Raw genomic sequence first — 72,089 nt, 5'->3', positions numbered from 1 at the left:
ACACCATCACCCACACAATATCCACACACAAAACAACACACACCACCACACTCAACACACCTAACTACACATACTCCACCCCACACATCATACACACCACTCCATGGCACCCCAAAGACACCCCCGCTTCTCAGACGAAGAACTCAGGGTCATGGTGGAGGAAATCGTTCGGGTAGAGCCCCAGCTCTTCGGCACACAGGTCCAATACACCAGCATTGCCCGGAGGACGGAGCTATGGCAGAGGATTGTCGACAGGGTCAACGCTGTGGGACAGCACCCCAGAAATCGGGAAGACATCAGGAAGCGATGGAACGACCTACGGGGGAAGGTGCGTTCCATGGTATCCAGGCACAACATCGCCGTGCAGAAGACTGGCGGAGGACCCCCACCTCAACCCCCACAATTTACAACATGGAAGGAGGAAGTCTTGAACATCCTGCATCCTGACGGCCTCGCAGGAGTCGGCGGAGGAATGGATTCTGGTAAGTTGAAGCTTCAATACTGCTTCCCCCCCACCTGCATGCCAAATCATACCCCAACCCTCACCCCCATCCTCGAACCCCACCCTCACCCCCACCCCCATCCTCACCCCCACCCTCACCCCACCACCATCCTCACCCCCACCACCATCCTCACCCCCACCCCCAGCACACCTATTCCCTGCCAATGTCTCACCATCACAACCCTCACATCCCAAAACCTAGGCCTGCATGCGTCCACTAAGCATGGACACCCATCACCAAAGCATGCCCAATGCATATACATATCCCCCCCACAAGCCACCCTCACCAAAGCCCCCACACACGAATGCCAGCACTTGGGGACACGGGAACCCACAGATACACCCATATGGCACACATTGAAACTATAACCATACCTCTATACCCCTGCAGGACCCGACCGCCAACACACCGCCACGGAGGGCCCAGAATTCTCCACACCCCCCACCCAAGAGGCCGTCAGCGATGACAGCAGCTCTGTCGACCTGGACACTGATGACCAGCCCAGACCATCGGGGACCTCTGGACAGTCGGTTCCCCTCAGACAGCCACAGGCCACTACAGACCCAAACCCCTCTGGGAACACCAGCACAGCTCCCACCCAGCGGGCCCATGCCTCTGTCTCCAGGGCGCGTCAATCAGCGGTGTGTCTACCACTACAGGGCACCCAGGATAACCCACCACCCCAACAACAACAGGGACCTGGGGGCAGTGGTAGTGGGCACACCGGCCAGGGGGCAGAGGCCCAGGGAAACAGGGGAACTGGGAGGGCAGCTGTGCGACAGGGGGGGGGCGGGCCCAGGGAACCCACTCTCCACGAGGCCCTCACCACCATCATGGGAGCATACAACCGCTCCCAGGAGACGATGGCGACGGTACTGGCCAGGTTCCAGGAGATCCAGGTACTGCAGGAGGAACACTATCGGGGGTACAGGGAGGACATCAGAGCCCTCACCTCCACCCTGGTTACCATGGTAGGGCTGCTGCAGGAACTCATCAACACCAGGACGGACACTCAACAACAACAAAGGGCCCCTGCCACTAGCCTGGACCAAGAACAGCCAACCACCTCCGCCGGCGCTAGTGGACAGGAGGCCCCCGCACAACAGCAGCCCACCAGACCCCCACCTCCTGCAGGAGAAGAACCACCCCGCAAGAGGGCCCTGAGATCTCGCAAGAAGACAGAGTAGGATGTCAAGACCCCCGCCAGCAAAGGATACCACCTGATGTCATCCCACTGTCCCACATTGTCACCCTGTCCATCCTTGAACTGCCCATGCTCCATCTCTCCACAGGCCTATGGACAATGCACCTGTGTGACTGTTACTCTGGACTCTGCCATGGACATTCCTTCACCATAGCCCCCACCCACTTGAAACCACCCATCCCATTTTGAGCACTGAAATAAACACCTATTTTGCACAAAACTATCTGGAGTCTGGCTGTGATTTCAAAATATTGTAATTGACATGACAGTGCAAATATGTCCTTGTACATAGTGAAGTCAACAAACCGCTGCCACAAAGCTGTAGTCCATGGGGAAACGAAGCACAGGACTCGTAGTGGGGACCCCAGATCTGAAATAGGGAGGGAAAAGCCACAACTCAGTCATCATACACTGGGGCAAATAGACAGGCAGCAGAGATGCAGGAGAGTAGTTTACATTTACTAAATTATGTTTGAATTGTTACCTGTGTCCTATTGGAAGTACTGTGCAATGATTCTGTCCCTGTTGTCTGTTTCAGCCCCGTCGTCTTCCTCCTCGTCACTCTCCACAGGTTCCACAGCTGCCACAACACCACCGTCTCGACCATCCTCCTGCAGGAAAGGCACCTGGCGGCGCAAAGCCAGGTTGTGAAGCATGCAGCAGGCCATGATGATGTGACACACCTTCTTAGGTGAGTACATTAGGGATCCACCTGTCATATGCAGGCACCGAAACCTGGCCTTTAGGAGGCCGAAGGTGCGTTCGATCACCCTCCTAGTACGCCCATGGGCCTCATTGTACAGTTCCTCTGCCCTGGTCCGGGGATTCCTTACTGGGGTCAGTAGCCACAACAGGTTGGGGTACCCAGAGTCCCCCAATAGCCATACACGGTGTCTCTCTAGCTGTTCCATCACGTAAGGGATGCTGCTATTCCTTAGGATGTAGGCGTCATGCACTGACCCAGGGAATTTGGCATTGACATGGGAGATGTACTGGTCAGCCAAACACACCACCTGGATGTTCAGAGAATGGTAACTTTTCCTGTTCCTGTACACCTGCTCACTTCCTTGGGGGGGAACCAAAGCCACATGGGTCCCATCAATGGCACCATTGACGTTGGGAATATGTCCAAGGGCATAGAAATCACCCTTCACTGTAGCCAATTCACCCACCTCAGGGAAAAGGATGTAGCTCCTCATGTATTTCATCAGGGCAGACAACACTCTGGATAACACCTTCGAAAACATGGGCTGAGACATCCCAGAAGCAATTCCCACTGTTGTCTGAAATGACCCACTTGCCAAGAAATGGAGTACTGACAGGACCTGCACCAGAGGGGGAATCCCTGTGGGTTGGCGGATGGGGGACATCAGGTCGGGCTCCAGCTGGGCACACAGTTCATGTATAGTGGTACGGTCAAGCCGGTAGGTCAGGATAATGTGGCGTGCTTCCATTGTCGACAGGTCCACCAGCGGTCTGTACACGGGAGGATTCCTCCTTCTCCTCGCCAAACCCAGCGGACGGTGCCTAGGAAGGACAACATGGAGCACACAGTCAAGCAACCCACAGGTACGTACTCACAGCTTGCACAGTAAACGATTCTCTATGCAGTGAATGGCGTGTATGAGTGGCTATGCAAGGCCTAGGCCTGTGTGACGCAGTTGAAATTGAGCCATGTGGACCCTCAAAATGGCGGCTGCCTGACCTGTGAAGTGTGACAATGGGATGTGAGGTCAATGCGCTGGCGTGGCACACCGTGGCGGTAGGCGGTCGAAGACCGCGGCGCGAAGCCGCATTGGATAACATTGAAGCCTATGGGTATCAGGAGCCAATGGCGAAGTGCGCCGGCGGTGGCGGTACGCCCCGCCGCGGTACGCACCGCCGCGGGCGTGACCGCCATTTTCTATCTACTTATTCACTCGCGACTTGAACTTTCACAGGAGAGGACCTATACTGCAAGTGTTGCTGTGACCTCGGTCTGGAAGGGACAATGGCTGCTGCGACTGAGGAAAGGGCCCCTGCCTTCACTGGAGAAGAGTTGGAGAAACTTGTGGATGGGGTCCTCCCCCAGTATGCGCTACTCTACGGTCCTCCAGACCAACAAGTGAGTTTAATTCAATATGGATTTGGGGCCACTGGCTGGCTTGGGGGCCTGGCGGGGGCATGTTGGGCCTGGCGGGGGGCCTGGCGGGGATGGGGGGCATGTTGGGCCTGGCAGGGGGCATGGCAGGGGGCCTGGCGGGGATGGGGGGCATGTTGGGCCTGGCGGGGAGCCTGGCGGGGATGGGGGGCATGTTGGGCCTGGCGGGGGGCCTGGCGGGGATGGGGGGCATGTTGGGCCTGGCGGGGGCATGGCGGGGATGGGGGGCATGTTGGGCCTGGCGGGGGGCCTGGCGGGGGGCATGGCGGGGGGCCTGGCGGGGATGGGGGGCATGTTGGGCCTGGCGGGGGGCATGGCGGGGATGGGGGGCATGTTGGGCCTGGCGGGGGGCCTGGCGGGGGCATGGCGGGGATGGGGGGCATGTTGGGCCTGGCGGGGGGCATGGCGGGGGGCCTGGCGGGGATGGGGGGCATGTTGGGCCTGGCGGGGGGCCTGGCGGGGGGCCTGGTGGGGATGGGGGCCGTTGGGCCACTGGTAACGAAAATGCAGACAAACTTGAACGTGGTATTTCTCCCTCCCTGTACGTGTCACATAGGTCCGCGCCCATGAGAAGATCGGGATTTGGCGTGCCATCGCCAAGGAAGTCCGGACCCTGGGGGTCCACCAGCGACGGGGCACCCACTGCCGCAAGAGGTGGGAGGACATCCGCCGCAGGACCAAGAAGACCGCCGAGTCTCTGCTGGGGATGGCCTCCCAACGTAGGCGGGGTGCCTGCCGTCAACTGACCCCCCTGATGTTCCGGATCCTGGCGGTGGCCTACCCTGATTTGGATGGGTGCGTGAGGGCAGCACAGCAGACACAAGGGCGTGAGTACAAGCATAATCTACTCTGATGTCGCGCAGTGGAGGTGTCTGGGTGGGGGAGGAGGGCTGTGGGTCCCCCTAGGCCAGGGCGATATCTGTAGGCTGGGCACCCCCGTAAGCCCCTGTGTCCCCAGCCACCACCCTCAGTAGTGTGCCAGTACAGCCATCCCTGGGCCGTGTCATCCATGGGTGCAGTTGTCAACTCTAGGCGTGTAGGGCATGTTCCACGGAATTCGTAGCGGACCCCAAGTGTGCAACTTAGTGCAGGGGGCATCTGTGTCTGTCATGTCCGCTAACTGTACCGGTGATCCATGTACTCAAAATCTCTTTATTTCTCTCTCCCCCCCCTTTTTGTTTGTCTTTCTGTGCTTGTGTGCATCAGCATCATCAGGCGGAGGAGAAGTGGCATCGGGGCAGGAGGGAGCTGCATCTCACATGGCCCAGGAGGGCCATGCCACAGAGTCAGACTGGACCAGTGAGACGGAGGGCGAGGGGAGCTCCACAATGGGGACGACTGGAGCCTGCAGCGACACGGACACGTCCTCGGAAGGGAGCTCCCTTGCGGGGGTGGCAACATCCGTGCCCCCCGCCATTACAGGTACAGCCGCCACCCAGCGCACCATCTCCGCCCTCCCAGCAGCCCCTCAGCGTTCGCCCCGTGCCCGCTCTGCCAGGAAGCCGGGCATCTCCTTCGCCCCAGGCACCTCAGGCCCTGCCCCTGTTACCCCCGCTGCCCTCAGTGAGGAGGTCATTGACCTCCTCCGAACGCTCATTGTTGGGCAGTCTACCCTTTTGAATGCCATCCAGGGGGTGGAGAGGGAGGTTCATCGCAGCAATGCGTACCTGGAGGGCATTCATTCGGGTCAGGCTGCCCATCAGCGATCGTTCCAGGCTCTGGCCTCAGCACTGACGGCAGCCATTGTCCCTGTCTCCTGCCTCCCTCTACTAACTCCCTCCTCCCAGTCTCCTGTTCCTCTGCCTGTCCCACCCACACCATCAGACCAGCCTGCACACACCTCAACACCCAAGAGCAGCTCATCCAAACATAAGCACCACAGATCACGCAGACATTCACACAAGCAACATTCCGATGCAGACATGCCAACAGTCACTACCACCTCTGTGACCCCCACCTCCTCGTCTCCCTCCTCCCTCCCTGTGACGTCTACACTCACACCTTCATTCACCTCACCATCAGCCAGTGTTTCCATCACCAGCACACCCTCCAGTACAGTCCGCACACGTGCAGTCACCACCCCCACTGCCATTTACACGTCCCCTGTGTCCTCTCCCACTGTGTCTGTCACCCCCTCTCCACACCACACAAACGCAGCCACCCACCCACCCAACAGCCATCCACCTCACGACAGCCTAGCCCTCCTGCACCTGCACCCAAAGACAGCAAACGTGACTCACCTACAACCACATCCTCTCCCTCCACTCCCATTCCCACTGTACCTACCACTCTCCATTGTCCCAAGAAAATCTTTCTCGCTACTGCTAACTTCTTTCCTGACCCTGAGCCCCCCCCTCCTTCTCGTCGGGGTAAGAAGAGCACCTCAGCCACCACCAGCCCTGCAGCCCCCTTGACAAGGGTGCAGGGGTATTGGAGCCCACCAGCCCGCATGTCTGGATCTTCGCCCAGCAGCAAGGGGACAGGCAGCCCACCCCCTGGGAAGAGGAGCAGAAGGGCCGCCGCAGGAGCCCGGGTTCTATATCCCCCCAGGACACTAGCCAGCCACCGTCAACAGCCACAGCTCCAAAGGGAGGAAAGGGCCACAGACTCCCGACTAAGGAGGGCAAGGGCAGCAAGGCGGAGAAGTCAGGAAGCAGGCCTGCTGCCCATGGAGGACCCGTCACAGCTGCCCAGGAGGAGCCCACAACCCCCATAGCCGCTGCCCAGGGAGGAACCGTCACAGCTGCCCAGGGAGAGCCCACCACCCCCATAGCCGCTGCCCAGGGAGGAACCGTCACAGCTGCCCAGGGAGAGCCCACCACCCCCATAGCCGCTGCCCAGGGAGGACCCAGCCCAGCTGGCCAGGAGGGCCCCACCACCCACAGCCCAGGTGGGCATTGAAGGAGCACCATCCCCGCTGCCCAGGAGGGCACCACCAGGCAATGAGCAGTTGGCCATAGAATGGCCGCCATCTCCAGCACCGCTCCGCTGGGGACCGCCGTCTCAAGAACCGCTGAACTGGGCCCTTCAAGGCAAGAACCGCTGAACTGGGCCCCGCCGTCTCCAGCACCGCTCCGCTGGGGACCGCCGTCTCAAGAACCGCTGAACTGGGCCCTTCAAGGCAAGAACCGCTGAACTGGGCCCCGCCGTCTCAAGAACCGCTGAACTGGGCCCTTCAAGGCAAGAACCGCTGAACTGGGCCCTTCAAGGCAAGAACCGCTGAACTGGGCCCTTCAAGGCAAGAACCGCTGAACTGGGCCCCGCCGTCTCTAGCACCGCTCCGCTGGGGACCGCCGTCTCAAGAACCGCTGAACTGGGCCCTTCAAGGCAAGAACCGCTGAACTGGGCCCTTCAAGGCAAGAACCGCTGAACTGGGCCCTTCAAGGCAAGAACCGCTGAACTGGGCCCCGCCGTCTCCAGCACCGCTCCGCTGGGGACCGCCGTCTCAAGAACCGCTGAACTGGGCCCTTCAAGGCAAGAACCGCTGAACTGGGCCCTTCAAGGCAAGAACCGCTGAACTGGGCCCCGCCGTCTCCAGCACCACTCCGCTGGGGACCGCCGTCTCAAGAACCGCTGAACTGGGCCCTTCAAGGCAAGAACCGCTGAACTGGGCCCCGCCGTCTCAAGAACTGCTGAACTGGGCCCGCCGTCTCAAGAACTGCTGAACTGGGCCCTTCAAGGCAAGAACCGCTGAACTGGGCCCTTCAAGGCAAGAACCGCTGGCCCTTTGGCAGACGTGGCAGGGCAGGATCTGTCTCGGGCAGGGCTGCAGGATGTCCTCTGGCCAACATGCCTCCTCCAGTGGCAGTGGAGTCTGTTATGGACTGTTTGGACTGTGGCTTTGCACTCCCCAGGATGGCCCAGTGGGCAGGCCACCCACTGTATGGACTGTATGGACTGTGGCTTTGCACTCCCCAGGATGGCCCAGTGGGCAGGCCACCCACTGTATGGACTGTATGGACTGTGGCTTTGCTCTCCCCAGGATGGCCCAGTGGGCAGGCCACCCACTGTATGGACTGTATGGACTGTGGCTTTGCTCTCCCCAGGATGGCCCAGTGGGCAGGCCACCCACTGTATGGACTGTATGGACTGTGGCTTTGCTCTCCCCAGGATGGCCCAGTGGGCAGGCCACCCACTGTATGGACTGTGGCTTTGCTCTCCCCAGGATGGCCCAGTAGGCAGGCCACCCACTGTATGGACTGTATGGACTGTGGCTTTGCTCTCCCCAGGATGGCCCAGTGGGCAGGCCACCCACTGTATGGACTGTATGGACTGTGGCTTTGCTCTCCCCAGGATGGCCCAGTGGGCAGGCCACCCACTGTATGGACTGTATGGACTGTGGCTTTGCTCTCCCCAGGATGGCCCAGTGGGCAGGCCACCCACTTTATGGACTGTATGGACTGTGGCTTTGCTCTCCCCAGGATGGCCCAGTGGGCAGGCCACCCACTGTATGGACTGTATGGACTGTGGCTTTGCACTCCCCAGGATGGCCCAGTGGGCAGGCCACCCACTGTATGGACTGTATGGACTGTGGCTTTGCTCTCCCCAGGATGGGCCAGTGGTCATGGAGTCCCCTCGTGGATCTGGCGTCGTGTACTCAAGTGGCTGAGGTGCCCCCCCTTCCCTTCCCCCTGAGGTGCCTGTCCTTTTTCCTTTCTGATGCCCCTGCAGTGTTCTCTCCGTGGAGTTCTTGTCGTGGGACTGGGCCTTGCCCCTTTGCTCAGGACCCCTGTGGTCCACGGACAGTGGTTGGACTACATATAGTAGATGTATATATTTTGTACATAGTTTATTTATTTATTTGGATTACTGCTGTCCATTTTTCAATATATCTGCCCGTTTAAGATCTCTTCTTTTGGTCTTTGCATTATTTCGGAGGGGGGGGTTTGTGGGTTGTGACAGTGATCTGTGGGAATGCATTGATGTGTGTGTTGTAGTGGGTGTGGGTGGGTGGGTGTGTGCCGGTAATCTTTTCCCTCCCCTGTGTCGTAGGTGCAGTACTCACCGATGTCTTCCGCGCCGCCGGGCATGCTCCTGGTTCAGGAGCAGGTATAGGAGTGCGGGGATGACCTGTAACTCGGGTTCCATACTGCCGGAATCTCGCGTGGAGTATGTGGAGGTGAGCGTTTTCCCGTTCGTAATCTGTTTCCGCCGTGTTTTTATCGGCGGGGCTCCCGCCCCGGAAAAGGTGGCGGATTGGTGGGTCGTTATCGGGTAGGCGGTACATTGTCTTCCGCCGGGCTGTTGGCGGTGACCGCCAGGCTGTTTGTTTGTACCGTCGTGGCGGTCGGAGTGTTGAAGCGGCGGTCTCTGTTGGCGGTAACCGCCAGGGTCAGAATTCCATTTTTTGGACCGCCAGCCTGTCGGCGGTATGGTCGCGGCTTTAACACCGACCGCCAGGGTTGGAATGAGGGCCAAAGTCTCTTTCAAGCACAAAGTACCTGGTTTAAAGTGGAAAATACCTGCAAAGGGCCGCAGAAGAAGAGAAATGTGGAAAAATGATGTCTTCATCGATTTCTCCCCTGCACACACGGACTTGCGTCGTTATTTTTCACGCGGGGAAGTCGGGCGTCGTTTTCCGGCGCGCGGACAATCTCTTTCTGTGGTTCGCGGGATTACCAGATGTCCCGGGGTTTGTGCGTGGAATGCTAGGCTTGTTTTCCAGCTGCGCGTCGTTCCGGTGGGCTGTGTGTAGAATATTCTCCCTCATGGCAGGCGTCGGGTCGATTTCCGTTCTGGAGTCGGGCGGCGTTGTCCAGGCGAGGCCGTGCGTCGACGTTCCGGTCGCACCACAGGCGTCACGTCGAGCGGCGTCTTTCCGGATCGGCGTGCAGTGAATTTTTCACCGCGGAGCAAGCTGTGCGTTGAATTTTTTGGCGCTCAAGGCGTCCAAATGAAAAAGAGAAGTCTTTTTGGTCCTTTGACTTCAGGGAACAGGAGGCAAGCTCTATCCAAGCCCTTGGAGAGCACTTCAGCAGCAAGGCAAGAGTTCAGCAAGCCAGCAGGGCAACAGCAAGGCAGCAGTCCTTTGTAGAAAGCAGTCAGGTGACTCCTTTAGGCAGCCAGGCAGTTCTTCTTGGCAGGATGAAGGTTCTGGTTCAGGTTTCTTCTCCAGCAAGTGTCTTATGAGGTAGGGCAGAGGCCCTGTTTTATACCCAAATGTGCCTTTGAAGTGCAGGAGACTTCAAAGGGTGGCTAAGAAGTGCACCAGGTCCCCTTTCAGTTCAATCCTGTCTGCCAGGGTCCCAGTAGGGGGTGTGGCAGTCCTTTGTGTGAGAGCAGGCCCTCCACCCTCCCAGCCCAGGAAGACCCATTCAAAATACAGATGTATGCAAGTGAGGCTGAGTACCCTGTGTTTGGGGTGTGTCTGAGTGAATGCACAAGGAGCTGTCAACTAAGCCCAGCCAGACGTGGATTGTAAGGCACAGAAAGATTTAAGTGCAAAGAAATGCTCACTTTCTAGAAGTGGCATTTCTAGAATAGTAATATTAAATCCAACTTCACCAGTCAGCAGGATTTGGTATTACCATTCTGGCCATACTAAATATGACCTTCCTACTCCCTTCAGATCAGCAGCTACCACTTCAATACTGTATGAGGGCAGCCCCAATGTTAGCCTATGAAGGGAGCAGGCCTCACAGTAGTGTAAAACAGAATTTAGGAGTTTTACAATACCAGGACATGTAAACTACACAGGTACATGTCCTGCCTTTCACCCACACAGCACCCTGCTCTAGGGGTTACCTAGGGCACACATTAGAGGTGACTTATATGTGGAGAAAGGGGAGGTTTAGGCTTGGCAAGTACTTTTAAATGCCAAGTCGAGGTGACAGTGAAACTGCACACACAGGCCTTGCAATGGCAAGCCTGAGACAAGGTAAAGGGGCTACTTAAGTGGGTGGCACAACCAGTGCTGCAGGCCCACTAGTAGCATTTAATCTACAGGCCCTAGGCACATATATTGGAACATTACTAGGGACTTATAAGTAAATTAAATAGTCCAATCAGGTATGATCCAAGGTTACCATGTTGAAAGGGAGAGAGCATATGCACTTTAGCACTGGTTAGCAGTGATAAAGTGTGCAGAGTCTAAAAGCCAGCAAAAACAGTGTCCAAAAAGTGGAGGGAGGCAGGCAAAAAGTTAGGGGTGACCACACTAAGGCTGTCAGGTCTCACAAAATCCCACTCCAATAAAACAATCGAATAATCGTTTATGTGCAGATGAACACCTAAACATCATAAATTCAAATGCATGGAACAGGAGGCATGATGGTTCAAAGTTTTATTTGTTTGTAATTACAAAAGCTCAAAGTGGGCTCAAAGTGGGTATCTTGGGATGTTAGACAAGATCAAAGTCAAAAGTTAAGGCTGGCGACAAAGGAGCAGTGGTTGGATACAGGCATCATGTTCATCCATACGGAAAGTTTACCTTCTGCCTTGAACGATTTTCTAAAGAAAAGTATTAGTCAACAACATCGTCTGTGTTTCGAGGTGCCATCTTGACCTGAAGAAGGACTTGTCAATGGCGGTTGGCTGAATCATAGCACCTCAGTGGGAGCCTTTGCTCCAGTAGATCTGTTATTGTCCTGTAATGAAAAGGCTGAGCCACATCTCCATCTGCAGGTCCCAGTGAATGAAGGCATAACTGCCATAGTCCAATGACTCATTTCTTTCGATAACCTAGGGCTGATGGAATAACCACGTTTATCATTTTTTTCTCTACAAGTTAATTCTATCCTTGCAGCTAAAATATTGTAAATGAGCACTTGCATCAAATAAGTCCTTACTGACCTTCAATCAATTGTATTCCTTAAAATCTGGTGACTATCGCAGTCTGAAAGTCTTACTGTAGCCCTCTCAGTATTTTATCTTATTTTGGACAGACCTGAAACAGAGTTAAGGAAGGTTGGTCTTCAGTGTTGGTAAATAACAAGCCTCTTAAAAATAGCAAAAACCAGCCATTCTAAAAGAAAATGAGTAGGACTTGATTCAGGATTTTATTTTTAAAGTAAGGGTAGAGATTTAGCTCTCCATCCGAATGTAATTTTACACTTTTCTGTCAACCCACAAACATTCCCGGTAATATGGTTTGAAAATTGCACTTGGAACAGGTCCCATGTAATACTGGGAATGTCTTGTGACGTTTCCCACAGGCTTCTGTTTGCCCTTTTCTGTATCTAGCATAGGTATGTGCACAAGAGAAACAGAGCCCACAGTGCAAAGGCACATTTTGATTTGTAGAAAAACATTTTTCACTCTGGAGAAACCCCTTTTCTGACATCTTCACTAAATCTGAAAGGTGCTCCATTCCCCTTACTATCCTGCATGAGAAGTTACTCCAGTGCTTGGTGGGAGTACATTTTCCATTTACAGTGTGGGGAGGAATCAAATCGAAAATTGTGAATGTCCACAAATGTTCTTGTTTTTGGCTATATAAAAACGTATAAGGCAACTGACGCCTTTTAATGCCTACTTCCCACCCCTTGCAAGGAATTTAGTACTATAGATTTCTCTGCACTCACGGTGGAGAAACCTGTAGTATTGCATCCCTTTATGCTTGCTAGGAATCTTTGTCCAGACAGACAAAAAAGGAGATACCTTTAGCCACAAACGTGTGTATGCCCAAAAGCGTTTTTGTGACTTGAGCCTACTGTCCTGAAGCTGCATATGTCATCAGACTGCATCTCCATCAGCCACCAGGATTTCTGGCATGCTTAATATCAACAGAAACCATGTCTCTAGCCCAATGCTTATCAGATAGAAATCATTTTCAGCTGTTTTAGCCTAATTAATTCAATGTAAATAAGTAACTTTCAACAATGGCAGTTTTGTGCACTGGTACCAGTTATACGGTCCTTGGGCTCTGGGATTACAAAAGAAAATACTGGGCTCATGGGGAGGAGTGAGAACAGGATGGTCACACGTGAAGAGATATTCAGTCTTGGTCTGTCATGCTTCACAAGCAAAGGGGTCTAGTCTGGCTAGGATTTTACCACTGTTCATACGACTGCAGCTCATTTGCCTTTCAAAGCCTTTGGAAGCATAAGAATGACTTGCTCAAAATGCTGTCTACTATCACACGGGAAGGAACATGAACTTGTGTAGCTAAGTACGATTTCTCTTACATGTTGTACATCACTAGTGAGGCATAATTGTAGAGCTGTAGGCGGTATCACTGTGGGTGTTGAGATACCGAACAGCCATTGATAGTGAAAGTGACATAAAATGAACTTTGGCCTTTAATCTTACCAGCAAGTGATGTCACATGACCTGAACCCTGATGGTATCACAATAATTGACTCAGCTGAAGTTTAGAACGGTATAATATACACACATTTAATAGCAAACCAATAGGTACTGTCGCAGATAAACATGCGTTTTAGATATCACCTATATGTTAACTATGGCGCTAGCATAAAATGCTAGGGAGGCAAGAATTACTTTTTCTTTTCTCTATGTACTATATGAGAGGGTATAACCCTTCCTGGCATCCTCAAGAGTAAGAGGTGCGATGTAAATTCTGAAACAAAAATACAATGCAATACATCAATCAAACTTCCACTCTTTCCCGAAAATGTAATTTTTTTCAATCTACAAAACGTCAAGGAAAAGATGATTTTATGGTGTGTCCAAGATGGCAACAATGATAGACATGGTTTGAATAGCTCTGTCTGTGGCCCAGTCAAATATCCTCTGCAGTCAGCCCAGACCCAGCGAATGCACAATTGAGCACTGAGCTGGTCCAACCAGATTAAGGTGTCCCGCATTATAGCCAGGGGCCAGGTCTGACCTGATTCAAATAACAACAGCACGAGTAGGCCTGTGACCCCGAGCCACCACAGAGGAAAGCAATGGTAATCCATGCATTGCACAGTGCCAGAGAAGGTCCTGAAGTGGGTGAGATGAGCGGTGGCCCATGTACCAGGAGGAGAGCGTAGCCCAGTACTGCTTGTGGAAGTGCCAGAAGTAGAGGAGCCGGCAGAGGCAGCACAGAGGTGAGCCGGGTGGGGCAGCCTAAGACAGATAAGTCAGAGAGATGGATGGTGCAGTTCAGCAAGGGGAAGGTGCTGGGGGAGGCCGAAGAGAATGCAGAAGTGCTTGCCAGGGGCAAGAACTTTGAGTCCCTTGCTGTGCGCTTCATAGGCCTGAGATGTCCAGACTGGGGCCTCATAGATCCTAACTTGCATCATATGGGGATGGGTGCCCAAAAATAATCTCTACAATATGAGCCAACACTGAGGGCTACACCTAAAAGCAAATACTTTACTGCAAGCTGGTGAGGGAGGCAGCAGTGTGACTGGATGCTTCCTATCCCCGTTCAGTGCCCACATGTAATGATTGACTGGTGCAGGGTCTAGTGGAGACAACCCCTTCTCTGGTTGTTCTTCCAAGGGTTCAGACTAGTGGAAGTGTGGCTGAGGACCATTTCCATCGCCCTTTGCAGATGGCATGTTGTCTCCCTCTGTCTTGATGATGCCTAATCTACTTACGCCAATCCTTTGCCTCCCTCCCAGTACTCATGGAGACATTAAAAACATTTGGAGGCAGGTCTGGCCTAAGGGTCAACTAGTATAAATTGGGACTGTACCCTATGAGACATATACCTGATACATAGTCAGAACAGATATTAAAAACAAGACTAGAGTTACTGCGCAATACGTTTAAGTATCTGAGTATACTCATATATCATGCTGTAGATAACGTGGTAGAAGGAAATCTAGGACAAGTGCTTACATTGATTAAGCAGTCTATTCTTTTCTGGACCACCCTCTCACTGTCTCCATTAGGCAGGGTTGAAATTGCTAAGATGTTAACACTTCCCAAACTATTATACTTTTTCGCTAACCTACCAGTAATGCTCCCTGCCTCCTTCTTTAAGACCCTAAAAGGTGTACTGATGGATTTAGTTTGGGGGGTGAGGCGTAAGCCAGTCGACTGTATTAAAAACAATACGCACTACAGGATGGACATCTGGGTGCACCAGATTACGAGCTGAATTATACCATGGCACAACTACAGTGGCCGATATGTCAGCTATGATAGGGCCCTTGGGCGGAATGAGCTATATTGAACAGTGCCTTCAGAGATTAACCAATTCTGTTGTGGCTGGTGGCCCCGACTGGGTAGATGGTAAATGAAACTGTGCTGAGACGTACGAGAAAATGCTGGCGCAAATACCTTCACACATGTGGATCCCCACCCCATACACCCTGCTAATAGACCTATGGACTGTACCTGAATTAAAGGACGTCCCTACTTTGATACACAACAATGCAGTGGAAAAAAGCTGGGATAACTCTAGTGGGAGACTTATATATGGAAGAGAAACCGTGAGAGTTCCGAGAGATACAGACACATGTGGCACAGCCATGGGCCACTTCATCACAGACAATGCAATAACTGATGCACTGTGAACTAGGTGGGGGCGGAGGCAGGAGAGGTAAACAGTAACACCACCCCTTATGGGATACTGACACATAGAATTGCACAAACATATATAATTTACTACATACATGTAAATATAATTCCCACCCTATCCCACCCAATCCCAAAACTACATGGGACAAGGACCTAGGCCAAGAACAGAATTAGCATTGGATGTCCAAGTTTTGGGAACAACTGAATTTTAACTAACATCCACAAACTAAGAGTTCTATAAAGGCAATACAAAACCAACACACCAGTTGCTCTGAGAATAAATGTTGACCAGTTCTTCTAAGCATTTGCATAAGTCTCATTTTTCCAATTAATTCTCTAAACAGATGGAAAACCCTAAAAGGTAAAAAGTCCAATTTCTCCTAGTGCTGGTCACAATACATGGAGACAAAATGTAGAAAGACAATAAAGGACAAAAAGCATTTGGAAAAATAACATCTGGGGCAGGATTTAGCTGACCAAAGTTGGCAAAAAGTAAGTGAAAAGGAAAGGAGTCAGCATGTCAGAATCATGATCAAGAGTCTTGTCATGGGTCAAAAGAAAAATGTAAGTCTTCTCATCTCAGCATTTAGGAAGGTCAAGGACAAGGGCAAAGAGGTTTGTACATCACAAATTCGAAGAGAATCAAGTGCAAGAAGAATGGGAATCCATCTGGGGAATGGTATATTAAATTCCAAAGTCAAAGATAATTTGTTTATCCATCACAACACGTACGTTGGAGGGTTTAACTGTCCAATCACAGTCCATCATATGACAGTCATTTGAAACATCAGGAAAGATTGTCGTTCCCAACATGGGAAAGGCATCCATCTTCCTCTCTTGTATCATTTGGAACAATTGTATATCATCTGTGTCCACAGTTCCTCGATGTACTGGAGCCAAGGTTGCTTTCTCACGCTCACTATGAGTAAAACAATAGGACATCTATTTCCAAGTTAACATTCTATGGGAACGAAGTCTGAAAGAATTGACATGTTAACAACAATGACTAAATATTTTTTCACACATTTAGAAAAACAGGGCCTTGCAGAGCTTGCGTGAGCTAACAGAGAAATTTAAAATGGCATATTCATGTATGTTAATTGGAGTGCATTTAACAATCAAATTCTTGAATTCATCATTGTTAAGCTTATTCAGTGTTCATGTTTCAGTAATTTAAAAATGAAATAACTTTAGTAATACATTTCAGTGACTATAAAGGGGAACTACATTTTCAACATGTACTTGTAACATTTAAAACATTTCCTTCTAGAAAATAATTATTGTTTCTGTAAAATCTATTCATTAACATCATGGGGAAACACATGGAATCTAATTAATTGATCATATTTAAACTTTTAGGGCTCTCTCACATCACAGTCGATCACTATTCTAAATTGAATGTACTCTCATATGGACTTTCAGTGCACGACTTTACAAAGCCCCGTTTAGAACTTCATAAAATATCATGCAAATATGGTCACATATAGATGATTACTCTGACATCAAAGGTAGCAATAACACTTTGGTTACATCACTAGCCTATGGGGCCTGCACATTATGTCTTCTCCACTTGTAAATTAAAACAAGGTGATTAACATAAGGTTCACCTGTGTACAATACAATTAGGACTTCGCAGACACTTGCCAAGTTAGGAAAATAAACTTTTTGCATCCACCCATGTTTCCCCATTCTCAATCTATGTAATGTGCTATGTCATGTAGCAAATTGGTTAGAGACATTATCAAACACAATAAAGGAAACATGTAAATGAAAATAACCAATAGATATTTAGTGACAATTTTACAAATGTGTAATGTAGATTACATGGTTTCATATATCATATATGTTTTAAAATAACGTATTCCTCACTAAATAACAGATGTATATTATACCAAAGGAGATTGTCAACAGGCACTTACATTGCAACAGAGGTGAACAAACTTATAATGGTTTTGTAAATGTTTAATATGATATTTATGGTATAGGAAGGTGCACAGAGTGCAATTTGATATTTATAGCCAGTGATAAGAGTGGAGAGCCCCTATGACACACAAGAATTGAGCCAGAATTGAGCCTTGATGCTACTTCTACCACTTGACAATGGTACATAATAGCATACTATGCTCAACTGACCTTCATGCATGATTTATGTCATGCTGTTTTTATTGTGTAGTAGTTTCGATGAAAGGGATTTTACCAGAAGCTGACTGAAAGGCGCTATATGTGCACAATAAATGGACCTGTTGAGCACTGTCAGAGTTTTTTTCCTTCCTAAAATAATTATAATATGCAAGCTGTGAGGCACTGAGCAGTGCTTTCTCACGGTAGTTAGACTGTACTTGTGATAAACTAACATATTCAATTTCTGTGCTGTGTAAGAAAGGCATGAAGGTGCAACTGTTTTAGCATCATCTTTTCCTGGGTCATCAGCAGATCCATTTATATCAAATAAATAAACCTGCAGATGCACTGAGATCGAAATACTGTTAATTACTACTTTTAAGTGTCGGGAGAGGCCATCACCAATGAGAGGTGAAACTTAAAGTAGGCCATAATGCCATGCACTCAGCAATGGTAATCCATAGCATATCACGTTAAGCAGATCTACATGTATGGATTGTGCTCTGATGGATTTACAGGTGTAGAAGTTATAAACAAATGCATCTTAGCCGAGTATAATGTATTATATTAGACCAGTTGTTTTCCTCTGAAAAGATTAAAAGAGTGAACTTTGCAGCGCAATAATAAATGTGTGAATGTGCATTTCTCTTACTGGTCAAGCGTAAAGATAGTCATAAAGGCCTGGATAGAGAAATAGATAGATAAATAGATAGCTAGATAGATAGATAGATAATTTCCTATAGCAAAAATATGCAACCATTTAGTCTACTGCCTATAATTATTTCACACATGGCCCTGTGTGAGAGAAATGGATACGATTAGTGAACGGGGCACACTTCTCAATAATCAGAAACATTTTGTGAGCCTGAAAATGCTGAAGAAGGCCACTAATGACAAGTGAGTTAATAAGGGGGGGCACAGTCAGTGATGTGGGAACAAATAGCTGTTGGCAGTGGCTGTGAGAAACTACAAGGCATCTGGAAAGCAGGAAACGAATAATACTGAGCTAATATAGCTGTGGGACATTTCCACAGAGTAAAACGGCACAATCGAAGTCCTATTAGGCACAGCATGGTGAGACTCACTTGCTCACAGGTCAATTGATGCTGAGAAATGAATGTTCAGAAATAGATGTGGTTCGCATGTTAAAATCAGAACAGGGATAATTCAACTTTCAAGGATAGTGCTTCTAAAACTTTTTAAGACCAAGACCTCATTTTTAGAACAGCAATCGTTCCCGACCCACCTACCTTTAGTGGAGTTGAGGAGGGGTGATTTTTTAATGTATTGTGTTGTAGTACATCGTGATTTACAGACTGCACACTTTTCGTTGAAAGGGACACTTAATGTGCACAGACATATAGTTTTACTGATAAACCTACAGAGCACAGAAATGGTTATATGTGGAAACATATTTTACGTGACCATTTATTATTTGTGCAACACCAGGTAAAGTGTTTTATTTTTTTTAACCTATTAAAATGTATCTTTCCGGCACAGCTCAGAATCACAAAAATGTGCTTCATTTTTGCTTTCCTAGTGGCTAAATGCATGCAGTTCATGTACAGCTACTTTTTGCTGTATGTTGCAAAAAAGACATCCTACAGCCTTTCATGCTCCCTGTACTCCATCAATACTTCCACAAAATCAACTAAAAGTAAACACCAGTCCCCTTGTTAAAAGAATAAGCAGCAATTTGTCAGGAGGAATGGCCTGTCATTTGAACTCTGTTTTTGCAGCACCAGCAAATGTGACAAGATAGATACAGGATTTACAGATATCTTGATTTATTGCTCAGACTTTTAAGACACACCAAATATCAGCTCAGTGGTGTGACCCATAGTTTGGGAAACGCTGCTCTAGGAGAAGATAATTATTTCACATCTCTTTCTAGGGCTCTACATTCTTTAGTAGTGAACTCAACTGAAACATAAAGTGCTGAACAAACTAAAGCTGGTCCCATAATCCTCCAGAGTGACAAACATATTTAATTCTACAATTGCCTATCATAAATGAAAATAATGGCACAATAGTGTTTCACAGGGGTTCGGACTGGGCCTAGAGCTAATCCTTATTTCTTCAATTTAATTGAATGCATGTGTTTGTATTACTTTATTCACAATGTTTGATGTTAAGCGACTTCCAAACATGATTGTTCGACTTGTGTATCGAATACATAATATTATCTTGAAAGATAATCCCCAGGAACAATAAAAATATATCACAAATATTAATTGCTTTAAAAAAATGATGAAGGATTCTCCTACGCATGGCTCAGTGAATGATCAAATTATGTTGAGCACCCTAAGGAAAAAAAACACCATTCTGCAGAAGGTGAACTATGAAATGCAAATAGGCCCTTGTAAAGGCCACTTGATAAGTCAAGCAGGAGGAAGTATCCCAAATGTTCAACAGTAGTAACAAATATTCTGTCATTGCCTTCCAAAGGGCAAGAAGCAGATGTAAAGTTGGTTTGGCAGGCAAAGGGGGCAAAGGCATCGGGCACAGCTCTGGTTGAGAGGAATACTAAATGGAAAGGTGGTGTTTAGGGAAGGGGTTGTACAGGATCTTCTCTGTAGCATACATTTGGAAGAAACAATAGTGACATATACTGATATTACCAAGTGCAATATTTTCACACATAAGCTACACAACAACAATATATAGAGTCACATATCTCAATGCAAGAGAAGAGAAAGGGCTTTATATTTGAATAGCATTTCCATGTCCATATAATTATCTTCAAAATAAAGATTTCTGAATATTTTAGGTCTCAGTAGAGGAATGAAAGTGAAGATGTTGTGGGTCTAGCTGTACGAAGGATTGCTGAACAGTAAATCAGTCACAAACTGGTTTGCAACTGCTTAACTTGATTTTTCTGATATAGGTCAGGCCATTTAGAAAAATGGCATAGGGAACTGAACGAATGGCACTTTTTGTAACTGGAAAATGGGTTTTCTTATCAGCAATTTCCTAATAGTAAATTATTATGATGTACTAAGTGTTCGGAAATACTGAAGAGTCGCAAAGCAATCATTTTACATTTCCAGATAACCACCAAGCAGAAGTTAGATGGCAATAAGCCGTAAACTATTAAAACAGTCCCAAAATACAGCAGTGTCTTCCACAATGGTGGTCTGCAGGGTGCAGATACTTTGTGGGAGCATAGCAATAAAAGGAGAAAGGTGGGGGGGTGGGTACTAGTATAAGAATCAATCTGTGTAACCAAACAGAGGAGGATATTAATGACACAAAGGATCATCAGTTAGGTAATATTGAAGTTCATAAGGGAGTTAGACTAAGAGCTTGGAAGAAGCATAGTTAAACGCAAGGCTTAGCAACACAAGTTTAGGATCTGTGATCACTGCATTCAATGAAGTGGTGTGTTAGTGAGGGGAGATTGAAACAAGGGCGCTCAGGGAACATCTGGCCACATTAACAGCTAAAAGGTGCCTTCACAAGGGACAACACCCAACCCTTTAAAGGTTTTCAAAGTAAACCAAAACTAACAAAAGCATTTACGTGAGGCACTTAATCTATATATGTGTATAAATTCAGCAATATCATAGCAGTTATGTAGAAATGTTATGAAAGGATTAACAATCAAAATCAGAACAGTTCTTAATGTGTGATCCAGTCCGCGTAATTTATTGAGAAAAGTCTTCCAAGAACTTGAATTCCACTAGTTCAAACACCCAGTATTCCAAGCCAACACGTGTTTCGTCATAGGGAAATGACCCAAACGACTTCTTCAGGGCTGGAAATTATAAGCGTAAACTTGAGTTAAGAACCGAAATGCTCAAATATTAAACTGGGTATATAAAAACCCAAATTTACCCTGTGGAAAACATAGAAATTGATACAGATAAAGAAAGAAAAGAGAAAGAAAGTGTTAATCACCAAGAGACACACCTGAACGCCTCGCAAGTGAAAGTCCCAGAAAGAAAGTAAAAAAAAAAAAAAAAAAAGAAAGAAGGAGAAGGGGCAGGGTAATTTACCCTGGCCCCTTAGGCCTAGTGGTTGGGTCGCCGAGGGACCCTGCCATGGCCAAAAAGCATTTTTTACAATTTTTGTCATGAAAATTTCAGATGATCTATAAATCCAGGCATTTTTTTTTTTTTTTTAAAGAAGCGTGGTCTCCTGCACTTGTTTAAATATCGAACCCCGGGTGGGCCAGGTCCTGGGGGCAAATAATAACAGTTATGTTGGAGAGAGGGACTCATGGCCAATCTCGGCCTCTAGGACCACCGCCTACCCGGAGCTAAGCTAAAATATAAGTGAGCGCTGTGTGGATCCCCCCGGAGTCTAATAAGGCCCTGGAACCACCACCTCCCCTGGCCAGGCAATATACTCAAAGAGGCGGGGGCCATGTGACCACCCTCCTGGGCCTTTTTTGGCCCCAGAGTCCACCAGTCCTCCGGGGCTTGGACAAAATATGAGAGGGGGTGATGCAGACCAGTTTTTCTAAAAAGGTTTTTATTTTTATCATTATGAAAACAGAGGTTTCTATTTTACCAAAAAATGACTCCTGATTATATTCGTTTGCTGCTGTTGTTGACTTCAGCTTTTAGGTCTTTCACCACCAAGTAACTACATATAAAAGAATGGGCAGCTTAAATAAGAAATAAATAAGCAATGTTGTTACTCAGTGGGAAATCACTATAGTACATTATGGAACCTCTATTAGTTAATGCACTGCAAAGATCTGCGTGTAACCAGCGAGCCACATAATTGAATCTTGGTAGGTGCAAAGAAGAATAGTGACCTGTGTATTTTTAGTGCTACAAAGTTACTTGCATATGTAAGTCATGAATTTATATTTACACTACACACAGTATAAGATAGACTGCCACAAAATGTGCACAAACTTTTACGATAAAATGGTGCTTCCAAAATATAGATTTTAGTAATACCCAGACCATATGTAATACAATATTTTTTTACATAACTATCCCTTCAACACCTCCTAATCAAAATTAACCATCACTGGACGATTGTCTTTTTTCAAAACAAAGACGTTTTGGATTCCAGGCAGAAGTCCTCTTCCCTAGAGGATGGGGTCCCCGGGGTCAAAATCAGCCTGGGGAGGGGTGCTGTGTGGCCTTTTCCCATTCCACTAATTGGCTGGACATTAGGGATGGGCTTCCCTATGGCCAAAATCACCCCAGGATGGTTGGCCGTGTGGGCCCCCTCCTCTTTTATAAGATTGCAAGGACCTGGAAATGGAGTCCCTGGGGCCAAAATAGGGCAAGGGAGGGGGTCTGCATGCCTATCTCCCAGGCTGCATAAATATGGGGGCTGGGCCACAGGGCCTGGCCATACAGAGCCCACCTCTGCACATAACCAAAAGCCGTGCATGGAGCAAGATTGATTGTCTACAGAAGGGGGTTGGCTGCAGGGCCTGGTTGCATGCCAGGCCCTGCAGCCAGCCCCCAACACACACAGCCTTCGGAAACTATACCTTGTACCCTAAGGTAACTATAACTCTTGCACTCACCATGCACTGCTAATTACCCCACATAGTACTTCAGTCATGACATCTTTTATGACATCATTGATAATATCACTGCAACAGTTGTAATAACATTATTGATGAGAAAACTGTGCATGGCAGGGATGCAAGTTATATTGTAGTTATCTTAGGGCAGAAGTTATAGTTTCTCAAGATAAGTATAATTATAACTGCTGAATTTCTGTGGTTTGGTGCATGTAAAATTTGAACCTAATTTTCAGCCCACCTCAGAGACTTACAATGGCTTCCCGTCACCAAGAGGAACACCTTCAAATTCCTCATCCATACCCACAAAGCTCTTCACAACACCTGCACTGCCTACCTCAACTAACGACTCACCTTCCACACTCCCAACTGCCAACTCCATTCCACCAGCCTTGCCCTCGCTGCCGTCCCTCGCATCCATCGAACTACAGCCGGTGGCTGATCCTTCTCCCATTTCGCTGCCAAGACCTGGAATGCCCTCGCTGCCCACCTACGACAGATCAAGGACCGCCTGACCTTCAGGAAACACCTCAAGACCTGGTTATTTGAGCAGTAGCAGTCCTTCCCAACCCCCTTTCAGCACCTTGAGACCCTAACGGGTGAGTAGCATGCTTTAGAAATGATTGATTGATTGATTGATTGAGGAGTACCCCCGGGGCACGGGCACGCACCTACTTTGGTGCCTGTTCACCACTGTGGCCCGGGTTGCTTGGCTCGCGCACCAGATTGGGTGCGGGCGAGCCCCTGTCAGGGCATGGGCGGGGAGGAAGCCTCATCAGAGACTCCCCATCCTGCCAGGCCCCAGTGTGTTCCTGAGGATGGGTGGGGAATGAAGCCCCACCAGGGCCTTTATTTTGTCGTGGGAGGTCATGGGCGAAGAGGAATTTCTGTGGTTTTGTGCATGTAAAATTTGAACCTAATTTTCAGCCCACCTCAGAGACTTACAATGGCTTCTCGTCACCAAGAGGAACACCTTCAAATTCCTCATCCATGCCCACAAAGCTCTTCACAACACCTGCACTGCCTACTTCAACTAACGACTCACCTTCCACACTCCCATCTGCCAACTCCATTCCGCCAGCCTTGCCCTCGCCGCTGTCCCTCGCATCCATTGAACTTCAGCTGGTGGCTGATCCTTCTCCCACCTCGCCGCCAAGACCTGGAATGCCCTCCCTGCCCACCTATGACAGATCAAGGACCGCCTGACCTTCAGGAAACACCTCAAGACCTGGTTATTTGAGCAGTAGCAGTCCTTCCAAACCCCCTTTCAGCACCTTGAGACCCTAACGGGTGAGTAGCATGCTTTAGAAATGATTGATTGATTGAGGAGTACCCCCGGGGCACAGGCACGCACCTACTTTGGTGCCTGTTCACCACTGTGGCCCGGGTTGCTTGGCTCACGCACCAGATTGGGTGCGGGCGAGTCCCTGTCAGGGCATGGGCGGGGAGGAAGCCTCATTAGAGACTCCCCATCCTGCCAGGCCCCAGTGTGTTCCTGAGGATGGGTGGGGAAGGAAGCCCCACCAGGGCCTTTATTTTGTCGTGGGAGGTCATGGGCGGAGAGGAAGCCTTACCGGAGGCCCCCGGCATTGCAAGGTCCCTTCCTTCGCCCCTCATCGGTGTTTTAGCTTCCCCCCAGGAGGGCCTGTTGTGGTCGGGGGGGTCCAGAGATAGCAGGCCCCAGGAGGGACCCTGATATAAAAATCAAGGGGTGTGCATGCCACCCCCTCCTCCCAAATTACCAAATGGCCCCCCTTTTATGCAGAGGAGCATCGGGGGGCCCCTACATTGATCTTCATGGCACTGAAGGTGCCTAGAACATATAGACAGGTACTTTCTAATGGACCTATGCTTTTCTGATGTTCCTTCTCTGGGCATGCTGGGAATATTATGTTAACCTATTTACTTTGTGACGTGCCACATATTTGCTAATGCTCCTTTTATGGGTGTTTTATGCTAATATATTTTTGTGACATGTCATATGTTTTCTGATGTTCCTGGTATGGGTCTTTATGATATTTTGTATGACAAGTACATTAATACAGTATTGTTTTCCTGACTACTGCTTATGTTGCAGAGTAATGAGTAACCTGTGTGTAATGTGTGACTACTGCTGATCTCTGCAGTGTAACAGTATTGTGTGACGTTCTGACAACTGTCTGAGTAGCAGGGTATTACTGACAGGTTGTGTTCAGTCTAATAATGATGTGTGCAATACAGTTTATTTTTATGTAACTTGGTGTTGTGTTTCCTTTGTGGTGGGGATAGTGCGTCATATGTGTTGTGACTGTTGTGCAATGGCTCTACACATTACCTCTGGGAGAGGCCTGACTGCTCGTGCCAAGCTACCAAGGGGGTGAGCAGGGGTTATCTTGGACGTGTAACACCCTTGCCCTGACTAGAGTGGGTGGGTTCTGCCTGGCTTAGGTGCATACTCTAGCGAACCAGAAACCCCATTTCTACCAATATTCATTTTGGTAAGCAGTAAGGAATGAATATGTATTTCAATTTTGAGAAGTGTGGTGCATATCAAGGACATGATCGACTGAGTTTCCAAATCAACAAGGAATATGAGGAGTTAATTGAGCATGTGAGAGTTCATTATACCTGTTGGGGAGAAAAACATCTCGACTTTCTCTGTGATTGAGGCTGCTCGTGGTTACTTATGGATGTGACCACAGAAATAATTCAGCATTCTGGGTGATAATGTTTGGGTGCAGTTGAGATCTCCTCTATAACATGGAGATTTTGTAGTCAAACAGTTCCTAATCTAGTGGTAGTACTGGGCAACATTTTGGCTGCAGATGACTTGTCTTATTCGGACTTTCCAATTATTTTAGTCATTGTTTTGTAGTATTCACACGTTTTAACTTTGTGTCATCATTAGTGGTCGTATTGGGTCCAGATAATGAATCCAGAGAAGGCGCTGATTTAGGAATGGTTAGTTTTTCAAAGGAAATATGGGTGAGTAGAATCAAGTTTTCCAATATGCTGTGTGGCTTCTTTTAAATAGTGCATAAACTAGTGGTATAATTCTGAAACATTTTAAGCAATGAGGGCTGCTCAATACTTTCCTCTACAAAGGACATTTTAGTTATTTGAGTATGTTTTGTCATATGTCTGTTCATTTCAGAACTGGTTGTTTTTCTTTGGGTGTCATCTCTGTCGTTTGCGGCACCCTGTTATATTGGAATAGCCTGTGACCAGTGTTTGTCAGAGTGCCATGTAGGGTTCTTTGGATCACAGGACTTGATTGGGTTGAAATAAGAATATATTGTGACCTTGCCTGTTTGATGTAGTGGCTATGATGTGTTGTTTTACGAATACATTAGTACCAAGTATTTAATCATTGTTTGATTGTATTATTATCATTGTTGTAAGGAATGATGGAGAGCTGAACACCTTCCTGAGGTAGAGTTATTGATGTAAACAACTGGCGTTTCTGAGTTGCCTGTTACAGTTGAATACTTATTTAACATTTTTGATGGACTTTTGGATGGCTTTGGGGAGTAAATGATCTTATAAGAGCCATGACCATTTATTCCTAGTGTACGGCTACACAGCACAAGTTTGCAATCTAGCTGAAGATCTCATTTTAGGAGAGCACTGTGTTGTGAGGGTAACATTGCACAGGGCGATCGCAGACACTGAGAAGCCAGAAATGTGCCCAGAGTCAATAGGGCAGTTGGGTGGAGATTGGGTGGGAGCATGAGTTTCCGGGGTTCAGGTATATTTGCAAGAACAAAAACTTATGCGCCCAGGATGTGAAACTTAGTAGAAATAAAAGGGTAGTTTCATATCAAAGAAGGATTGGTTTTAGATTGCACCTTTACAAAATGATATCAAATATAAGTTTTCGACTGCTCACATGTGAGAACTATCAACAACAGGAGTAATTTAAACTTTTACCTTAGCAGGTGTATCATTTCCTTACTTTGACTGAAAGGGGGTAATAGGGTACATCACATTATTGTATTTATGAGTAAACTTGATGCTATACATCTAATTTACTTTAGTGATTTATGTCCAGGCGTAGTTTTAATTCTATGTTTTGAAATGAATTCTAAATTCAATGTACCAAATGCAATATGTTAGGGTAATTGGAGGTAACTTCAATATAGAGTAAGAGAAGTATTTTGTTTTTGAATAGCATTGCAATTCTCTTTCTTTCCCACCTTGCTGGTGATACTTAGGGCCTGATTTATGAAAAGCTAGCGCCGCCTTTACGTCATTTTTGACGCAAAAGAGGCGCTAACTTTTCATAAATCCGACCCTTAATGTATGTGTTGAAAGATGTGCGTCTAGCTTCATCCAGTAATACAAATACTGAGAGTGGAGCGAAGCTAGATGGGCTTTAGGTGAATAAATACTAACTTTAAACAAATTAGCAAAGGCCAATCAATTAATTTGTAATCGAATTTCTCGACAGCTAACTACGTTTTGTTTTCCTTTAGATAAATGATGGTTACAAATGTGTGCCTATTCGCTGTGAGGCTGTACTGCAATTTATGATTTCAATTCTTCCCATGGAAACCTGACCAGAAAATGATAAATGAGTCATGCAGGACAATAAAGTAAAGGTTAGAAGTAAAACGTTTCTTGTATGACCAGCCCATTAAAAATGACGTTAACCACTACCGAGCTTCACAAATGTCGATTGAGGGATGTCATTTTAAAGTTTATAACTGCGTGTTACTAATGTTCTTTAAAAAATTGTCCTGTGGGAATAGCTTTATTTTTTCCGGTGACATTTTAAATTTAACAATCAACAATGTCTGCATCACAATTATTTTCATGATTGTTACCGAAATGGGAGTAGATGAAAATAAGAGAAATTAATAAAGTACAAAAACATATAGAGAAAAATTAGTACATAGTGAAAGTTTTTAAAGATTGTTTAATCTATTGATACATCTTACCACACACACACAAACACGTCGCACACACACACACAGACACACCCACCCACCATATTTGCAAAAAAAGGGACCTCTTACGATGCGACCGAGAAGTTGAATTTCCCTTTAAACACTCGAAAAAAGTAAATGCCATCGACAGCTGCCCAACACTGGGTGTGAAGTAATAAGCCACTGCATTCTTTGTGCATTTTTGTTTTGTGTAAAGTGATTCAGAATTATTTTTTTAAGAAAGTTGTTAAAAATAGCATAGATATAAAAGCACGTGGACTTTTAGAGATCCCCAGAACTCTTATTTTAAACCTTTAGGAGGTCATCTAATTGTATGCAAGGAGCTGAAGTTTTTGCTCTGGAAGCCATCTTTGGACGAAGACCTGAAGTGTGCTTCAGATTCGTTTTGAGAAAACATTTGGAATAGACATTTTGAGGATTGAGTAATACTACCACATTCCCAGGAAACACAATTAGGCATCAAAGAGCTGCATAGGATGCCCCTAGCAAAATAAATAAATTTGGATGGAAGTGCTGCATACTTATGCCTCAATTAGATGTTATGCTATTTTTCAATTCTTAAAAGAACTTGGTTGATCTAAAATTCTGTTTTAGATCAGTACACCCAAATCAGGGATCTCACACTTAAAGTAATTGCTATTGCCCGATACAAGGTAAAGCCTTGAGGTGATGCTCAGTAGTCCCTATGGACACAATGAATGCTCGTATGGGGGTCTGCAGCCAGGAGTACTTTGCAGAGGGCAAGGTCTCAGACCATACTGTGTGAGTACTCCAGGCATTATTATCACTCATAAGGCATACATGAAAAATTCCTGCCCTATGGGAAGTATCAATACGGCGAAAAGTTTTTTAAAGACTGAGCACAAGCTGTCACCAAAAGCTATGCTTTGTGCACATTGTCTGTAGACAATGGTCAAAGACCATGGTCTGCAGGTAGTGTAGGAAGGAGTATTTCACACAGGGCACAACCCTAGGCTATTCTGTGTACACACACACACCACCTACAATATATCATCATTGGCTGACACAGATGTCGATCCCATACAGAGACCATCACCACGGAATGTTCACAGTGTCCTGTCAATTGCTAGTTATTTTGTGAATTGTACAGCATAAATCATACTCCAGTCTGAACTTCATAGCACTTAAGTCATTTCAATCCTAAATAATCCTATGTGTCCAGCTATTTCTTCTTCATTACATTTCTTGGCATTGTCACTTGCTTTGTCGAATGTCATGCCTCTATTTAACAATTCTTCCCTTTATGCTTTTTCATTTCTCAATTCTATTGTATTCCTGTCTCGGCCTTCTTTCGAGTATAATTGTATTACTTTTTTCAAATGATTTCCTCTTTCATATCTGTACGTCTATTGTCCTCCAGACTCACTTACTTGTTCACATGAGGTTGTTGAGATTATTTAGACATGCATGTCCACTTCTGACTCAATTTTACACTTCATGGCTTTAACCTACATCTTTCTAATGATCCTCTAGCTTTTCCTCTAAAATTCGTTACTGATTTATAAGTCTTGTAATTTCTTCTTTATCCCCACAGTCATAGGTCAAGCGGTAGCAACTGCAAATTCTGTAGCTTAAAGTGAAATGAGCATTAAATTAGTAAAAGCAGTGGATAGAATCAATGTAGCATACCATGTCAAGTCTAAGAATCAACAAAATAATGATATATTAAGATAAGAAACATCTAAATCAATAGTTAAAGGTATAAATTAATGCAACGAGTGATGACTCACAGGTCAGTGTTTTTGTCATTTGTAAACACCTTATGGGTGGTATCTTAGTGGTAATAGCAGTAATACATGGACAGTGTTCAGGAACTCTTCAACACTGAAAGGCTGATTTAACAAAAGTGGCGCAGCACTAGGTGCAGCACTACTTTTCTTGCACTCCTTAGCGCCCCCCTCCCTCCAACATGTATGCACCGTATTTAAAATAAGCAGCACCATGGTGCAGGATAGGGGCAAGAGCGTCAGAATTCCTGATGCTATTGATGCACCCTGCAGGAGTAGCACCAAATTGTTGGCGCTACTCCTGCTGAGTACATAGGGGCCCATTGTATTCAGTGGTATGCTCCCTTTTAATGCCTGCTCTGAGCAGGCGTTAAAAGTGCCAAAATCCCTTAGATTTCCTTGCGACATATTTTTGCCCCCCCCAAACGGGGTAACGCCCCCTTGCATACAGTATGCCTGGCACACACATAATGAGGCGCAATGATTTACAAAGTGATGCAATGCATGCATTGCACCACTTTGCAAATAAGGTGCATGTAAAAAGCCACTTTAGCGCCGCCTTAGCATTAAAAAAATTATGCTATGGCAGCGCTAAGGTGGAGCTAGGACCTCTTAAATCAGGCCCTGAGACTCATAAACTCAGTATGCATACGTTTCTGTGAGTCCCCCTTATATTTTTCAACAGGTCCAAATATCCTTTCCAGACTCGTCTTTAGATAAAATACTCCTCTGACTCCAAGACTACAAACTTTCCAAAGGAATCTCACGCATTCATATGATCAGGGTCATACTACATAAACCAAATGGGGAGGGGATAATGCAACTGGAGTTTGAACTCGACCCTGGTGAAATTTCAGTTATTCTGTTGCACTCGGCATAATTTTCGTGTATTTTTTTTTTTTTTTGTAACAAAATTCTGTGAAAAACTATGCCGTTATGCCACATGGCCTGATTAGAGTTCGCTCAGGTGAAAGTTCTACTGCGGGAGCACCAGACCAACGCAAACAGACAAAGCACAAGTTGTGTGTCGCAATTAAAAGTGAAGTGAGAATGCATTTCATGCATATAGCAAAAAACGCCAGATTGGTATTTTTCATCCTTTTGCCTAATGTTGTGGAAATATTACGAAGTTGCGCAAAAAGGAAACTGTACAAATTTCACACAACGCCAATTGGAAATTGCTTTTTGTGTCCTACTGGGTCTTTGATAGGACAGAATGGGCCACGTATGCTTCTGCAGCCCCTTCTGTAATGTCGATCGGATGGTGTGCATCTTGTGCCACCGCCGATCTCTTGGAGGTGTTTCCTTATTTGCATAGAAATGTCTCCCCACTCTTCAAAATTTGGCAAGCTCCTCTAGCACACATGCTAACGTGCTAACTCCAGGAGTTAGTGCAGATGATGAAGGCACTATAGCTAAAAATATTTGGACACTGGTTTCCACTGATTTCCGAGCTGTGGTCAGTGTCATATGCTTATACTAGCCAAGCCGTGGTGCATTAGCGCATGCGATGAGAGCCTAACATTTTTTATTCAAATTAGCAGAGGGCTAAATCATGGCCTTTGCTCAGGTGCAAACTGGAGTTTAATATTGATTTCGATGTATGTTTCTGTTTGCAAACAAATTCTTTTAAAATTCATGTACTTCTTGCACAAACTGTGATTAGGAGAGTTTAGTGTACTCTTTTTCAAAATGCTCAAAAATATTTCGTAGATTTTCGTTCTCAATTAGATATACCCAGATTGCGAAATTGGTGAAACCAAGTAACAAGGAAGAAATGTCACCATGCTAACAACGTTATAACTTTTTTAAGTACACCATTGCTACTTAATTGTATCAGAACCACATTGTTTCAACAGCTGGCTTTTGGACAGTAGAGTTGTTAATGATAAGCGCTGTTTTTATTTACACACTCAGAAGTTGTGTCTTTTCTGTCTTATTTTGAGGTTTGTTTATAGCGTTTTGTCTAGATTCATAATAATAGAGTACGTGGACATGGTACTCAGCCCTTTATCTGGTTTGCGGCTTGCTGCCATTTAAAAATATGTACTTGTGTGTGCGTGTATTTTTTGTATATTTGTGTGTGTGTGTGTGTGTGTGTGTAAGTGATGTGTGGTGTGTTTGTGTGGGATAAAGGTGTGTTATGTGTGTGACATGCTGTACTTTTTAGAGAGGGGTTTGTGTGTGTTCATGAGTACATGTATGTGTGTGTGCATGGGTGAGTACATACTGTTTGTTTCTGCGTGTGTGTTTGTGCATGGATGTGTTTGTATGCATGTGTAGAAGTTGTGCTAATGGTGTATGCTTTGCTTGTTTGAGCTATCGGTATGTGTGGTGTGTGCGGCATACTCTGGTTTTCAGAGAGGTGCCTATTTGCGTGACAATGTATACGTGTGTTTCGGTGGATGTGCATGTGTGTGGAAGCAGTTTCTGAGCTCAGGTTGAGAGAATCCCTAGGATGGAAAACAGACATTGCTATATCCCTTAAAAGCATCTCGCTCGAGGGCACTTGTTTCCATTCCGAGCTTCTTCATTATGGATTTTAAATTTAGCTCTTTCATAAACTGCCAGGTTTCCAGCTGCCTGACCTCGGCAAAATTCCACACATCAGCAGTTTTATGGACTCTAAATTACACTGAGCCATTATGGAAGATAGATTTTTATGTTTATGAAAAGTGGCTTTTCCCGGTATAAACAAACACTTTTGATGGCATACAAGTGCATCCACCTGCTGAAGCCAGGTGGGATCGGATACTGTAAGACGCTGTGAGTTTCTGTGATTGTGCTGCAGATACAGCCCGATAGATCTGAACACAACAACCTCCTGTTAAACTACAAGGACCAAACACGGCACGTGTTCTGCACTTCCATTTTGACTGACACGGTCTCATTCCAGTAGCATCATCGTCAAGATAATGCAAGTGTAGAGCAAAAGGAAACAGTGGATTTGTGACAACTTACATCCGTAACATAGATGAATGATAAAATACACCTTAAAGTGTGCAAATGAAGTAGACAGTTCCAGTGCCTGTTTTACTTAGAGAACAGGCAGTGAGGACGTAAAACATGCAGAAACATTTAACAGATAACTAAAGAAGGAAAAACACCTTCATCATACACGTAGTGTTATTAACTGACTGAACCCGATCTACAATATTGAAATGTGTTGTAATATAACAGAGAAACTCATCTTATTAGTCTACATAGTTTAATTGAAGAGTCTGATATTTACAGGCATGCGTACATCAATGCACTACCTTAGGACAGAGAGACCGCCATCTTACAGGTTGTAGATCATGCCCTCCTGATGCCAGGTGAAGATGACGCCTGCCTCCTGATATTGATGGAGCTCTCAGCTACCGTCAACACAGTAAACCATCCCCTCATCATATTCAGTCAAGTTTCAAACAGGTTTCATATGCAGTATCCTTCACTGCTTCACCTCTTACAGTTCCAACCATAATAAATGTATTCACATGACACCTCCAGGTTTCAAAGATCCCTTCACTTTCAGTTTTCCCTAGGGCTCCATACTTTTGGAAGAACATTCTCTAATTATCAAAAATATTGGGTGCATGATTAAAAGTGTAGAAATAAGATGTAGTCCTGAAAACGAGAAATACATTCAGTTATTTTTCTTTATGTGATATCCTAGCAGCTGAAAAAGCACTAGGTACCAATAACTGTAGACTTTAGTTGAAGAATTAATCATTGAGCAAATATTTCACTTGACTTGACATTAGTGATCTAGGTTAAAAATGTATTATGAATAACTGTTAAAGCTTGTTGAAAAATTTAACAATGAACCATGCTATGAAATATGTATTCTTTTAATCCTCACAGGTTCATAAGTTCATTTAATGAATACGAACTGTTAGTGATCTGACCAAATTTGTTTCTTTATGAATAAGCTGGACAGAAAAGAGTGTATGGAAAAGTAAACGTGAATTACAAATATGCATTACACTAACCATTAGCTTTTTCTCTCTTGTTTCTTGAAATGATGAGAACCAGCATCCAGTAGATGTTTAGTTGCAAAATTAGAACAAAAGGAATACATTGTTTCATAGCTGCATTGTGTAGATAGTTTAGTGGAAGCTGTCTTATTCTCATGAAGACATTGAAATTGGATGAGATGATGAAAGAAGATACAAGTTACAAAATTGTACAGTTACAAAATGTGTGTTCCTTTATTAGTTTGGAAAGCCAATGAGGAAGCTTTGAGCCTTAGAGGCTTGGGTTCATTCAACAGAAATCCTGCTCTCCATTCTGACACTTTGTGATTTCTCAAAGAAGCTCTCTGAGATACTTCTCACACTCACATCGAGGTGCTTTGAAGTTGACACTTATATTCAAAGCAAGAGTCTCTGTCTGAAACCTATTTTGTTCTAAATTCTACTGATTTTCTTCAATGCTTTCACATCTTTGATTTATGATCTCTTTATTGATTCCTCTAGGTAAATGATTTGTCCTCTTTTAGAAAACCACTCACTAGATTAGTGTATGAAATGAAATTTTATGGAAAATGCTTCATGCATTGTTATGTTTAACTTTGATTTATTATGCTTTGATATATGATTTCTTCCCTGTTAATAAGAAAACTGAAAATAAAAATACTAAACCTCCTTAAAACATTCATCATTGACTCACATGTAATGTCATTGATGTACTGAAAAGTGTTATTTGTTTGTTTTGCAGATTCCCCCTACTCATTTAACACCTCCAAGGACCATAGCCTAGGCTCCAGTAGTAAAGCAGAAATCTTTAAACATTATTACCGACAATTTCCACATTATCACTGTCCACTCTGTCCCTATCATCTTCAGCCTCTATATGGCACTGCTTGGTGCTCTACGCTCCAATAACAGAAGAAAGATTCACTAATATGCAAAATATACACAAGTCTCCTCTGCTTCTGACATCCAACACTTCAACCACTGCCTGCACATCATCTAGATCTGGAAGTCCAGCACCTAATTAAATCTCAACCCAACCTAGACATAATTCCTGTTATTTGCCAAGAAGTGCAAAAAAGAAACAGTAAGGACCTAACTCAATAGCATGAAAATCGATGGCTTCAAAAGTCAACTTCTACTAAATGCCAAATCATTTGAACTCACCCTTATAAACCAACCTCACCCTAAAGGAATACATGAGCTAAAACCAAAATATGGCGTGGTATAGCTCTCTCTTCCAAAGAAAGTGACTAGTGGTAACAACATGCTCCATGATATCCCAAGCTCCACACTGGCAACCCTTTAGGGGCATCCTACACACCTCAGCACACCTTATCCAGCACCTGAAGAAATATGGCCAATGAGATACAACACCATAGGCTTCCATTCCCTGCCCACACCATCTTCAAAACCAGCTGTGTCATGTACAAAGTTATCACAGCTTGCACACCCCTACATATCCTCCATATCAGCTTACTGCTTCAATGGTATTCAACACACCAGCTTCCAGGACACCATCAGACAGCAGACTAAGAACTGTAAAAAAAAAACACAAAGAAACTAGGCAGCAGGTGTTATACCTGTCAGCTTTAGGGAGATCTTCCCCCAAACTATTTGCCTTCCTTCTCTGTCTTTGCTGATCTTGTTTTACTGGCCTTACGAGTCTGTGCACTTTACCACTGCTAGTCAGTGCTAAACTGCACGTGTACACTCCGTAAAACTTGGTAACATTGGCTTATCCCAAATTGGCTTATTTAATTTACCTATAGGTCCCTCATAAAATGGTACTACATGTACACAGTGCCTATGAATTAAATGCTACTGGTAGGCCTACAGCACCTACTTCAGTAGCCCCTTCATACATGTATCAGGCCTGCCACTACAGCATGTGATCGCAGTTTAAGCTGCCATTTTCATCGGGCAAAATAAGCTTTTTGCAATTCCCAACACTTCTTTTTTAATACACATAAGTCACTACTAGAGTATACCCTAAACAGCCCAGAGGGAATGGGGCAGTGTATTTAAAAAATAGCAATCTTAAGTTTTGTATGGAATGATAGTGAAAAACTCTTTAACTAATTTTCACTACTGCAAGTACTACCTCTCTGATTTGATAATATTGGAGTTACTTTATTACATTGAATGAACTGTATATCGAAAACGGGGAGCAGGTAATCAATTCATGTCTGGTATCTTTGGAGTAGTAATAAAAGACCCTCTCCCATGGTAAAGTTGGATTTTAAATTACACAACTTTGAAAAGGACACTTTTAGAAAGTTGGCATTTTCCTGTTGTAGTCATTTCATGCTTGTGGTCTGTCACTGGGTCACATGACTGGGTATAGCTCACAGTTGGACTTAATATATTCCTCCTAGACACCCTCACACAAAAGAGAGCTTAGGTGTCCCTGAATGGACATCACTGGCAGGATGGGAGTGCGAAGCTGGGCGCAGCCCTACTTACACTTTACTAGCCTGTGTCCTGCATCCTTACAAAGGGCTCCATACCCCCTGGTGTTAGTCTGGAGACAGGACAGGGAAGGCAGCTAACCTGGGAACTTCAAAGGGAAACCTCTTAAAGTTTCCCCCACATTCCAGAGGAAGGGAACCAGATATAAATATTGGACCTGAGACACACCACCTCTTTAGGACACCTCTGGGCCTGTGGATACTCTGACAAGAAGAAGGACTGTTATGCTCCTAAAAGACTGCCTCTCTGCCGCACTGCTGCTGTGAAGGAACTGCTGCCCTGCTGTGCTGACTTTCTGCCCTCTTACCTGTGTGAAAAGCCCTGGACCTGCATCTGTTAAACCCAGGACTTCAGAGTGACTCTAATGTGCAGAGTTAGGGTTTTAGCACATGTCTTGGTAAGCCAGGAAACTCTTGAAAAAATAGGTGCCCAACATAGGTGCCCAACTGTATTCTCTGTGCTCACAACACCGTGTTATAGCCACTGGTGTCCGTTGGCATCTTGGGCCTATAAAGGAATTACAAAAAAATATATATTAGTTTGAATGTCCACACTCTACATTAATCAGGTAGTGATTCCCATTGCAGAAGCTTTGTCCTCGGGGATCTGAAATGCTGCAGAGAGTCCACTGGTTGCATTGCAGGCTCAGTGTTTTGGGTGTTCAACATGTGATGTGTGCAACCGGTAATGTCCAGGGCAATCTAAAGCTTACTCTTAGAGTGTCATTGTGCCCTCACACTGTCAAAACAACCATAGAGTAGCTAGGTAAATCCCTAGAATACAAAAACCTTAAATTTGTGTGCAGATGAGCGCAAAGTTATTAATTTTCCTGGTAGTATATGAGCAATCCGACCACCTACTTTGGGTCTAAAGAATGCTGGAGAGAGTTTATCACTTATCATAGTGGTTTAGAAAGAAGCTTGTGTTCACCATTAGTATTCAAAAACAACTGCTCTTCATTAGTGAATTGTTTTTAATTTTACTTTTTCATCTGATAATATATTATATTTGAAAAATTTCTTTTACAATGTCACATTATGCTAGTTATGTGATTTGACCAGAGGATAGTTGATGCATATAAAAATAAACTGGTGCATATGCATGATGTGCTGCTATTGATCCCCAGTCAAATGTTTTGTTGTTGTGTGTGTTTGTTCTTGGAGCATGTTCTTCTTCTATGTATTGGCGCAATGTTCATAAACATGTACAGTATCACACCCTATCTGTAGGAAAAGTTTCTGGTTTCTGCTTTACAGAGGTTTCTGGTTTACACAGGTATGCACCTTGATCAAGCAGGAACCACAACTGTAGTCAGGGTAAGTCACCAACATGCCCTAAATTAACTTGTGCTCACCCTCTAGTATCTTGCACACAGCAGCAAGGCTTAAGTTAAGATGCAAAGTGTAAAGTATTTGTGCAACACTTCAAACAGTAAAGTAGTGAAAATACCACACAAAAGGATATCAAACCTGGTTGGCAAACTGGAACCTAATTTAATAAATAAAACAGGAAAAAAAAAGAAAAAAATCAAATTAATAGAACTTAAGTTATGCATTTAAAAAACAAAACTGTAAAAAAGGGCATAGAAGCATAAAGTACCAACTGGGGCCATGTGGTTGCACCAGACCAGGACAAAGTCAAAAGTTCAGGTCAACCACGATGGAGAGCAGGCTGGCCATAGGCACCCAATTGGGCCTACAGAACTAAGGTACCTTAAAATCCTAGTGCAGCAGTGTTGCAGTGATTCCGAACCATGATGTTGAGCATATGCATTGACTTTGCCCATGTAGTCGAAGAGATGTGTTAAAGTTCCTTGCAGAGTGGTGGTGATGTCTCAGAGCTGGGATACAGTGAAATTAGGGTACAGGAGACGGCCACGTCAACGTTGAGGTGGCCGTCCAATGAGCGCAGTGGCTGCGATGCAGAGTTCGGCATTGTCATGAAGGCAATCTTCAAAGGAGAAGCAGGAAGCTTGCACCAAAGGAAAGACTGCAGTGCTAGTTCTGAAAGTGATGCACCTTTTTTTGCACGCAATGGCAGAGATGTGCTGCTTCTGTGCATGCAAGTGCTGAGATGCAGTGGTTCTGCTGGAGCAGCACCTGGAAAGCTACCTCCAAGGGTACAGGACTGGGGTGTCACCACTTGGCAAGTCAGGCTCACAGCTGTCAGAGTCCAGGTGGGTTGATTGGAAGTCTATTATGTCCCCGAGACTTCAAATTAGGAGACCAGCTAGCTGGCCCTTAGAGCCACTCTGGGTTCCCAGTTGGAGAGATGCAGGTCAAGTACTTCTCATCCAGGCAATCAAGGAAGCAGGCATCAGGTTAGCACAGCTAGGCAGCAGTTCTTCCAAAGCAGCAGTCCAGCATAGTAGTGTCACGGATTGCTCGTCACTTATGACTCAGGCCAATTGGAACTGCAGAGTGGTCTCGATCCTTGTAGGTTTTGCCTTGACCAAGGTAAGAGCAGGCCCTTTCTGGTAGCCACAGTGCTGCTGACAATAGGACGTCAAAAGGCAGCCCGTGCCCTTCCAGAAGGAGTCCCAGAGAAAAAAAAAAAACAAAGTGAAAAACCTCTATGACTGGAACTCCCTGGAACAGAGGAAAAGCACAAAAAGGTAAGGCTTCCAATAAAAGAAAACAAATACTGGAAGGAAACTGTAACAGGTGAAGAAAAAGGCTGGAGGAAAAACAACCAGAGCATGTTCCCCACCAAAGGAAGTGTTGCAGCGCAAGGAGAGCAAGAACCTCACTACTTATATACCCTAAAACAGGAAGCGACAGACAGGAACAAAAAAGACACCATGTTGCATTGGATAAGGACCATAGGAGAATATAGAGGAAGGCGCTGTTTTGGAAAAGGATCCTAATGCATGCAGGGAAAAGGGTAGAAGATAGGCTTGCTGGGATAAAGAAGAATATGGCTCCTGTTAGACCTGGCAGCCTTAGAGTGGTCACCCCTAACTTTGTGCCTGCCTCCTCCACTTTTTGGACACTGTTTTGCTGGTTTTAGGACTCTGCGCACTTTACCACTGCTACCCAGTGCAAAAGTGCATATGCTCTCTCCCTTCTAACATGGTGACATTAGTTCACACTCAATTGGCTTATTTAATCTACTACAAGTCCCCAGTAAAGTGCACTACATGTGCCAGGGCCTGTAGATTAAATGCTACTAGTGGGCCTGCAGCACTGATTGTGCCACCCACAACAGTAGTCCCTTAACTATGCCTCAGGCTTGCCATTGGAAGGCCTGTGTGTGCAGTTACACTGCCACTTCGACCTGGCATTCAAAAGTACTTGCCAAGCCTTAATCTCCCCTTTTTCTACATATAAGTCACCCCTAAGGTATGCCCTAGGTAACCCATAGGGCAGGGTACTGTGTAGACAAAAGGCAGGACATGTACCTGTGTAGTTTACATGTCCTGGTAGTGTAAAATTCCTACATTCATTTTTGCACAGCTGTGAGGCCTGTCCTTTCATAGGCTAACATTAGGGCTACACTCATATATTGTTTGAGTGGTAACCTCTGATCTAAAGGGAGTAGGAAGGTCATATTTAGTAAGGCCATAATGGTAAAACAAAATCCTGCTGACTGGTGAAGTTGGATTTAATATTACTATTTTAGAAGTGCCACAGAAAGTGGCCATTTCTCTACACTTAAATCCTTCTGTGCCTTACAATCCACACCTGGCTAGGTTCAGTGACAGCTCCCTTGTGCATTCACTCAGACACTACCTGGAAAAAAACCTCTTCACCAGAACATGCAACCTGCCAAGAAGAACTGCCTGGCTGCCCAAACGACTCACCTGACTGCGTTCTGAGATGCTGCCTTGTTGTTGACCGGCTGCCTTGCTGATCTCTTGCTGTGCTGAAGGAGTGCTCTCCAAGGGCTTGGATAGAGCTTGCCTCCTGTTCCCTGAAGTCTCAGGACCAAAAAGACTTAAATCCTGCAAATGGACTCCCCGTGCGGTGAAGATTTGACGCACCGCCTGCCAAAAAACAACACACAGGGGGTCATTCCGACCCCGGCGGGCGGCGGGCACCGCCCAAAGACCGCACCGCGGTCAAATGAGGGTGTCATTTCAACTTTCCCGCTGGGCCGGCGGGCGATCTCCAAAAGATCGCCCACCGGCCCAGCGGGAATGCCCCTGCAAAGAGGAAGCCGGCTCCGAATGGAGCCTGCGGATTTGCAGGGGTGCGACTGGTGCTGTGGCACCCGTCGCGATTTTCACTGTCTGCTAAGCAGACAGTGAAAATCTTTGTGGGGCCCTGTTAGGGGGCCCCTGCACTGCCCATGCCAGTGGCATGGGCAGTGCAGGGGCCCCCAGGGGCCCCACGACACCCATTCCCGCCAGCCTCTTCCTGGCGGTGTAAACCGCCAGGAACAGGCTGGCGGGAAGGGGGTCGGAATCCCCAAGGCGGCGCTGCAAGCAGCGCCGCCATGGAGGATTCCCTGGGCCAGGGGAAAACTGGCAGGAAACCGCTGGTTCCCCTTTTCTGACCGCGGCTTTACCGCTGCGGTCAGAATGGCCCGGGAAGCACCGCCAGCCTGTTGGCGATGCTTCCTCTGCCCTCCACCCCGGCGGATTGAAACCGCCAGGGTCGGAATGAGGGCCACAGTCTACATTGCGGTGAAAAATTCACTGCATGCCGAACCGGAATGACGCAACTCGACTTTGCAATTAGAAGATCGACGCAGTGCCAGCCTAGCAAATGGAAATGCACAGCCCACTAGGTCGACGCACAGCTGAGCCGGAATGATGCAGCCCGACTTCCAGAGAGGAATCGATGCAGCGCCTGCCGTGTGGTAGAAATTTCCACGCAACGCCCACTGAATCGACGCAGTGCCTGTGACTTCGCTCCGCAAGCCCAGGATTTCACGCATCGACTCTGAGGCATCCGAAAACCCTGCAACCCGAAGAGGAACCAAGTCCGTGTGCTGGAAATCGATGGAAAGCCTTCCCGTACAACGCAAGTCTGTGTGCGAAGGGGCGAAACCGATGCACACCTCCCTGTTTTCCACCCATCGCCTCCTCTGCGGTCCCTTGTGGAGATTTTGAATGCAAACCAGATACTTTGTGCTTGCAAGAGACATTTATTGTTTTTAAGAGACTAAAAGACACTTTATATCACTTTTACAGTGATATCTCAACATATACTTATTGCATTTTAATCATTTTGACCTGCATCTTTCAGATAAACATTATGGGGGTCATTCTAACATCGGCGGGCGGCGGAGGCCGCCCGCCGAAGTTCCCCCACCAAAATACCGCTCCGCGGTCTAAAGACCGCTGAGGGTATTTTGGGATTTGCCCTGGGCTGGCGGGCGGCCGCCAAAAGGCCGCCCGCCAGCCCAGGGCAAATCAACCTTCCCACGAGGACGCCGGCTCAGAATTGAGCCGGCGTAGTGGGAAGGTGCGACGGGTGCAGTGGCACCCGTCGCGTATTTCAGTGTCTGCATAGCAGACACTGAAATACTTTGTGGGGCCCTCTTACGGGGGCCCCTGCAGTGCCCATGCCATGGGCATGGGCACTGCAGGGGCCCCCAGGGGCCCCGCAGCACCCGCTACCGCCATCCTGTTCCTGGCGGGAGACCCGCCAGGAACAGGATGGCGGGAGGGGGTGTCAGAATCCCCATGGCTGTGGAGCGCGCTCCGCAGCCATGGAGGATTCTGTAGGGCAGCGGAAAACCGGCGGGAGACCGCCGATTTTCCTTGTCTGACCGCGGCCGAACCGCCGCGGTCAGAATGCCCTGCGGGGCACCGCCGGTCTGTCGGCGGTGCTCCCGCCGACCCTGGCCCCGGCGGTCTGAGACTGCCGGGGTCAGAATGACCCCCTATATCTTTTTCTAAACACTGTGTGGTATATTTTTGTGGTGCTATACTGTGTTATTGCATGATTTAATGCACAAATACTTTACATATTGCCTTCTACGTTAAGCCTGACTGCTCAGTGCCAAGCTACCAGAGGGTGGGCACAGGATAATTTGGATTGTGTGTGACTTACCCTGACTAGAGTGAGGGTCCTTGCTTGGACAGGGGTAACCTGACTGCCAACCAAAGACCCCATTTCTAACAGCTCTTATATGTAACAAGAAAAGAAAGAAGAAAAGGAGAAAAAGAGAAAAGAAGAAAAGTACAGGCATCACCAGGTAAGTGAGGGGTTGGGGGGTGCCCACTCGTAATGTCGAGGGTGCACCATGCCCTGAGCTCACCGAGGCCTGATGCCCAATCTAGGGCCTCGTGTGTGAGAATAGCAGTAAGAAGGGGAACGACACGCCTTGCAGCTGAGCAAATAAACCGCAGCTCCAGCTGCGCCCTGAGCACATTGTTCCGCTTGGGCCGCGGCATGCCACGGCGGGCCATGCCGTAACAAGTGGTAGTCCTTGTAGCAGTCCCTCTTCCTGACGGTGTATCCACAGGTCCAGAAGTGTAACAAGGTGGTAGAGTCTGCGGTCCAGTTCTTAAACCCAGTGATGCAATTAAAGTAGGGGAGACTTCAAAGGAGTCTTTGCAATGGTGCCTTTGAAGTGTGGAGAAACTTCTAGAGGTATTTTTTTAAGTGTACAGATGCCCTTCCTTCCTGCCCTGGCTCCAGACTCACTACAAGGGGTATGCAGCCATTTGTGCGCAGATAGGACATAGCCTGTTCAGGTGGAAGTGTGAGGCTAAGCCCAGCCCCTCCGTCCCATTCCTGTCCTGGTGATCAATCAGAGACCAGCAAGTCACACTTAAGCTGCTGTTGTTTGTGGCAGGCTAAAGGGAATGCACTAAGCCCAGCTGTCACCCACCCAGACAAGGTATTGGAGTATGCCAGAAAGTTGCATTTCAGAATTGTAACAATAAATCTGACTTTATCATTGAAGACGATTTAGCATCACAATTCCATGGGTACTAAACATGATGATCTACCTCCTCCCAATCAGGAATTTCAGCTTATTAAGGAATTCCCAATATTATCCTATGGTAGGAGTAGGCCTCACAGTAGTACAAATTGAATTTGGGAAGTTTTCACTACCAGGACATGTACAACTGAAAGTCACATGATTTATTTTTTGGTTACATAGCACCACGCCAAATGGGCTACTGAGGGTCTACCTTAGGGGGTGACGTGTATTGAAGGGGGGGGGTTTAAGGCTTGGCACAGGGTTTTAAATGCCAAGTCAAAATGGCAGTGTGCCACTGCTCTCAGGCTGCAATTTTCCATTTAATTTTAAAACAAACAACATTTTAGCTGTATTTTGGCTAATTTCTTGGTCTCCTCCAGGGGAACCCACAAACTCTGAGTACCTGTAGAATTCCTAGGATGTTGGAAAAAAAGGGCACACATTTGGCGTCAGTAGCTTATGTGGACAAAAAGTTATGAAGGCCTAAGTGCGGATTACCCCAATTAGCAAAAAAAGACTTGGCACAGGAGCGGGAAAAGGCCTGGCAGCGAAGGGGTTAAATGTTGCGCCCAAGGTCACATGATGCAAATAAAGATATCTATCAACAAAGACGCAAAACCCAAAGCAGGTCTGATGATTCAAAAACTAAAGCACAAAAGTTGCTGGTATTTCTCCTGCCATTAAAGCATTACTTGCCCCAAAGGTGTGGATTGTACAAACCTTCAGTAAAAATGTACATACTACAATGTGTATTTATTTATTTATCGTTCAAAGTATAGAACATTTGTGATTCCAGTTAAAATATAAAGGCTTAATTCACAGTCCTCTCTTTCATAAGTAAGTGTGACTAATGGAAATTCAGGGGTTTGTGAGGAGTAGGTCAAGCAATGACACCTGTATTCATTGAAAATACTTTATGAATTGGACCCATTACATTTTCCCTTTGGAAGTGGCCTGTGCCACCGGAGCATCATTTTTTTGACGCTCTAGTGGTGCATTATGCCAGCCAATATTTATAAGGCCACGCAAAGCCACCTTGCATGGGTTTTAATAGCCTTGTAAAGGACCCCTGTCATGCAAAACACAGCGTGAAAGGGGCGTTCCATGGGCATTGCTTGGGGTGTTCCCTTGCAGCACCCATGGAGAATGAAGGAATCTGAGGCACTCCCCAATTTACAAGTCTGGGAATGCGTCAGATTCCTATGCCATCTCAGGGGTGGCATTAGAGTGATGCTATGGGAAGAAATACCTTTACTTCTCCCCATTTTTTCCTCTTTCTATGTGTGCTGCAGAATGCATCCCACATAGAAAGAGGAAAACAGGGGGGTGGCCAAGGCGTCAAGATGGCGGTTGCCCTTTCCTAGTGCTCTGGACCACTCCGTCATCCGCCTCCTGTAAAACACGCAATCCATCCCCATCAACACCACTGACGGACCCCCGGGACCCTGCCGCCTTCCCGGAGACAAGAAACCTACCTTCCGGACCCTTCTGCTTGAACGCAGATGGGACAACTGTAGCAGCCACCCGCGACCAAGATGGCGGAAGGCGGGCAAGACCGCGGTGTGGGCCTCCTAAGAACGAGGACCCTGCCGCGGCCTGTGGTCATCGTGAGCCTGCTGCGGCGTCTTGACACAGGGAGGAGCGGAGCGCCGCTATGGGGCAGTGAGAAGGGGCGCGCTGTGCAGCCGTTGACACGTTGCGGCCGGACGCGGGCGAAGACAAACTGAGGCCAGCGGTCGTTGGGCTGCACCCCCCCTCCCGGGAGGAGGGTGCAAAGAGACCTGGACCGCGCCGGCCCCCGGCTCGGATGTGGGCAAAAAGACAAACCACGGCTCCCCGTTCCCAGGCCGTGAGCAGGCGCCGCGGCACACAGCGAGAAGAGTCCAGGGGCGCGGCGAGGCCAAAGCGTGCCCGCGGGTTTCCCCACGGTGGGTGAAGAGTCTGCCCAGCTAAAGCCCAGAAAAGGAGAAGACCGGCAAAAGGTGAGCCGTGGGCTGAAGCCACCGCCTGTGTGACAGAGAAAACACCCTAACCGGAACAGTGAATCCCGGCTTAGTGGCAGGGGACTGGCCCTCACTCCCTCCGGGGCCCCCCCTCCATCTGAGTGAGTGACCGAGACTGGGGGATTGCCCGGGGAGGGGTCCGGATCATCGACGGGAGCCAGGGGGTGCCCCCCCCTCTGGGGACTTCAACATCCCGGAGGAAACGGACTGGCTGGACAGTGCTGTAGACCCGGCCACTGAGTCTCCTGTGGGACGGAAACCGGGACTGAATTACCATGGGCAAGGATAAAGCGGCACAGCAGATGGCGGCGCAGACAAGCATGGACCAATTCACCACAGGTGCAACTGGATCACGGATGGAGGACCGTGCCCCGGGTGGGGGTGGCGAACCCCAGGCAGCATCTGCTGACCTGGCGGCGATTCTTCAGGTGATTCAGGCATCCCAGGTAGCTGTTGAATCCAAGATAGGAGAGGTTAGGGTGGACGTGGCTCTGGTCCGGCAGGACCTCCGCAGCGCCACGGCCCGAACTACAGAAGCCGAATCCAGAGTCTCCACGGTGGAGGACGATGTGACCGCTTTCAAGGCTCAAGTCTCCGCACTGACCGCCTGCACATCGGAACTGCACCGGAGAGCTGAAGACGCTGAGAACAGGTCTAGGCGTAACAACCTTCGTGTGGTGGGCCTTCCTGAAGCCACAACAGATTCACCTTTGGCCAAGTACTTAGAGGACTGGTTCTCCTCCTGGATGCCGGCGGATCGCCTAACACCATGGTTCGCGATCGAACGAGCCCACAGGGCCCTACAGTCGAGACCCCCACCAGGCTCCCCACCCAGATCAGTGATACTTCGTCTCTTCAACTTTAAAGATAGAGATGCGGTGCTGCAAGAAGCACGTGCTAAGGGAGATCTTTTCTGTAACGGGGCGAAGGTCCTCCTTTGCCCTGACTACACGCGAGAAGTACAACAACAACGCCGCTCATTCACTGCGGTGAAACAGAAACAATGAACATTCAATACCGTCTTCTGTTTCCGGCAAGACTCCGTGTGGTCCACAGTAATAAGACTTATTTCTTTGACCAGCCAGCCATGACGTGGACCTGGTTGACGGAAAAGGTTCCCTTGGGTCCATACCGAGATGGGTCTCAACCCCTGTGGGAAACAATGCCGAGCCATCAGAAGGGGCAGGAGCCCGATCGGCGGCATCGCACTCACTCGCGGCGATGCAGGGTGCATCGCAGATCCCATTCGGACTCTCCCCCTGGGACTCACCAGATGGAACCACAGAGCCCACGATCGCTGGAAAACTCTGAGGATGCCCCCAGAGACCAGGACCCGCAAAGTGCGAAGCAGGCCCAATCGGGGTCTCTGGAGGACACGGACCTGTCCCGCAGTACGGTGCTGTGATCTCACCAAGGGAAATCCCTAAGAAAGAAACAAACTAATGGATTGATGGGACCTATGTCAAGCTTAATCAACTAACGTCTACTGTGCTTCTGAACTTGATCCGACAGTATGGAGGGGTCCACCACCAATGCTACCCTATCAGTTGACGTTTCACCTCACCAGTTCCAGAAGTGAGGTGCTATATTTGGGCGACAGATGCTTCTGGGGGAAGTATGGGGTGGGGTGGGAGTTGTGGGGCAAGGGAGTTCTGGCCTGGTTTTAAAGGCCGATGTTACAGTTCTTATGTTACTGCCATGTTTGGGTTTATTATTATTTAGTGCAAAGAGCAGGGACTGTAGGGACCTAACCGACACAGCAGGGGTGCATGCTCCTTGACGACAGGGACAAGATAGGGGTTTTCTGATATCCACAGGCCCAGGAATAAAGAGTTTTGGTAGTCACTATGAGAACTTTCCAAACACCCGCCCACCATGATTCAAACACAGGTCATCTCGTGGAATGTTAATGGCCTCCTAGACAAGATTAAACATACAGCAGTGTTCGCCTTCATACACCGATATCGGCCGGATGTATCCAGACATCCGGGCGTGGAGAGACCGACATGGATGCTATGTAGCCACCCCCGGCAGGGTCGAGGGAGCTACAATTAACATGGTCAGTGTTTATGCTCCTCCTCCACTGGTTCGTAGAACCCTCGAAGACCTCACCAAATTACTTTTAGACCTACTGACCGGGCTCACAATGGTGGGGGGGTGACTTTAATGCAACTCCAGATCCGGCCCTGGACATTGCCGGCCCACTCTCCGTATACTGACACGCTACAGCAACGGGAATCACTGGAGGGTTCTCTACGACAGGGCTCTGTGATGCTTGGCGGGTATGGCACCCAAGAAGGCGACAATTTACCCACACTTCACCAGCCCATGGCTCGCAATCCAGAATTGACCTGGTGTTGCTCCAGAGCACGCACTTCACAGCCCTTTCTCACATCGAAATATTAGCGAGGGGAATCTCTGACCACTCCCGCTTTGGTTTGTCGTGGGTCCCGCTCAGTCTCAATCTCGTCCCATGTGGCGATTAAACGTGTGGTACCTCCAAGACATGAGCTACACTGAGCAACTGTGGCAGGCGCAGCAAGAGTACTTTGAACTGGACGAAGGGTCGGTAACATCTGTGGGCACTCTGTGGGCAGCGAGTAAGGCAGTGCTACGGGGTACGGCTAAAAGCCTAATACGGGGACAAGAATATGCACAAGCCCAACATATCGAGCAGCTGGAACTCCAGGCAATGGGTCTAGAAAATGAGAACGCAACAGACCCAAATGATAAAACGGCACGACAACTAATCCTAATCCGGGAGGAGATCCGGGATCAATCCCTGTAGGCGGCGAAGCACCTGTGGAGGGCTACCACAGCGAGAATTTATGGGTGGGGAGACAAAACGGGGAAAATGCTATATTGGCTGTTATCTCGCCACCATACCTCTAGGATTGTCCCGGAAATCTACGATGGAGAAGGGAGCCTCGTTGTAAAACACCAAGAAATAGCGAATGCCTTTGCCATGTACTACCAAACACTGTATCGTATGTCTGCAATGATCGATCTGGACAAAGCCCGCCGAATGCTAGACGAGGTTCCCCTCCCACGACTGCCCACGGTAGAGGCACGGATCTTGGACGAACCTATTAGTGCGGAGGAGTTAGGGGTAGCTATTACGGCATTGGGTACAGAGAAAATGCCAGGGCCCGACGGGTTCCCCTCAGGATACTACAAAGTTTTCAAAGATGACGTAACACCATATTTGTTAAAACTCTTTACGGAGGTGGAAGATGGCGGATCCTTCCCCTGAGATTTAGATGCCGCCACCATTGCAGTGCTCCCCAAAACCCACCCACCCTCGCTGCATTGCGCTGATTATAGGCCGATATCACTGATCAACACCAAAGTTATAATTTTTGCCACCATCCTCGCTACCTGTCTCAAGAGGGTTCTGCCGCAACTGATTCACCCAGACCAATGTGGATTCATGGCCACTCACAGTACCCGGCATTGTATCCGTCGACTGCATGTGGCGTTGGCTGAACGCCACCGGCTGCCCCGAGACCTTGACCTTTTGCTCATAGATTTTGAAAAGGCCTTTGATTCGTTTGATTGGGGTTTTCTCTTTTTGGTGCTTCGACACGTGGGCTTGGGTCTGAGGTTCTGCCGTCTGGTTCAGGCACCATATACGCTAATCCTACAGCCCACGTGCAGGTCAACGGGGCAGTATCCTCAACTTTTGAGGTTCAGCGGGACACGCGACAGGGATGCCCCTTATCTCCCCTTCTGTTTACTCTGGCCATTTATCCCCTGGCCCAGATGATCAGGACAGACTCAGTATTCCGCGGCTGGAATTGGGGTCACTCCCAAGAGAATAGAATAGCGCTATACGCCGACGATGTCCTGTTGTACATGGAAGATCCCAATACCACTGGCCCTCGTACCCTCTGTCTTTTATGGCGCTATGAATAGGCGTCGGGACTAAAGATTAATCCTTCCAAATCGATACTGGTCCCACTGGCTAGTTCGCGTGACTGCTTTGACTGACAGGACACAATACCGCTGCGTAGACTCAGCTTCAAGTACCTGGGTGTCTGGGTATCCCTTCTACCTCAATTGACGTGGGCCAGGAACCTGTCACCGTTGCTGGCGCGCATCAAGACAGACCTGCAGAGATGGCAAACTCTGCCGCTAAATGAAATAGGCCGAGTGGCCCTCTACAAGGTGATGATCCTACCAAGGCTCCTATATATCTTTCAGAATTTTCCCCTCCCAATCCCCCGTTCCTGGTTTAGAGCTCTTGAGAGTGCCACAGGGCAGTTCCTCTGGAGGGGCACCAAGCACAGAGTGGCCACTCAACACTGTTGAAGACGGACATACGACGGAGGCCTGGTTGCCTCTGACCCCTATCTGTACTATCTAGCCACCCAGCTGACAGAGATCCACGACTGGTTTAATGGGGGATGGGGGGATCCAGCCCATCGGGTAGAGTTGGAGATCCTGGGTTTCCCGAATATCCTAGGAATGTTGTATGGAAAACCTCTCCCCGAGATATGGAAGAGATAACTAGGGCAGTCTTCTTGGCGTGGCGCGCAGCATTAAGACATACCCGCTGGAATGCCGTTATCACCCACTAGACCCCACTGTGGAAAGGAAAGTGGTTAAGCGCGACAGCAGCGCTGGAAGGGTTCGCAGATTGGGATGTGCTGGGCATCTGCTTGGTGGGAGATGTATGGAAAGGAGAAGTTATAAAATCATTTCAAGACCTACAGAAAGATTTCCAACTAACCCAGACACAGTTCTTCAGATATCTCCAGCTTAGACATGCCCTGAGAGTATACCTGCCAACCGCTGGCCCCCTGCCAGAATTTAGCCCACTTGAGGCCAAACTACTTATGGGGGACTTGGAGGGGGGGAAGGTGTCTCCCAAGTCTATAAAATGCTAATTAATAACGCTCCTGGGGACCTGGACTCCATTAGAACCAGATGGGAGTCATGGGTTGGGGCCCTGGAAGAGGCGGAATGGAGGGAGGCTCTGATGGCACCCAGGGAATTGGCGGTGTCGGTTAGACTCCGTACAGTGCAATTCCACTACTTACATGGAGCATATCTGACACCAACCAGAATATACCGAGCAGGCCTACGCCTCTCTGCCCAGTGCCCACGATGCTCGAGCGAGCCTGCTAATTTCTTCCATCTGGTTTGGACCTGTCAAGTGATACAAACATATTGGGGCAAAGTGATCCGGGAGGTGGGAAAGGCCCTGGGACAGGAGGTACAAGGGTCCGCGAAATTGATCCTGCTTGGGGTGATGGAGGAGATAGGAGGATCACGGGCGAAAGGAGCCCTGGCTGGCACGGCCATGCTGGTCACCAAAAGAGACATTGCCGCTGCCTGGAACTCTCCCAAAGGCCAATCATTCCAAAATTTGAGAAAAGGTGTTGATTGGTGCGCAAGCCAAGAGAAAGTGGTATATGAATCCAGAGGTTGCCCGTGGAAATTTGAGAAAATCTGGGGAAGATGGCTGGACATGATATCATAGAATGGGGAGGGAACATGACCACGATTGTTGTAACAGGACTTACACTGTGGCTTTCCTTTTGGTACATACTACCGTCCAAATATGATTGTCAATGGTGGACTATCGCTGAAACGTATTGCACTGTACATGTCCTCTGCTTTGCGCTTTATTCTAGTTTTTCTTATTTTGTTTCATTTTATTTTTTCCCTTTTCCCTCTCCCCTTAAAATAATAAAATTTGTTTATCAAAAAAAAGAAAGAGGAAAACACCTTTTGTGATTGTTTTTGTGCTGGAAGGTGTCCCTTTCTGCACAGAAACAATCATCCCCACAACGCAGGCACCCTTGGACCATGTTGCAAGGGGGCCTGCATTGGGCCATGACAGCAATTTTTGCGCCAGCACAGGGGGAGAGGACAGAAATGAATTGTGTCTTATAGATACTGTGCATTTCTGCCCTTTCCCATTGGTGCGTGGCAGCACAGCAAGGCACTTGCTGAGTCTCCCTGCCCCACAGGCCTTTTAAATGAGACCCTATATGTCAAGGCGATGGTGAGGGAGAGCTGTTATCATAACATCACTACACTCACCATGAGAAAACACATATTTCTTTGGTTTAGAAATATCTTAGTGAGAGTCAGTCCTTAGTGGGTGAACGTACGAAGCTTCTCTGCAAAGCATACTCATTAAAAATGATACGTTCTATGGGTGACTGGAATTAAAAACAATTGACTGTGGTGCAGTTTCTCATTTACGTTACTGGTGGAAGATACCATACTGTGGATTTGAAAGAGGCAGAGGTGGCAAACGTTATCTGATGCTCTAATCGAGCAGTTAGGTTAAGACATGGAGAGTTACACAATATATGTTAGTGGTGCATTAGCCCTTACAAAGCCCAACCACAATGAACCTCAAAGGCAAATATTTCACTATATAAACCCTTTGCTTTCCTTTGGTAGCTTTGCAAGAACAGCACAGTTATCTTACCTCCTAAACCAACCAAATGACAATACCTGCAAAGACATATAGAACAGATTTTGCACCCCAACAGGGAGTTGGAAGTTTATTGAGTGATTCACAAACGCGTGTAAGAATATTTAAAAGAGTAATCATGTCATACTATTTTCCATACTCAGAAATGCTTTTGGGATCGGCTCGCGTTTCAGCAGAGATCATTCAAGTCACTGAGCTATGCTGCTAGCCTTATATTTAGCATGCTTGAGTATAGATGCAAGAATGCACTTTTCCTATTTAAAATAGGAGCATATGCCTTTTTGCAACAAAGCATTCTATACTAACGTTTTCATGGTGGTCAGAAGCAGTGGCGTAGCGTGGGTTGTCAGCACCCGGGGCAAGGCAAGTAATTTGCGCCCCCTAACCCGTGGATGTTAGCACTCGAGTCCCTCCCTCCCCCCCAGATGTTGCGCCCGGTGCGGCCGGCCCCCCCTGCACCCCCACGCTACGCCACTGGTCAGAAGAACTGTCGCTGTATGGCTGGCAAAATTAGTTCACCCGAGAGTCAAATATATTTGCCTAAAATTAACAGCAACCTGACGAGATTTTTTATACTTTGCTGCTAGGAGATCGAAACCCTAATTATAAAATTTAAATGATACACTTGCTGGAAATAAGACTGCTTGCACAAGAATTGATTACTCTAGCAAACTATAAGTGCGTTTCATAATTGAATATCCATTTGAAAATAATGTATTTTTTTGTGTACAGAATGTGGGTAGCTAAGTTTTAACATGAACTGTAGTTTAATGAAAAGGGATTTCTTCAAAAATCGTTCACAACAAATGATCTGCAATAAGCAGACACTTTTCTAATTACCTTGACTGTAATACAGACTGACGAAGCGGCACTGTAAATGCAGTAGCTACATTATTAAAAAGTAATAGATATTCAAAGGAACATACTAGAATGAATTAGTTAGTAGTCTCCCTAACCAAAGTATTTGCTTTTATCTGGAATCCATCATAAGTAATGCCATTGTGTACAAATGCTGTTTAGTGCAAAGTAACTCTTACACGAACTTCTGTCACCGATGAGGTCCAGGTATTCCTTGTGAGATATGAGAAGGGCCATTGGAATTATGCCATGGGAAGGACCAAATTATGCTGCAGGGTTGACTTAATTGTGCAGTAAGAAAAGAAATTATGAAACACGCCCAGACCACAGAATTGCATAATTCCAGGGGTCCAGGATACACGGAATTACTGTAAATTAGTCAGCAAATGCAATGCAAAGATTATTCTATTATGTTTAGTGGATTCTGTTGTGTTGGAAGTGCCTACAATCAAGAAGATGTGTCTTATGCTTTCCAGCCCTTAGGCGTAGGGCCCACAAACCCAACCCCCGAAGCAAGGAAATGTGTGTATAACTGTCCACATTATATAGTGAAATAGAAGTCAGCATAGCAACTAACTGTGAACTGGAAGAGAGTATTCAAACATTGTAAGAGAAAGTGTGTTGGAGAGTGAAAACTGTGCTATAAAATACCCTCCCCTCAATGCATAAATTGCCAAAGTTTGCTTATCACGCTACAAGAACAACCCCTAAATCAATTTGACCCCAGGTACCTTACAATTTTAGGACAGCAGTGGTTCACATTGGTATCATTTACAAAGTAATTATTTGCAATGAAAAGGCTAAATATAGCAATGCGCTTAAGGGCATATAGAAATTAAAACATGTTAAACCATCTTAGTTGAGAAGAAATGTAATTCAAGCAGAATATGAAAAACAACAAAGTAACAAGTTAAAACACAGGGCAATGTACCCGGAGTGCCAAAGACAAAACGAAATCAAAACACAGCAATAAATAAGTAAACATAGGGTAATGTACGAGTAATAAGTGAAAGAATTATCAAAACATTCTGTATTACAGTAGGAAACTTTTTTTGTTTATTTATTACTTAGGTATTGCAGGAAAATGGTTCCTTGTTGCAGTTACCCCCCCCCACACACACTTTTTGCCTGATATTCATGCTGACTTGACTGAGAAGTGTGCTGGGATCCTGCTAACCAGGCCCCAGCACCAGTGTTCTTTCACTTAAAAATGTACCATTGTTTCTACAATTGACACACCCCTAGTCCTTTGTAAAAGGTACCAGTGGTACCAAGGGCCCTGTGAACAGGGAAGGTCCCTAAGGGGTGCAGCATGTGTTGTGCCACCCTAAGGGACCCCTCACCTAACCCATGCACACTGCCATTGCAGATTGTGTGTGTTGGTGGGTAGAAGAAGGCAAAGTCGACATGGCATTCCCCACAGGATGCCATACACATAAAATACTACCGGTGGCATAGGTAAGTCACCCCTCTAGCAGGCCTTAAAGCCCTAAGGCAGGGTGCACTTTACCACAGGTGAGGGCATATCTGCATGAGCAATATGCCTCTACAGTGTCTAAGTCCATTCCAGTGCTGGATTTATTACAAAATGCACACAGAGGGCATCTTAGAGATGTCCTCTGTATTTTTCCCCGATCCTCCAGTGCAGGACTGATTGGTCTGTTCCAGACTGCCACTGGGACGAGTTTCTGACCCCCTGGGGTGAGAGCCTTTATGCTCTCTGGGGCCAGAAACAAAGCCTGCACTGGGTTGAAGTGCTTCAAACCTCCCCCGTGCAGGAACTGTACCACCTAGCAGTGAGCCTCAAAGGCTCAGGCTTTGTGTTACAATGCCCCAGGGCACTCCAGGTAGCGGAGATGACTGCCCCCCGGACACAGCCCCCACTTTTGGTAGCAAGTCCGGGGAGATAATGAGAAAAACAAGGAGGAGTCACCCCCTCAGCCAGAACAGCCCCTAAGGTGTCCATAATTGAGGTGACCCCTGCCTTAGGAAATCCTCCATCTTGTTTTGGAGGATTCCCCCAAATAGGACTAGGGATGTGCCCCACTCCCCACAAGGAGGAGGCACAAAGCCAGTGTAGCCACCCTCAAGGACAGTAGCCATTGGCTACTGCCCCCCAGACCTAAACATACCCCTAAATTGAGTATTTAGGGGCGACCCTGAACCCAGAAAACCAGATTCCTGCAACCTACAACAACAAGAAGGACTGCTGAACTGAAAGCCCCACAGAGACGACGGAGACAACTGACTTGGCCCCGTCCCTACCGGCCTGTCTCCAGACTAAAGAAACCTGCACAGAGACGCATCCAGTGGGACCAGTAACCTCTGAGGGCTCAGAGGACTGCCTTGCACCCAAATTACCAAGAAACTCCTGTGGACAGAGGCTCTGTCCAAGAAACCAAGAAACAACCATCTTTAGAGTGACTCCAGCCTCACTCCGGAAGCGTGAGTCCCCAACACTCCGCACCCGATGCCACTGGCTCGTGTCCAGAAGAACCAACACTGCAGAGAGGACCCCCAGGAGACTCCCACAATGTGGACACCCTGAGATAACCTCCCTACACCCCCACAGTGACGTCTGCAGAGAGAATCCAAAGGCTTCCTCTGACTGCGACTGCCCAGTATCTAAGGAACCTGGCGCCTGGAAGAAACACTGCACCCGCAGCCTCCAGGCCTGAGAGAAACCAACTACTGGGGCAAGAGTGACCAGCAGGTGGCCCTCATCCTTGCCCAGTTGGTGGCTGGTCCAAGAAGCTGCCTGTGCCCTGCCTGCATCACCAGAGTGACCCCTGGGTCCCTCCCTTGATTTCTAGCTACAACCCAACACCTACTTTGCACACTGCACCCGGCTGCCCCTGTGCTGTTGAGGGTGTATTTTGTGTGCCTGTTTGTGACCCCCCAGTGCTCTACAAAAGCCCCCTGGTCTGCTCCCCAAGGACACAGGCACTTACCTGCTGCAGACTAGAACCGGTGCACCGCTTTTCTCCATAGGCTGCTATGTTCTTTGGGCCCTACTTTGACCTCTGCACCTGACCTGCCCTGTGTTGCTGGTGCTGGGTGTTTGGGGTTAACTTGAACCCCCAACGGTGGGCTGCCTGTGCCCCGGAGACTGAATTTGTAAGTGCTTTACTTACCTGAAAAACTAACCAATACTTACTTCCACCAGGAACTGTTGATTTTTGCAGTGTCCACTTTTAAAACAGCTTATTGCCATTTTTGCCAAAACTGTGTACATTACTGTTTTAATTCAAAGTTCCATATTTACCTATGCCAAGTACCTTACAATTTATGTACTTATTTGAATTCTGAATCTTGTGGTTCTGAAATAAAATTGGAAAAAAATATTTTTCAATACAAAAACCTATTGGCCTGGAGTTAAGTCTTTGAGTGTGTGTTCTCATTTATTGCCTGTGTATGTACAACAAATGCTTAACACTACCCTCTGATAAGCCTACTGCTCAACCACACTACAACAAAATAGAGCATTCGTATTATCTAATTTTGCCACTATCAACCTCTAAGGGGAACCCTTGCAGTCTGTTCATACTATCCCTCACTTTGAGATAGTATATACAGAGCCAACTTCCTACAGGTATGTTGACAAGGCTTTAATACTTTTGTCAGGATACTAGGGTCTCACCCGAAGCATGTCACGTATCACGGACGGGCAAGCTGGAGCTGGTACTCCACGAGCAGTCAATGCTGCAGTGTGAAGAGACAGGCTGTTGGTGCTTTGCATGGAGTTTTGATACAAGAGGTGCGGTCTTGGTGCAAACAGGCTCATTCATGGTTGCGAAGGGGCCAAAAGCTTGAATTCAGTGCCTGTGAGCCACACTAAGGGTCGAGGGCATGAGAGGCACCACTTGGGGTTCAGCAACCCATGCAGTCAGAACCAGGGGCTGACTCAGGGTGTTGGGGATCTTTTTATGTCCCTGAGTCTCAGATCATGCGGCCAGCAGACTAACCTTTGGAGTCACTCTGGGGTCCTGGGTCCAAGATGAAGTTGCTGGTCCAGTTCTTCTTCCCCAAACAAGAAGGCAGCAGGCGGCAGGTCAACACAGCAGGGCAGCAGTTCCTTTAGATCATCAGTCCAGCGGAGTGGCAGTGCTTGTAGCAAGTAGTCCTTTTTCCTGGCAGATTATCCACAGGTCCAGAAGTGAACTGAAGAGGTGGTGTCTGAGGTCCAGTATTTATGCACAGTGCCTTTGAAGTAGGGAGAAACTTCTAGAGGAACGCTTTTGAAGTGTACAAATGCCCTGCCTTCCTGAGTCTGGCTCAAAGATTGCCTACAGGTGGTATGCAACCCTTTGTCTGGAGACTGGGCACCGCCTATTCAGGTGTAAGTGGGGCTTCACCTTAAGTTAGTATTTAAATTATGAACCCAGAGGCACCAAGAATTAACTGGTTATCTATTTCCATTTGGAAATTACACTAATAAAATGTAATAAGTAGGGGGTGGGCAATAAATTCCACTCCATCAGCCGAGTTGGCAGAGTTTTGGCCACTCTGCGTTACACATGCATGTTGGAGTTTAGGCCACATTCCACTGACCACTGTGTGATAGAGTTTTTTCTTGCACACAGCTCACCGACAGCAAGTTGGAGAGTCCTAGTGAAAATTGGCACCCCCTAGTGTGGTTTTTGGTCTCTAGGAGAGCACCCGCGAGATTATGGCAAGGCAAGTGGTCGAAGCGGTCATGACCAACTGCATTGCGAAAGCTGCCACTCAAGTAGAAAATCTACTCAAGCAGATGTAAAACCAATTCGAGCAGCACCACCCTCTGGCATGCCAGGAGGTGTCATTTATGCTGATTTTTCAGTACGAGACAATCTCCCAGCATTACAAGAGCAGCACAGGCACAGTGACATGCCGATTTACGCCTGCTTGTCGCGCTATGGAAAATCTCACAGACTTTTCATGTAACTCTGTGGAATTCTAAAGGGGGCATTTGATTTACTCAGCGATAGTGAAAAATGCATGGTTGGAATGTGCTATCTTAACAAACTTGCAGTTTTTAAAAAATGTTTTCATTTTGAATTAGCTTTATGGTCAACTACTGAATGTGAGAGAGATACATGTGATGTACAATAGGCAAGAATTTCACTGGATTTGCTCATTGGGGTAATGGAGTGGGTGGGCTTTTTGAGTAGATCACTAAACACTCTAGGGTGAGCTCTGGATGTCAGCCAGTAGCCTTAGCTAGTAGTCCTAGCTAGTAGCTCTAGCTAGACCAGACCTATGTTAGGAAGCATTCAGCTGACCTCTACCGACAATAGAAACACTAATAATCATTTCCCTGCACCCCACAGAATAAATGGGAGTTCCTAGCTCGGTAAGAGACTCAGTTCTGAAGTAGATATGCTTTTTCCCAAATTGTATAGGCAGTTGTATAAATTATCCATTATTACTGCCTAAATAAAAACTTCAAAAATCACGCTAACCAACAGTTGCTGGAATGAGAACAGAAGTGCCTGACAGTTTTCAAAACAATATATACACAGTTGCACCACTTGTCATACCACTCTAACTCATCTGAGTCAAATGCATTCAACTTCAACATATTTTTCTCAACAGATGTACTGTCTAAATTAATATTCTTAGCTGCGAGCTAGTGGGAATGGTTAATACAGTTATTTACTTTTAGTTAACTCTATTAATTATTGAAGTGTTCCAAGAATTCCATCTTTAGGATGACTCACTATTTTCCCCTATCGTAAATATGATTATAAAATGTCTTACTGTTTATTATTAATCGTAAATAAAATATGTACAGACCTTTGGGCACAAATATCAGGTAACACAAAGAAGAGAGCATCCTTTGTTACAGAAACTTATTTTTGGTTATTTTTCAAAATAAGATAGATGCACCACAACAAAACATGGCCAGAGAGAGCTTGCCCAAGAATGGCGCTGAACATAGTTTGTTTATTTATTTATTTATTTATGGATTTATTTATTTATATATAAATTTATTCATTACTTAGTAAAAGGTTTTTGAAAGCACTGCACCACCCTTCATTTACTTAGCAGCACTTTTCATGTTAGAAAATATATATTTTGCAATGACCGTGGAAGAAGCTGTTGTGTAATCAGTGGCACCAGCCTGATAATCTTCATTCACTGTTTCCAGGTACATGAAAATTCAATCATCCACAGGAGTTCTGTTTTCAATCCTTTTCTGAAATGCATGTATTTAAACTGAGAGATTTACAAAGACCTGCATCCAAGGTTTGATCACATTGAAGGCTCATTGGCTAATCAAATTTGCCATTGATGAATGCAAAGTCATGTTGGGTACAGAGTGCAACGATAATTTCTGAAGGTATTTTAGACATTTGGCTCAGTAACCCTTGTGAACAGAGTAGAGGAGTTTTTGGACATGATCCTCAGGTCCACCAAGAGTATGGACAGTGATTTCATGGATGATTAATGTGATTGTGCCTCTTAAGATTCAGGCCCAATATGGTAGCCAACATATTTGGTTGTGCATAAAAGCAGATATTACAGTCGTCTAATCAAGCTTTTGCCAGCCAAAGAGTACCTTGATTATGTTAGTTAAGGAACTTGACCCCAGGTGCCTTGTGCTACAGTGGGGGTGGGCTTTTTGATGGGCTTCTTCTGTATTCAGCTCGGCAGTCAAAGGCTCATAATTAACGCAGAAGAGTGGGGAGGTGAGTGACCGAAAGTAGGGCTGGATAGATGGAGGAGCGGAGGAATAGAAGGATAGATGCACAGATGAATGAGTGAAGGTGGAGGTAAGGATGGATGAGTGTTAGGGAGGAAGGATAGATGAATAGGTGGATGTGTGAAATGGTGGCTGGAGGGATGATGAGAGAAAGAATAGCTGGATGAATGACTGAAATGATGGATGATTAGTGAAAGTATAAATGAATGGATGGATGGATGGGCAGACGGATGGATGGAGGGAAAAGCCGGATGGATGGGCTTGTTGGTAAGGTGGATGGATGGATGAGTGAAAGGATCGATGTAAGGACAGATGACTGAAAGAGTGGATGAATGAATAAAGGGGAACATAGATGTCTGAATGAAAGGGATGGAAGAGTGGAAGAATGGATGGCTGAGTGAGTTAATGAAAGGATGGATGGCTGAGTAAAAGGGTAACTAGATGGCTTGATGCATGGAAAAGTGAGTGAAATGGTGTATGGATAGGTGAGTGAAAAGGTGGAGGGATAGGTGCATGGCGGAATGGGTGAAAGGCTGGATGTAAGGATAGATGAGTGAAAGGAAGGATGGATGGGTTGGTGGATGGATGAATGGATGAATGAATGGGTGAATGGATGTGTGGATGGATAGATAGATGGATGCATGGATGGGTGGATGGATGAGAGAAAATATGGAAGAGTGAGTGGAAAGATGGATCGATGAGAAAGGGTAAATGGATGGATGGATAAGTGGATGGATGGGTGACTGAGTGTAAAGATAGATGAATGAATGAGCTAACAGATAAATGGATGAGTGAAAGGATGTTGTAAGGATGGATGAGTAATAAGGAGGGTAGATTGGTGGCTTTATGAAAAGGAGGATGAATAGATAAGTAAAAGGGTGGGAGGGTTAAATGGGGGATGGATGAGTGAGTGAGTGAAATGATGGAAGGGTGAGTGAAAGGGTAATTGGCTGACTAGATAAGTGGATGGATCATAGTAGGGTGGATGCATGAGTCAAAAGATCAATGGCTGAGTGAAAGGATGGATGGATGATGACTGAATGGATGGATTAATAAAATGGTTAAAGGGGGTGCTGGATAAGTGAAAGGATGTATGACTGAGAGAAAGGATGGATTGTTTGATGGATAAGTTTAATGATAGATGGATATGCTTGGATATAGATGGACAGATGGATGAATGGAATGGTGAGAGACTGAGGCCCTCATTATGAGAACAGCGTTTTTTTTTCCAGACCATTGTGCGAAAACCTGCCACCAGACCACCGGTGTTGGCGGTACAGTGACTGCTGCAATACAAGTCGCAAAGCGAAAACTGACGTAAAACAGCCTGAAATTCGGCACTGCCAGACCGAACGAGGGCGTGAGCAAGGCGGTCCCACCACCAGCACCGCCATGTCGTCACGACTCTGCCCGCCATATTACGATGCACTTTTTTTCACGACGGTCCCTTCACGGTGGTGAACTCTTGGCAGTTTGCACTGCTGTGCACCATCCAATAGGTTTGCGTTGCTGCAATGGGGGACTGGTGCCCATGACGATCGCCACCGGTGGTGGCGATCAGCTACGTGGCGACCATCACCGCTGACATCTCCCCCTTCCCAGACGACCCCCTCATTGCAGGCTGCAGTGTGACGACCCCCTCATTGCGGGCTGCAGTATGGCCCAGTCAGGTAGGTGGGTCGAATGTATTTGGGGATGGGGTTGTGCATGCCATGCATCTGTGTGAGGTGTGCGTGCATGTGTGTGTACGGGTGTGTTACCTCCAGGGTTTTTCATGGTGGGGTGACCACTATGAAAACCTTGGCGATAAGCACCCTTGTATTACAGCTGGCAGTGTGGGGGCATGCTGCCGGCCCAGAGGAGGCCCCGCTGGCTGTGGTGGTTCACCCACACTGGTGGGCCTGGAAGCGGTGTGGCTGTATGCCATTGACCACACTGCTGTGCTCCTAATATGGCGTTCGGCACCGCCGGACCCGCAGCGGTGAGACCACCATCTCCACCGCGGTGGTCCTCGGACCACCGTGGTCCTAATGAGGGCCTAAATGTTCGATGAAAGGCTGAATGGATGACAGAATGTAAAGGTGAAATGGTGGATATCAGCAGGTGAGTGGAGGGATGAAAAGATGAATGGATACATGCTTTGATGGAATGACAAGCACGCTCCTCTGGGGAGGTTCTCAATGACTTGTTTCGCTTTCTAGGTGCCATAAGAGCTTTGGTTCAAAGTGGGGGGTATTTTAATTTTATGACTGCGCCCTTGCTTAGCCCAATACTGTAAAGTAGCTACTGTATTTGTTATATTGGATATATAATAGATAAAAATGGATGAGTGACACATGGCACTGCAATTCAATATAAATATCCAACTAGACTTTATGGAGAGGCTGTTAGCTGTAAGCTTTGCTCTCAGCAATCACTTTGCTCAGATGATGGGACTAGATTTTGTGTGAATAAGTGTCTTCATTACCAGTTTTTTAATGTTCTTCCCTACCTGTGATGTTTTTCCTCATTGCCTCTAAACCACCAATGAACAAGTAGATGTCCTTGTTATGTACGTTGGTCAGCTTAAAGAATAATGTGCCAGGGAATTGGCTATTTTCTCCAAGATAAGTTAAGTATTATTTTGCAGCACTGTGTTTTTATGTTTTTGTTGACTTTGCTTTTATGGGGTTGGTTGGTTCTCTCCCTGGAAGTCAAGCAATACATACAGTGACACAAATAATAATGCCTCACTGAAATATCTTAGTTAAAATCAAATGCATTTAAATTCCCAAAACTAACAGGAAAGACACGGAGATCTGTAGCAAATATTTTCAAGACCTTACATCAAGGGTACCTGACTTGAATAAATGTTTTTTGCAGGCGCATCACCTGCGACTGTCTTTTTTTAGCAAGACAGTTCTTCAACTTGAGAATATCTTTCTCTATGGGTCAAGTCTTGTGTGCAGTGGGTGCATCCTCTGCTGCAAGTCGCAATCATATTTTGTTTGAAAATGTGAATATTTATTACTCCTGCTTCGGAGTGATTCGCATTAACATGATGTATACATAACTAAATTTGGTGATTGGATATTGTTTGTAATAATTATTTAGTACTTCTCGGTAATAAAATGCACTTAAGCAAATTTGCATTGTATTGTCAGATTTTTCTTTTCTTGTCCATATTATGATCATCGATTTCTTAGGGTCACAGAGACGTCCCCTTCATTGCTTCGATGGAGATTTTATATCTTATAATTGATTGTGTGGTATTTGTTGGTATTTGATGGTGTTCTGTAAGCCCTGTTTCACGTTTGTGCTATATTAATTGTAGTGCTATGCAATTAGAATGGGAACATCCGCCCAGTGCATTAAGTTCTCAATGTGCAAGTCAGATTTAGGACGTCTGTTTTCTGTTGTCCAACCGCTTCTTTCCTATGCTCATGTTACAGCATGATATGTTTTCCAATGCGGATAAAACATGGGTTTGATTTGCTCTTCCAGAGACTCTATCAGAGAAGGCAAGAGTGGAAAGTTTCAGTATACCACTCGGTCTATACCATGGTTTCAGATTGATTGCTGCCTTTACCTTGAATCCCAGAGCACACAGTTTACAAATGAAAATGCCACCACCTTGAATATGCTGACATTACACAACTGTATTGAAGAGCTTTTCAATTAATAAAGTGCTGAAGCTTGGAGCCTATTTGACTAAACTCCAGACATGGATGAGCAACAACTTCCTGTTGCTAAATCTACCCCAAAAAATCTTACTAATCATGCTGCGGGGCAAAAACAACGTTGATCCTGCTGTCCTCAAACACTTAAAAGTTGATGGCTTTTACCCACCAGATCTTTCTCAGCAAATCCCTTGGCTTCACTCTTAATTCCATCACAACACTGCATTAGCAGATAAATAATGTAGCTGGATCAGCCAATTATCACTTTCACTCTCTCAAAAGATTAAATATCTTCTTTCCGCTTACCAGAATATATCTCACATGTCTGTATTGATAATAGATTATTAAAGTGCCTTCCTCAGTCTTGTTTGAAAGCTGCCCAACACACCGAGAGAAGACCCATAATAACTTGAAAAATACGACCACCTAACCCCTATGATCAGTGAGATAAACTGGCTACCTCTGAAAGCAAGAGGGAAACTAAAGTTCGGATATCTGGCATGCCAATCAATTCACCCGAGTACTTCCACTTACTTGGCAGACCCGCTTATCAAACGTGAATACCAACAAGCTCATAGAAGCAGGGATTGTCTACTATCCAAACTCTCCTATTCAAATGCTCCCAAACACAATCCCAGACCAACACAGGGACAGTTACAATTGTTCCCGGATTTACCAAGATTTTATTTCTACTGTAAGCTAGATATGGCATCAACCTACCTATATGTTACTGCCAAATTATTCTCCTTCTAATTAATCACTTGAGAACATAAAGGGGCACGTTAATGATTTGTTTAGTGCCACACCGTTCAGCACCAGATTTGCTGTGCTGTGTTGGGCAAGGGAAGAAAGCAGAAAAGAGCCAACTTGTGGCCAAAATAGGAAAGATAAAGAAGGGAGTGAAGAACAAAATATAGCTTAAGGATCACCTGGCGGGATCCCCTCATTCCCAGGCAGTCTGCTTATATTGTCATAATACCTACTACTCGTTAATCACAGTCCTGTTCAGCCGTGTTTATGCAAAGTCCTACAGCCACATGTGTGTGAATGGAATTCAGTCTTTATCATCTGAGGCCACAAGATGTTGACCCTAAGTCCTCTGAAGAATTCTAAAGTGTCATGGGCAATAAAGCTCTCTAAACTCTCCAGTAAAAAAAAGATGAACAAGGACCTAATACTTTTTTTAAGTGGTCTGGGTTGTGATCCATGGTGGCTGTGATGTTTTTCCAGTTTGAGTCCTACAGATTGCTCAGACAGGAATCTTTGGTCCAGGATTTGGTCAGAGCTGTGATAACTTGTGTGGGTATGCATTGAGCCAGAGCCATGGCTTTTCCTCTAGGAGCCCTTTGAGGGTAAATCTGTCTATTGAGAAGGCTAAGAAAGATAAAGGTGGATATTGTGGCATGTTATTCTCAAAAATTGTCTTCACATCCGCCAGGACTTTTTGCCAATACTTTTTTAAATATTAGACATCTCCATAGCAAGTGGGTCAGTGAGCCCATTCTTTAACATGTCTGCCAGCACCTCTGTTAACGCTGACATTTTTCTAATGAATATTCACATATTCTGAATGTTAAATCTGCCTAGGAATGAGATTACATAGAAAGTTAATACACAAGTTTGAAAATGTGCCTACTTAAGTGACCATCAATAATCACAAAATATACTTATTAATTATTTATTAATGTAAAATGTTGTGCTCATGTTTGGGCTAATGTACTAGTATGTCATATTAATGGTCATGAATTATGTATTTGCTTTATTAATCATAGGCCTTCATTTAGCGAGGTTTTTGGCCTAGATGCACAGCCTCATGTCAAGTTGCATTGCTTAGACAAATCATAAAATGGCTGCTTAGAGAATGAAATTGTAATTTTTCACTGCTTTGACTGAATACTGTTAGCTGAAATGCTTTCCCGTGAGAACTGCTTGTTAGAATATGTTGTAGTAGCTATAGATACTTTGTATAACTTAGTGTGTGTAAAGGCGAGTTTCCCAGGGGTGGACAAAGGAAGCACTGACTGGAGTATAAGCTGATACAATTTTATTACCTGGTGAGCACAACAGCGGGAACAGGAGAAGAGGAGCCAGTCATTGACATGTGGACAATGAATTAGTAAATTCTTAGGTTTGAAGTCCTAACTTCTTTGGACTAAATGTAAATGTAAGATTCTTTGACCAATAGCAACGTGGGAAGTCGTTTTAGAGAATCTAACTTAGTCAGACTGCATGGAGAAGAGAGAGACATTTACACCCTTTTTCTTGACTGTCCCGAGAGGAGACATGCTTAACTTTTTTCTTAAACTTTGTTGCTGAGAGGAGACATCCTATTATGCCTGTTCCTGAGATATTTCTATCTTGAACTCTGTTGCTGAATTCCGATGTTTGCTGACCAAACAGATGTCTAATTAACAAAGCCTTACTGTTAGCTGAACCAAATTGAGGCAAGGTGTAAGACGATGTTACTGATTACTATGTCTATTTTCTTTTGTTTTTAGGTACCAACCGCTAATTTTGATAGATCCATAGCTAGATGTTTTCCATATTTGTGTTGACCAAATTGTTTTGCATGAAGCCCAAACATGCTATTCTAATCAAAAGTTTAGTTAGGACACTTACTGATGATACTTGCTAAATATTAACAACAGTTGATATCTCTTCTTTGCTTGATCTAAATGTATGCCGTTTCTATTGCACAGTTATTCTTGCTTTTGATTTGTACTATAACTTTAGAATGAGTATCCACTCTTTGATTAAATTGAGATTATTTAGAGGATCCGGTCAACCAGTGTTGTTTCTGTGCTGCTTATCATTTGGTTCTGATATTAAGTTACGTGATATTAGTATTGTTAATATAGGGAAATAAACATTCTAACATTTACATAAAGGTTTGGTTATTCATGGCCAAGGGGTCATGGTGTGTAGAAATTACTGACTCCCAAAATTATTAATGTTATTGATTGGTATTGCTATTGATTTGTATTGGGACTGAGTCTTATGGTGAGAACTACTCTAAGCGTACTCAACAGGTCTATCGAACCTCTAACGCGTATCCTTATAGTCCAACAATAAGAAACCAAATAAGGTTGAACGCGCTAACACCTCTCCAGCTTTGTGGACTTCCATGTGTGTATACATTCTACAGTGTAATAGCAGTAATGCACATTTTGAAAGATAACCTCCTTCACTACCTCATTCTCTGCTGAGGTGCATGCTCTAAAGTAAATACTAGCTTATTCCTCCTCTGAAATGAAGAAGTCTGCCTACACTGTCATCTCTTTTCTGTGGGAGTCACCCCAGAAGGGGGCATATAAACAAGGAACTTGTAGATGTCGAATAGTAGTTTTTTTGCTGTACCTCTTGGATATAATCCATTTTTCAAAAAGAGTAAGGGACCTACTCGTGCAAGACTTAATTGAGGCCTTATGACAAATTGCTTAATATGCCAATACCTCAGTCTTTTAACTTCTGTGACTGCAAAGTCTTCTTTAAATTGTTTAAAGGATTGCACCCTCAGTGAATCATATACATCACCTATTCTTTTACAGCTCACTTTGTGCTATTTAAGGTAAGCTTCGATATGCACCGCAGGCTTGGAATCCAGGTTCCCTAAGATAGGGGTCATCGTTGAGGAGTAAAGCTCCCATGGTCTATACTTTGTTACTCAGCCATGGTATCACCCATATACAATTGTCTTGACAGGTTGATCTGTCATCGTCAGTGCTTTTCAGAATCACTTCTGTTCCATTCCACAATGTGTCTGAATGGGCCATGAGATAGTAGTTTGAGAGGTTGGGGATTCGTTGTGCATCCACCTCGTTGGGCAAGTAGGCGAGCTTCCTCACTGAACAAGGCTTCTTACCTTCCCAGATGAAGCTCTCCACCTCTCCATATATATATTCACCTAAGAAACAAAGGCTACAGGGACATTATAGTTAGGCTCACATTTCAAATGTACATAACCATAGAAATTCAGAAATTCACCTGTTAAGAGTTATATCAAAGAACTATAACTCATGCCCTAAGATAACTATAACTTGCTCCACAAACTGCTATGTACCGGTGGTGGGCAACTGGAAAAGTAGCAGGAGCCAGCCCTGGGGCGTGGTGGTCCCAAGGGCCATATATGACTCCTTGAGGGGGACTGTGCAGGTTGCCTCTAACTTATTCAGCCCAGGGCAATTCATAGTCCCTGGGGCTGGGGTCGATGATGGACCTCCTTCTTAAAAAATTCAGCCGTGGGGTTGCATGGGGCCATGTTGCCCTCCGCATTCTTATTGTATTTAGCCCCACGGAGGTGGGGACCCTTGGGCTATGGGAGGCCATGAGCCCCCTCACATTTCTAATGTATTTAGTCTCAGGGAGGTGGGGGTTCCATGGGCTGCAAGGGGTCTCATGCCCCCCCACATTCAGAATGTATTTTGACCCGGGGAGGTGGCGGACCTTGGGGCTGTGGGTGGGATATGTGGCCCCCGGCATAATGATTGTATTTTGCCACGGAAAGCTGACAGTCACTGGGGCTGTGAGGGGGGTTGCTTGCCCCCCCACATATGGCATGTAGTTAGCCCTGGAGAGGTGGCAGTCCCTGGGGCTTGGGGGAGGGCATGTGGTGTATTTTGCCCCGGGGAGATGGCAGTCCCCAGGGGGAGGTCAAAGGGCTTCACCCACTATGAAACAATGTTTTGACCCAGGAAGGTGTTGGTCCCTAAGGTGCGCGGGGGCACCTGGCCCCCTACATTCTTAGTTCTGATCACCCCATGGAGGTTGCTGTTCCCAGGGCTAATAGAGGCCCTAGGAGACAGGGGCTTATGCATCCCCTTCCTTTTTAAAGCCCCCAATACACTGGAGCCTGGCACACCCAGGGTTAATTAAAAGAAAAGGGCCAGACACTGCCCATTATTTTAAAACGTCAGAAAAATCCATGGATCAGAATTCGCAACTTTTGTTTAAAGATGTTTTTTAGCCCTTGAGGGGTCCCTCTGGAGCCCCAGCAATAGAGCTAAGGAGTTAGGGTGACCCTATCCTGCCCCCCTTTCTTTATTTTTTCATTTTTTTTGTGAATCACAAGATGGCTGCTAACTCTTCCTTGTTGAAGTGCTGGCAGCCATTTAAATGTCAGCATGGAGACATTGGGATCCACAGGGGATCTGCGTCCCTAGAGATCTATATTTCTTAAACTCTACTATCTCCAAAACTACTGAAAGGGATTTACACCAAATCTCAAAAAGCACACTTTCTGGGCCAGGAACTAGCTTTCTGCCTAATTTGTTGTAATTCTGTTCAGCGGTTCGGGTTGTAGTTGTGTTCAATAATTCGAAAAACCTGATTGACAAAGAATGGGTACAAAGTGTTTTGGGACCCCCCGTTTTTCTCAGTCCCCGCTTGATTGATCACCCCTATCCTGAGAATAGAAGAGACACTTAAAGGAGTATTGACGGGTCACTCGGACATTACCTACAGAAAAGCAGCATTGTTAGGGGATCTCCTAACCAGTAGTCATTACCAACATGAAATTGCAAAAAAACAAACTGGCTAAATCAATCAGGATTATGGAAATGTACTGAAAGTAAGGCATGTGAACACGGATTCAATAAAACAACTTACACGCTACACAGTGGTAGAAATAAAAAAATAGACAACATATAACTTGCAATACTGAATTTGCAGTGTATGCCTTAAAATGCCCTTGTGAAAAATATTATGTGGGAAACACAGTAAACAGAACGTGTTTTAGAATTCTACATCACCTGCAAGTGATTAAAAATCAAGCCTTCTTGTATCCAGTTGCACAGCATTTTTGGAAAAAGCATGAGGGAGACTTAAAGAATTTGGAATACTTTGGTCTTAAGCATGTTAAGAAAATTGACAGGGCAGGAGATCGTAAATTAACATTAAGAAGGATCCAGTCAAGATTATTCATCCTAATGGGCACAGAAGCACCAATGGGAATCAACTTGGATGCCATACTATCCGTCCATCAATGAAATCCACCCCTTTTTCACATTACTTGACACTTAAATCCTATATACAAACATGCAGTAGTGATTTATCAAATGTATAGGGGTTGAATTGCTTTTCTATGTCTGATAAGAATGAGAAGAGGAATTGGGGAGTCTTAGATCGAGAAACTGTGAGTGAAATTATTTAGAAAATGAGATATGCTTTAGAAGATAAGAGCATAATGGCATAACTGGGTGACTATTGTTGTATTATTGCTAAAAGCATATTTTGGCACATATAATTTGAGGCTTTTGTGGGCAATTGCAATTAGAATTTATGATCTAATGTATACTATGTTCTTTTGCAATTACATTTTTAATATAAAAATATGTTTTTAAATTGTGATTTTGCACATCAAGAACTACTTTTGTACTGTAGAAATTGTGGATTTGAACATTGTACGCATAGCATTTGCACTTTAAAGATCAGGAGAAAAGCATTTGCACCTTAGAAATTGTCATTTTGCACATAATATGCTTTTTCAATTGCACTTCATAAAAATAGAGTGCTTTATGTTTAAAAAAATGGACCTTTGATACTTTGAATAGAACATCTGTCATACTTATAGTTTCTGAATTGAACACCTTTAGCATTTACACTCCATATTCATAGCTTAAAATATTTAAAATTTTCTTTCACACAAGATTGTCTTACTCAACACTCAGGGCCTCGTTTTGAGTTTGGCAGGCGGGCAAACCCTTCCAGACGGAAAACCGCTACTCTGGTTTTCCACCCGCTGGCTCTATTTTGAGGTTTATGCTGGGCCAGCAGCATAAATAGCATTTCTGCCCGCTGGCCCAGTGGGAAACAGGCCACAACATTGACGCAGGCTCGTAATCGAGCTGCAGCAATGTTTCGGTGCACTGAGTGTGACAGCACCCATCGCGCTTTTCACTGGCCATAATTCAGGGAGTAAAAATCACAATGGGGCTGTCCATGGGGGCCTTGCACTGCCCATGCCAGGGCTGCCATGGGATCACCAGCAGTTTGTCTCCACCAGCCTTTGCATGGTGGTGGAACCGCTATGCAAAAGGCGTCAGAGAGGGGACTCGTAATCCGGATGGCAGTGCTGCTTGCAACGCTGCCCTAGCAGATTAAGGCTGCCGGCACCGCCAGGCTGTCGACTGGCGGCAACCTGGTGGAGGTCGGATCATGGCGGCTCTGCCAGTTTCATAATGTGGAGGCTGGACCGTTACTTTGGTGGTTGTCTGACCTCCATCGCGAGTGTGGCAGTCCCAAGCCCATCAATCTTTCACTCACCAATGACCTTTTTATTTTGTAAAGACACCTTAAATGAAGGTCATACTGCATTTCTTCCTCTTCTATTGAAGACTAATAACACATGAATGTACTTTTTTTCACATGTTTAGTAGTCTATGATCTATAAAAAAATGCGGAAAACTTATTTTTCTATAAGAAGAATTTAATGTGCAACCTTGTTGTGTACTCTCCTAATAATAAGAAATAGATTAATTATTTAAGAATTGAATTTTACTAACTGGATAAATATAGCAATTTAGGAGGAACTGAAAACAGTATCTCACTGGTTAGTACAAATGGTGAAAAAAATCTTAGATACATTTTAGCCATATCATGAAATGTGACAGATTGGTCATCCATGTGAGTTGTATTGTCGAAAAAAGAACTAAGTACTTTACAGGTATATGTGGAATATTGAAAGAAAGATATTCAAAATGGTGGATGACACTCAGCTCTATATGAGAGAATATGCTGTCTAGTTGCTGCTCACAATAACAGTTATGAGGGACTAATTGGTGTAGGGAACTACACAATTGGGCACTCTAGACTGCAGAACTCTATGGTCCTGTGGAAGGTAGAGTAGTTGAAGACTGCTGTTTTGTTTACTGAAGGGTTGATGTATTCAATATCGAGGATTTCTCTTGGTTACGTATGAAACTCGATACCTGTCCAAAAAGGTTAAGCTTGGCAGGTAAAGCTAGAATTAAATGAAGCATGTCTGAGAATGTGACCAGGACATTTTCGGCATATGGAGCCATTCTGTGTTTGCATCTGCCAATTGAGATCCCTGCAATCTTGTTGAAGGTTACGTGTAAAGCATAAACATAGGGGGGGTAGGGGCAACACTGGCTCATGCCCCTATGGACCTTGTTTGGTGTTGTTGCAATAACCTCATTCAAGAATAAATCCAGGCTGATCTGGATGTATTAATCGCTGCTTAAATGAGTTAAGATGATTCCTGAGGTTGGCTGTGAAGGAGTGTGGTGTCAACACTGAGGCGAGAGATGGGCTTCTTGGAGGCACAGGATGATAGGCCCGTCCCTGCCTTCGGTATCACAGCTTATCACATGTTGATAGGCTGGTTGTCAGATGTCTGCACCGAATTGTAAAGGTGTTTTAAGACTGGGGACAGCATGGTACAGAAGGTTTTATAAAGCATGACTGAGTATCCATCAAGACCTGTAGCTTTGGAGGACTGAAGTTTAGTGAACCTGGATATTATTTTCTCGAGGATAGTAGCTTTTGTGAGAGACTGCCTTTGGTTATGGGCCAGGAATGGTGCTGTGTAGAGGCAGCTAAGGAGACCTCTATAATCAACTTCCCAATGTCTTCAGCCACATACAAGGCTTTACAGAAGCTCCAAATAGCATAGGCAATCTCTTTGTCCAAATGAAGGGTCTCACCCTAGGAGGGTGACATTCTTAAATACTGTCCCCCTGTGAATCTTGTTACTTAATTTGCATGCCAGAAACTTGCCTGTTTTATTTCCCTCTTGTGGTATCATTGGCTGGCACAGAGCAGAGCATTCTGTGCTTTGTCCATACCTAGGTCTTCAAGTAGTTGTCTAAATAGGTGCCTGTGTGTTTGGGGTTTCTTCTGAGGACTCTGACACTCACCCTCCAGCTTAGCCTGGTTATCCTCCCCTACCTTATTAGGATTTGCAGAAATGGTGATAAAGTTACCCCTCACTATCACTTTGAGCTTATCCAGCAGCATGGTGAAATGTGATTTGGACCTCTGTTGATCCACACAGCTCTATTAGGATGGACTCCCTCCCAAGAAGGTAGTCGTTCAGCTCTATTAGGATGGACTCCCTCCCAAGAAGGTAGTCATTCAGTTCCTCACTCCAGAATCTCCCAAGGGTATAGATAGAGGAGAATATTCAGAGAGGCCGTAGACTCCAACCTCAAGTTAATCAGTTCTGGATAAGTTGTTCCTAAAAAACTAAAAGTGGTCCAGTCTGGTATATGTTGATCAAGATACAGAGGAAAAAATATAAACTTTGTAAAATGGGTTCTGGATGCCCAAGAGGTCAATGAATCCTACATCCTTTAGCCAATTCAATATTTGTTTGTCTCGTTAGGCAAGGGCTCTAGACGGGCCTTCTCTAAGGAACTGTTCTTAACTTTTATGGGGCGCATAATTCATTATGTTTGTGAGGGAAAGGTCTTCCAGGAATAATCGCGAAGCCAAAAATATTGCTCTAATTTTTGCAACCATGCACAGCACTGTCTCCAATTAAAACCCCTTACACTTACACTGAATATTTTAACCATGGTTAACCATGGTTATCAGTGGAGGGTG

This window comes from Pleurodeles waltl, chromosome 8, assembly GCF_031143425.1.
Source record: "Pleurodeles waltl isolate 20211129_DDA chromosome 8, aPleWal1.hap1.20221129, whole genome shotgun sequence".
Taxonomy (NCBI): domain Eukaryota; kingdom Metazoa; phylum Chordata; class Amphibia; order Caudata; family Salamandridae; genus Pleurodeles; species Pleurodeles waltl.
The sequence above is the reverse complement of the archived record's forward strand: the minus strand, read 5'-3'. Positions refer to the sequence as shown.